The 72,089-nt window shown below is 34.3% G+C and overlaps 1 pseudogene; it reads left to right on the top strand.

Annotated features, from left to right (window-relative positions):
- The first annotated feature begins 17,473 nt into the window (after positions 1–17,473).
- LOC149572078 (uncharacterized) lies at positions 17,474–60,573 on the top strand (annotated as a pseudogene).
- The last annotated feature ends 11,516 nt before the right edge of the window (positions 60,574–72,089 follow it).

Genomic DNA, 72,089 nt, shown 5'->3' with positions numbered 1-72,089 from the left:
GCTATAGATGTAGATTGATCTGACGATGAGGAACTTGTAGGCCCGCAAAAATAAATGACAAGGTTTGATCTTTCAAATTTTTTTTGATATTTTTGGGATGTTTAAAATAATATTAAGCAGGGAAGTGAGCGTTGTTGGGCAAGCATTTAAAATTCAATTTTTGGTGGGGGCGCAAAAATAAGCAACATTTTTGGTGACTCACAGGGGATGTGAGCCTACTACGCATATGACCAGTGGCCTAAAGAATCCATTGGACTAAAGAGTAAAAAAGATGTAGATCCTATGCACACCATGAAACCCTAACCCTACCTCTATAGAAACAACAAAATATTGAAGAAACTCTGCTTCTGCAACTGGAACCAGAAAACAAAAACCTCTTTTTGCAACTTTCAAAATTTCAAAACTTGCTATCTCACGGAGACAACTATGCTCGTGCACTTCTTGGAAAAGTAGGGAACAAACAAGAAAACAAAACTAAGCTAACTATATACATGGAATCTCAAACCCTCAAAAACATGGCTTGAGATAAATCCCATTGATTGGGATGGGCAAAATATCACCATCAAGCTTGCTTAACTGGAAAGCATTGGCCTGTTTACAACTTTCAATCAGATAGGGACCACTCCATAGTATGTAAAATTTTGAGTGCCTCCCTAGTTTTTCCCTATCTGCATCCCATTTCAAAACTAAATCACCTTCTCTGAAAGTCTTGACCCTAGCCTTCTTGTCAAAACTATTTTTTACCTATTGCTAGTGTGCCTCTAGGGTGTGCATGACTTTATTTCTCTTTTCTTCTAGCTCCATCAGCTATGCCATTCTCACTGTCATGGCATCATCTTCAATCAACTCCAGCTAATGAGCTAGCTCTAGGGATGGGAACTCCAATGAAATTGGAAGCCTTGCTTCTCTACCATAGACCAACACAAATGGTGAATTCTCTATTGACCTTTTAGGTGTTATTCTGTTAGCCCATAGTGCAGTCTTCAATTTTTTATGCCAACACCTCTAGTTATCTTCTATTGTCCTTTTCATGATTTTGATCAGGTTCTAGTTGGAGGACTTAGCCAAACTATTACCCTGAGGATAGTAATTTGAGGATGTGCTCAAATAGATATTATGATCCACTGCCCATGCACAAATATGAGTTCCAACAAAAGACTTTGTATTATCTAAAATGATGGTTGAAGGGACACCAGACTTGGTCACAATTCCATCAAGAAACTCCACAAATGAAGATCCTGTGGCATCCTTCAATGCAACTGCCTCTGTCCACCTAGTGAAGTAATCTGTAGCAGCTAAAATCCACTTGTGACCAGAACTGGAAGAAGGATTGATAGGGCCTATGAAATTCAATCCCCATTGAGCAAAAGGTTGATCCACCTAGATAGGATGAAGGGGAAGAGATGCAAGTTTTTTTTTTGTAGAGAAGAAGGCACATTTTTCACACTTCCTTACATACTTATGACAATCATGAAACAGAGATGGCCAGTAATAACTAGCCCTCATGATCTTCATTGCAATTGTCCTTGCTGAGAAGTGACAACCATCAGGACTATCATGAAGTTCTTTAATCATTCTTTCAGCCTGGTTTGTATCAAGGCATCTTAATAGAGCTCCATTAAAATATTTTCTAAAAAGGATACCATCAACTATGACATAAGGGATTGACTATAATCTATACTGTCTCCTTTTAGCTTTATCTAATCCTTGAGGGTATCCATTTCCTATAAAGAAATTCTTCATATCATTCATCCAACTGCTTGGGTCACCATTTCTTACCTCTTGTTGCTCTATCAGTATCATAGCAGCTTCCTCATTAGGTTCCTGAGATAATAACATCTATTTACACAACCCCCTCCCTCTTACCATCCTAGTTATTTGGATGTCAACATCATATTCCATCACTTTAGTAATCCAGCTAGTTGTTTTCTCACCAATATCTTTGCTCAAAAGGAAATACTTCACATTGGCATGGGGTACTAACAAATGAATCTTATTATGAGACAAGAGGTGTCTAAATTTCTTTAAAGCTCTGATGACTGCAAGGGCTTGCTTCTCAACATAACTATACCAATCTTCATATTCTTTAAGCCCTTCACTAAAGAAAGCTATGGGTTGCTCTTCATTCTTGTTATTTGTTTGAGACAAGACAATAGAGATACTTGAATCACCACCTAAGGTATAAAGAATGAAATCCTTCTCAAAATTTGGACTCATGAGAGTAGGGGCTGAGGCTATGGCTGTCTTGGTCTCTTCAAAACTTTCTTTCCCTTCCTTGGTCCATGTAAAGACCATACCTTTCTTGAGAATAGCTATAAGAGGTTTCATGATGGTAGCAAGATTAGGGATAAATCTTCTCGCAAAATTTATCCTACCAAGGAAACTTTGCAACCCTTTCTTTTGTTTAGGAAGAGGAAGGGAAAGTATTTCTTTTGTCCTCTCTGGATCAATGGTTAAGCCATCCTCAGATACAATATTTCCTAATAATTTTCCTTGGTTAGTAGCAAGGATACACTTGCTTGGGTTAAGGGAAACCCCAAACTCTCTGCATCTTAGGAATACCTGTCTTAGATGATCAAAATGATCTTCTACATCTTTCAATACACAGTGATATCATCAAGGTAAACTAAGGCAAACCTGTCAATCAATCTTTTGAAAGCCATCTCCGTTTCCTTCTGAAATATAGCACCTGCATTGGTTAGCCCAAATGGCATCTTACAATAAGCATAGGTACCCCATTTAGTGGTAAATGCAGTCTTGTACCTATCAAACTCTTTAACTAGCACTTGATTGTAACCAGAGAATTCGTCAAGAAATGAAAATCTCTTTGAACCACTAACCTTGGACAAAATCTTCTCCATAGAAGGGAGAGGATGGTGATCTTTAAGGGAAGCTTGGTTAAGGTCCCTAAAGCCCACACACAATCTAATTTCTCCATTCTTCTTCCTAATAGGGACAAGGTTTGCTACCCATGATGATTGTTTGATGGGAAAAATTATATTGGCCTCAATCAATTTGGATAGCTACTTTGTCATTAAGGGTTCAATTTTGGGATTCACTAGCCTCTATTTTTGTCTTACTGGTTTTACATCACCAACTAAATCTATGGTATGCTGAAACAACCTTGGGTCAAAGCCCTTTAAGTCATCATATGTCCAAGGAAATATATCATTAAATTCTTGACATAGATGAACATAATTTTCTTGTTCAATTTCAGAACATACCTTCCCCATGTTTAAGGACTTTCCATCAGCAATCATGACTGGAGTGTCATCCTCTTCATCAACAGCTAAGTTCATGGCCCTGCCTCTTGCTTGGTGATCAGGATTAAAAACACTCTCTAAGGTAAAGAGACCCTTAGGAAACTTGTTGGAACTGAGGTGAATGTTTGATCACCATTCTGATCCTACAGTCTTGATTGATTTCTCTCTGAAAATTCTGCCTCATTCTGCAAGAAGCTGACAATTTTTTCATCAGACTCAAACACCTGCCAATGGATGTTGTTATCAGGGATAGCAGGCCTTACCACCACTCTAATTTTTTTCTTCTTCTCCTCCTCAAGATTCCATGGCACATCATAAGATGCACCTATTGCTGCAAGTCTATCAACATGTCTATTTTCTTTTCTAGGGATTCTTTGAATATTAAATGCATTGAAACTTTCAAGAAAATCCCATACTCTATGTTTATAAGACTTAAGAAAACCATTTTAGGTGATATTCTGATTTCTCACTTGATTAACCACCAACTCACTGTCTCCATACACCCTTAAGGCTTGGATTCCTCTTTTTTGAGCAAGTAGGAGACCTTGAATCAAGGATTCATACTCAACCACATTATTAGTGCAATTGAATTGGAGCCTAAAGGAGAAGTAGTACCATACTTGGGCTAGAGAAATCAAGATCACACCAGCCCCTAACCCAACCTTATTCCTTGATCCATCAAAGTACATACTCCATATCTCATTCATATCTTCTTTAGTACCCACAAGATTGGGAACTAGAGCATCTTTATCCAATATACAATATGTATTGAGACCTATCTCAAGGGTTTCTGACATAGGGTCAAATTGATATGCATTAGCCCACTCATCCAAGAAAAAATTAGGTATCTCAGCTAGGGAAGTGGTGGGCTCACTCACTATGTCATTCTCATTCATCTCTAGGATAGGGCAATTCATGTTGATGAGATTAGGGGTGCAAGATTCAGTATGATGGAGGGCTTGAGGCTCTACTCTGATTGAAGCATTGGCTCCATATCTCATTTTAAAAGACATATATGACCAGTTAGAAGATATGAAACCACCTATTTGGGTAGTAAAGTCTCTTGAAAGACAGATGGCAAAATATGGCTTAACCTCAGCAACAGAGATATCTTGGGTTACAGTACAACCAAGGCATGCATGTAAGGCCATCTCTACATTCCTAAGGATCCCTATAGTCTTGACAGTACTACCATCCAACTATAATACATCCCTAACAATGGGCTCATATTTCATTCCCAAAGCATTAGTAACACACCTAGGCATCACTGAACTGCTAGCCCCTGAATCAATCATGCAATTATGGACTAGTTTGCCCCCTATAATTAGAGAAACATAAAATGGAGGAGGTCCAACCTTTTTACTTGTTTCTACCTCCCTTGATGGTTGTACTATACTTGTGGCACTTTCCATGTTGAGTGTTTGATCCTTTGGTTCAATTCTTTCCAATTCTTGCTACAACAACCTCTTTTGCATGGGTATAGTAGCAACAACATCCCACATGGAGATATTCACTTTTGTTTTCTTCATTTTCTCTACCACACTGAATGGCATACTAGGTGTTTTGGTAGAAACCTTGGGAGCTGCAATTGTATGAGGTTGAGATGGAATAACCTGAGGATCACTTGTATCTTTTCTACGATGGTTTTGCCTTTGCTGCTGAAAGGTACTTGATTGATTATTTGCTGCTTGCTCATGAGATATTGCATTTGAAGTTGAGACCTAATTGGGAGGAGGGATAAAATCTTCCATAGCTCTTCTTTTGCTTCTAGTGTTATGAGCAATGGAATCCTGGTTTACATTACAATGCTCCTCCATCTAATGATTCATAAAAGAGCAATCACCCTGTCCTTGCACATATGAGGCATCCTTAAATTGGTCCTCCTTGTATGATTGTTTTGCTGCAGGTTCTTGGACTATCAAGGCCATAAAAGATTCAGCTAGCTGACACATACAATAGACATAAGATTAGTTACAAGAGGGACACAAATCTTGATCTTGAGCCATATTGTTTTGAGGGACTATGGCCCTACTTTGATTTACATTTGAGGTTGAAGCATGGCCACCCTTCCTATTCTAATCAAAATAATTGTTCCAATGATTAGGATTTGGAGGCCTACCACTATTGGGAGCTTGATATTGCAATTGACGAGGCTTACTACCTTGAGCTTGCTATCTTTCTAAAGTCACCACCTTGTTGCTCACTTTCTACATCATAGAGAAATTATCCTCCAACCTCTTTCCTTGATCATCTAACTTCTTCCCCTGATCTTGCAAACTTTTCTCTAGGTTCTTTTCTCTTTTATCCATGTTTTGCATTAGAGATTGCATCATCTCTTTGATTTCATCTATCCCATTTAAAGACGTGGAAGCTTGGGGGACTGGGACAAGGGACTGAGATGTAGAAGTTGTGGGAAGGGGAGCCATTACTGGATGATGATTTGGAACATCAGGGAAGAAATGCATAGGAGGCCTTGGAGCTAGTTTACCTCCTTGTATTAGGATGTTTTCTAGTTTTATTTCTATGTCATAAGCATTAGGCAAGGTATCTCCTCCCATAGTTTGGATCGTAGTGGCAATATCACTATTAAAAGCTCTAAGGTAATGCAAGAAGGCATTACCAAGGGTAGGCTCACTGAAGTAGGTATTCTATCCCATGTCTTTTGAAATCTATAATTAAAATCAGTCATACATTCATGGGGGGCTCTTTTTATAGTAGTCAACTATTCTAAAAGTGACAAATAGTCACTTTTATGCTCAAAATGTTTGCACAATCCAGCTCTTAATCCATCCCAATCTATTATAGAACCATGAGCTAAACCTCTACACCATTGTAGTGCTTTTCCTTTCAAGGATGAGGCTAGGAGCCTAACTGCAACATCATCCTCTGTAATACCATGAATATTGCAGACATTTGCAACCTCTTGAATGTATTCTAAGGGAGAGATAGAAGTTTCACTAGTAAACTCTGGTAGACTTTTGAGGGCAGCTATTGGTATATCATGTCTTTGGGTCAATAAGAGAGGGCTCCCACCATTAAAGGTGGAAAAAGTATGAGCTCTAGGTAATGCCATATAGACAAGTGATCTATTGATATGTATTGATGGTAGTCTAGGCTGAGTTCTAACAATAGGAGGAGTAGAGATAGATCTTGTAGGTGTGTTTATTACTATTGCACTCCTAACTAGTGATAAGGATACTCTATCCTCCTTCTTCTAGGGTTTGAAAATGAAAGCTCTTGATACTGAAACTTACCTCTAGAAGATGCCCTTGTTTCAGCTCTAGGAATGAATCATTGCAACTTTAGTCTGGAACCAGATATGTATTTGAAGCTTAGAGTCACCAAGTACTTTGAAGAATGAGCCTCTTGAAGGCTTAAACACTAAAGCCAATACTATCTCCTTAGTATTGATCTTGAAATTTTTCCTTTTGACACCAGTAGACTTTAAATTTTTTAAAAAGTTGTCCCACCGGGCATGCCAAAAACTGTTGTCACTTAGGTTTGCACCATTGTTCAAAGCCTATACATGAGGACAACCTAGTCAAATATGGAAACAACCTCCAAGCTATGGGACTTGAACTATGAGGTTGAATCTCCAGAGAAGGCTAACTACCTCTTACTATCAAGGTGCACCTAACTACTCTTAGAGAGGAAAAAAGAGAAGGAGAGCATGAAAGAAAATCTACCTAATCTAATCTAAAGAGGTGATGCACCAAAATACAGTGTTCAGACCAATCTCTACCCATATATGCAATATTAAACCATAATAAAACTAAGGATATACACATTCAGACTTGCTTTAATCTAATAATCACATGCAGATCAGAAAACTAGAATGAATGACATAAGGAAAGAGAAGATTCACTTATATATCATTCACTTATATACCCTCCTGCCATGAATTTCATGATGCCTCACTATCTCGCTAACGGTGAGATGTATAGTTTTTCTAATAGCAAGGTAGCGAGCACCGGTGGCTATATCCAAACTTGGCACTAGAGAAACAAATCAAACCACCTCTACCAAACTAGACTTGCTGATCCATGTGGCAAACACTTGCTATCTCACTATACATAATCAATGTGCAAATTTCCATAGAAACATGGCGAGGGCCGTAGATGTAGATTGATCTGACGATGATGAACTTGTGGGCCTGCAAAAATAAATCACAAGATTTGATCTTTCAAATTTTTTTTGATATTTTTGGGGCATTTAAAATAATATTAAGCGGGAAGTGACCGTTGGTGGGCAAGCATTTAAAATTCAATTTTTGGCAGGGGTGCAAAAATAAGCAACATTACCCTACCTACTTATCCCACTTGGCATGTGACATTACAACACATGTATTAATTGACACCACATTAACCACATTAGTTTTAAAAATACTAAGCACACCACATATATTATTCGTAATTACAATAAAAAATTACACATTTCACACAAACACAATTTTCATAAATAAAAAATACAATTATGATTAGGTTAAATACCTCCTTATGATCAACCTTTGATTCACAAGGTTATCACAACAAATCACCTAGAAAAGGTTCTCTATATGTCCACTATTACACTACCTACACACATAGGAAAAATATCAGTAGGCTAATATGCTTAGTAATTACATACATAAATTAAGATACATTGTGGTATAAAAATTTAACACATAAATCCTAATAGCCATGATAAAATAATAATAGGTAAATATGCATCCACAATAGCTAGAAATACATCACATAACTTAACTATTGCTAAATTATTGCACATGTGTAAACTTTTAAGCATACATGCAATGAAAGTATAGAAGTGCTATTCATTTCATTCAAACAATAGAAATGTCCTTGTATTTATTTACTTTCAAATATACATTGATGTTTTCAAGCAATGAAATGAATTAATATGTTGAACAAGAAAAGATCTCACACAAGCCGTGAGTATAGCTCACTGTACTAAATTTCTTTCATAAGGAAATACATAAACAGATATATATGAATGAAAGAAAAGAAGAGTAAAGATAACTAGTCATTGCCTGTTGCTTTGACTGGTTATAAACTCTTTGCCTAGCGCACTCATCTAACTTCGAGCTGAATAATATCCACCAGCTGCAAAAAACATGAAAACAACTGATGTTAGATCCTGAAGGATCTAAGCAATGACTACCTATCTTTACAACAACACATACTCTATCTACTGGTGCATTTCATTACAAAAGAAAATAAGCTGAAAAATTTATTTGTGAGTGTCACGAGCCCGTGCTCGAACCTCATAAAGTATTCTTTCAAATATTATAGAATGGGATAATTCATCAGAAGGTCAGTTACTCCAGAAATGATGAATATCTTACATAACTTGCTGCAGGAAGGATTAATGTGGAAAGTAGAAACTTTACCTATGAACAAAAGTGGGTAACAAGGACTTGCAAAGAAACATATATAATTTTGGGTCTTATAATGGTCAAAAAAAGGAGAATATTGTCAATGCTTTATAGAATATTAGAGAGGGATGTACCATTTCAAAATAAAACTCATTGCAGACAAATTAAAGTTGATGATAAATCAAGAAATACTGAGGAAATGGTGTGCACTAGAAATGGAAAAAGACTTTGTACTTGCTGAAAATGAGCTAGAAGAGAAATTTATCAATCAAGTTATTGATTTCATCACATACATGCATGACTATATGTTAGAGCTTAAGCAAATACAATCACAATATGCCTAGCAAAGTTTACATCTATTCTCAGAATTCTCATCTTTAAAAAAAAAATGAAACAACATTAGTAGTGGCTTGTGGAGACAAGTTATTTATTGAGCATCATACTAATAGAACATGTAAAGATTCAGTTCAACATTTCGGGGTAGAAATAAATGTCTCAAGGTTTAGTGCCACAAGTCAAACAAAACTTTTTTTTTTTTTTTTTTGTGCACATAATTTCCAAGATTTGTTCTCTTCAAATGCTACAGGTGTTGCTGCAAAAACATATATCAATGACGAAAATAATGATGTGTTTCTTTATGATCTTAGACAAGAAGTATTGCATATAAAAATACAAGCACCAATGAACTCGGGTCTATCTCATAGCCTATCCAGATTCAAGCCAAAATTCAGCTCTAATAAGATTGATATAATGATCATTCAGGCAATAAGTCTATTAAATGATTTTGACAAAGAGTTGAATACATATGTGCTAAAGGTATAGAAATGAGCCTATAGAGTGGAAAGAGGAAGTATGCTCAAGAATGTATTTGGTGGGCAATTAATTTCTAAGGTAATTGCTGCATCAAGTAAATCTATGGATCCACTCAAGCTTGTTCATCTGAGATGATGCAAGTTGGTGTGATGGTTGGAGATTACCCTCCAAGAGAAGCATATCAAAAAACATGCATCCATGCTTAAAAATCAAACATTCTTGGAGATTACAGGTTAAAGATTTCAATGCTAAAATTAAACTAGCTCGATTTATAGGAGAACAACAACTTGCAAGTTCATTTGAAAAATGTGTTGGAATCTAAATAATAGCAAGAAAAAAGCCCTCAACATCAATAATGCTAGCATATTTGAAGAAGCTATTCTATAGTCATGGCAGCTCCAAGTTTTAGCAAACAAGATTCAAGGAAAAGCCAATAATCCAATTGCATACAATTATAGCGGCAAGATCCAGAACATGAACAAAACAAATGCATCAAATTTCTTACCATGTTTCCAATGAGCTCAACAATGGAGTAGCAAAAATCTAGTTAAAGCATGGAAGACCATGCAAATCATCAATGGCGGCCATCAAATAAAGTGAAACCCTCAAACTTCTTAAGTCTCCCAAGATGCAAAGGGAAAAATGAATGACACTTAGGGTATTGGAGCTTTTTTATGCCTTATTTTATTTTTCATTAGTGGAGTCCACGGGTGATTTATGGGATTTTAATCCCTTCCTCATTTGTTTGGGACATGTAAAACTTTAAAATGTTTAATCATTTTAAATGTTTTACATTCATTTAAATGGATATGGTGCATTTTAAAATCCTTGTTTTCTTTTTTATTTTGCATACATCTTGAAATAAAATATTAAAATGATTTATCATTTTAATATTTTTGTTTGTTTTAAATGCAAAATAAAAAGGGGTTGTTTTATTTATTTTATTTTGCATGAATATACTTTTGTAAAAGAAAAACATTTAAATGATATCTTTATAAATCATTTAATATTTTTTAAAAATATATTTGTCATGTAAAAGAAAATGAGTCATTGTATATTTATGTCATGGACTTAAGTAAGGCAATCAGTTGGGAACATTTGGAGGAAAAATAGGCTTTATGGGTCGAATTTGACCTTATCATAATAGTTAAGTGACATTTGTTAATTGTTAGAGACTTTTTTGTGTAGTTTACGATGAGTCATGGGCTTCATAATGAGTCAGTGGAGTCATATGAGAAAAAGAAATTAATTTCAAAAGATTCTAAGCCCTGATTTGGAGGCTTGATTTTTGCATTTGACCCAAGGGTTGAAATTGTACTTATTGGAGTTTGTGAATTCATTCTTAGAGGGTTCTGATTTTATGATAGAGTTTGGAGACATCTTTTTGAGTCCTAAGCTTTGTTATAGGGTCTATAGTTTGACATTTTGAAGAAATAATACCAGTGACATCAATGTGATCATGCTTTATGGAGTTAATTGTTAAGCCCTTTTCCTTTCTACAAATTCTGGGTATGTCTTTGAATGATTTGATAAGTTAACTTGTGAATGTTTTCATTATTCCTTGTTTTCTTTCTCATTCCAACACCTTTTTGTAGAAAAGTAAGTTTTCTTGCAAGTTATGATATGTGTTTATAGGTGAAATTAGTCAAAGTGAGGTAGTAATTTATCCTCTTTTTGTAGTTTCAGTATTAAAACCTTATCATAAATCACTTGTGCAAGACTTTATAGGAAGATGTGCTTTATCTATATTTCATAGAGCTATACAATCCTCTCTCTATTACATGTGTGTTACATCTTCCTAGTAATTTTTGGTGTATCACCTCCTTAGTTTAGACTTTAAGATTTAAGTTGTTTTTCAGTCACTTCTTACCTTTTCCCTACAAGTTTTTATTGAGTTTTAGAGTGTTTCACTGAAGAATCTAATAGGAGCTGGCCTAAAATTTAGAGGTTTCATTTCATTAGCAAGTCTCACATGGTGAAATGACTCCCATGTTAAGTAAGGGTTACTGAACATTACCAATTTAGTAGGGTGCAAATCCTGAAACTTAACAATTTTGGCACGCTCGGTGGGACATGAGCCTATTGTTCAACTGTGTTGGTACAATTGAAGGTCATTTTTCAACTAGCCAGTAGAGGGTGATGAATATATGAGAAAGATTCAAACACAAATTTCTAGTTCTTTTGAATATTTGTAGTTAGAAACTCCAAAAAGATGTGGAAGGAGTCTTGCTAGAACAAAGCCAGCGTTAAGGAGGCAACTTTCAGCCCCTGGGCTTCATGTATACAATAGAACATGTCAAAGAAAAGTTAGACAGTTAGCAAGTCCATCAATAAGAGCTGATTCTTTTGACATATCTATTGATCCAACTAAAAATTTGGCAAGTACTAGTTTTACACCAACAAGTATAGTCAATACAAGTTTTTAGCAGCAACTAATACAATAGCCTGTATAGAAACCACCACCAATAGTGAGAGCATATAATTTTATGCCTTTTAATCAAGGGAGTCCCTTGAATTTGCACAACATCATGATATACCACTGGCTGCATTGAAGAGTCTGCCTAATTTTACAAAAGGAGAATGAGACTACAACATATGAGCACATAAGAGATGTTGCAACTTTATGCAACGTACATCATGTTATAGAGGAGGATGTTGCTACTAAGCTACTAGTAACATCATTAAAAGGAAAAGCACTTTAGTGGCTCAGAAGCCTAACTGTTGGTTCTATAGGCTCATGGGATGCTTTGGGTGATGCTTTGACAAGACATTTTGAGGACAAGTCAAACTTTTTGTTGCTTGTGGAGTAGCTGACAACAATAAAGCGTGCACCATAAGAACAAATGATGGATTTTACTAACCAGTTTCAAAGGACTTGGACTAGAATACCCAATAAGGTAAGACCTTCAGTAGATCATGCTTTTCTTTATTATTTGAGAAGTTTAAATAGTGATATTTTAGTAATGATTTAGTCTATGGGAGGTGTTTCACTACCTCAAGCTTATGAGATCACTATTAGAGCTAAAAATAGTCTTATCCAGGTTGGTAAAATAGCCCCTAGGCCTCCAATGCCCATTTTTCTAGACATTCAGTCAAATATACCATTGGTAATTCTGCCATTTAGCCCATTACCTATTGCTCCCAGCCAAGAAATTACCATGGAATGCCCTTCAAATACCACAGGTCCTTCTCCAGAGTTGCATGAGATTAAGAATAGTCATCTCAAAATTGAAAATATGATGCAAACCTTTAGTAATGAGCTGGTTAATCTAAAAAAGAAATAATTTTAGCCTAGGCCATCTTACCAATAGCAGAATCCAACTATAAATCCACCTTACCAGTAGCAAAATCAAAGCCAACCTTAAGGAAATAGGTCACCATTTCAAGGTAATGTGATGGGTTATAGGTAGAATATTAATCAAAGACCTTTCTGACCATATAATCCAGTTCCTCTCAATTCTGCTAATCCAGTTAGAGACATTGTGCCCATGCAAAATAATCTTGCAACAGACTTTGAGTGTTGTTATCCCTATAATGAACCACACAATTAGGCTATGTGCACAAATGGAGTTATAAATCAAGCATTAATGGTGCAAAATATAGTAGTGGCACAAAAAAATGTCACAAATGATGCACTTGAACAACAACATGATGCACTGACTCTTGAGACTGCTTTCCTCAACTGGCAGAGAGATGAGTTTTGCGTAGTCAACAATGACTCATCAATATCAGCAAATACCCAAGCTAAGAAAAGAGCTCTTAAAACAAACCAAAAATCCAACAAAGGTAAATCACCTGACATAGCTGAGCCATCATCAAGTGCTACAAACATGGTGGGAGACACTCACGTCCCTGTCATCAAGGAAACCATTCACAAGCCAGTAGAACATACTGTTGCTAAAATACATCAAAAATCACACTTTGCTGCACCATTCAACATAGTGGAGAATATGAAGAAGATGAACGTGTCCATGTCAATGTGGGAGACTTTAGCTATTCTCGATCAAACAGATATCCTACAAAAAGCTCTCTTGGATGAAGCAAATTTTGCAAAGGTGATGGATGAACTAGCAAAGGTGGTGTTAACCAACACTGATGAAAATGAGGATGTCAGTAAGAAAACTACCAAGGAATCAAATAAGGTAATAAAACTACCTCCTTTCTACCTTTCCTTGATAATTGGTGACAAGTTAGTCCATAACTGTATGGTAGATAGTGGAGCTACAAGCTCCGTCATGCCAAAAAAGATAGCTGACCAGTCAGGACTAAAATACTAGCCCATTGAAAAAGGTGTTGTCCAACTTGATGGGATGTCTGTAGGTACTATAGGCATGATTAAAGATGCAAGTGTCACCCTTCATGCCTGTCCTAATTTTTCCATTCAGTAGGATATATATGTCATAGATTTACCCCCATACTTTGCTATCTACTTGTCTAGGGACTTCACTACTAAGATTGATGGCTATTTGTCATTTTATTGGTCCCACATGCTATTTAGGAATAGATATGGCACTAAAGTAACAATTAAGTCTGAGTTACTTGCAAAAAATCATATAGAGCCCTATGTACCCAGTACTATCAATGCAAATCTGCTTGCATTTGATGAAGAGGAGTGTCATATAGCTGCTAAAAATTGAACTCAACTAGATAATGTCTCAAATATTCTTCTTGATGAATGGGCATCCAGTCAAACCTTTGAAAACCAATTTTATCATGTGACAAGTGATGACTTAGGGACCTATATTATCCATGAGCAAAACAAAGTCATTCCCAATCTGGTCAAACCAGCAAATCAGCTAGAAAAGTCCAAAGATCAGCTATGGAGCGTGTTTTTTGATGGTTCGAGGGGTAGATAAGGTGCTGGTGGGGGTGTTATGTCGATTTCACCTGATAATGAGAAATATTATGCTGCATTTAGATTCAATTTTTCTTGTACAAACAATACAACAAAGTATGAAGGTTTAATCCAAGGGTTAGAATGGGTAGGGAAACATGACATCAAGTGTTTAAAAGTATATGGTGATAGCTAATTAGTCATAAATCAAATAAGATGTCTGAATGCTATGAAAATTGACATTTTAAAGTCTTATAGGCATTGTGTTTGGGATTTACTTGAAAATTTTGGTGCATTTAATATACTGGCTATTCCTAGAAACAAAAATCAGCATGGTGATAGGCTAGCAACTGTAGGAGCGCAATATGATATTTTTAATAGTGTGTCTGCACATACTGATCAAAAACATATCAAAATCATTACCAGGCCTTCAGTTCCTGATAATGACACTAATTGGAAAGTTTTTGACAGCAATGAACAAACTCTGCAATTTTTGTTGGAAGAAGATGTTTTTGCCAATTCTAATCAGCAAAGGTATAAGGATCAGTATGGTGATTAGGTAATCTAGTTAAAAAATAACAAGTTGAAAAAGGGTTTGGTAATGCTAGAGAGTGTTTTCAATTCAGATGATCAACTCAAATTTGGAAAGGCTAACTTGCTAGTTAAAGAAAACCAGTATGCAGACCTAGAAATTGCACCAAGTAAATGCCTAAAATTTGGCAAAGTAAATTCAGCTAAAGAAAAAGAAGCTTTTCTTCATTTGTTCCAAGAATTCAGTGATGTGTTTGCTTGGCAATACAGTGATTTGAAAGGATTTAACCTAAAACTTGCACAACACATAATAGAGTTGGAACCATCAACTAAACCAATGCATCAAAGGAAAAGGCCTATCAATCCAAAACTGGAACCCTTGATGCAGAAAGAGGTTCTTAGACTGATCGAGAGTAAAATTATTTTTCCTATTAAACATACCAGCTGGGTTGCTAATCTAGTTCCTATATGGAAGAAGAATGGGGAGTTACGACTGTGTGTAGATTTTAGGGATTTGAATCGAGTCTCGCTAAAAGATAGGCATCCGCTTCTAGCCATGGAACAAATTTTACAAAGTGTATCAGGGGCTGAAAGATTTTCTTTATTGGATGGTTATTCAAGTTATAATAAAATATTAGTAAAGGAAGAGGACCAATATAAAAAAACATTTACAAAAAAATGGGAAACAATGGCGTACAAAAGAATGCCATTTAGATTGCCCAATGCTGGAGCTACATTTCAAAAAGCCATGGAGATGGCTTTCAAAAATTTGATGTATAGGTTCATCTTGGTTTATTTAGATGATGTCATAGTTTACTCATAGAAAATAGTAGATCATATTGATCATTTAAGGCAAATTTTTGAGTGCTGTAGAGAATTTGGCATCTCATTAAACCTTAAAAGGAGTTATTTTTCTATGCATGAGGGGAAATTACTTGGATACATTGTATCTAAGTCAGGCATTACAATGGACCCTGAATGAGTTGCAGCAATTCTGGAGCTGCCTTTACCATAGCACAGGAAAGGCCTTCAAAGTTTCATTGGCAATATCAATTTTGTGCAAAGATTTTTGCCTGATATTTCAACACTTCTCAAGCCTTTAACAGCTATGCTAAAAAAAAAGAAATTTTTGCATAGACCAAGGAGGCCAAAGAAAAATTTCAAGCCATCAAAAATGCATTAGCATCAACACTTGTCCTAATCAATCCTGGTTTTAGTAAGGATTTCATTCTTTATGCATATGGGGGTTATGATGTGATTTCAGCCATGCTGGTATAACAAAATGCAGAAGGATTGGAACAACCAATCACATTCTTTAGCAAAGGACTAGAAGAGTATGAGAAAAGTTACAGTTTTGTTGAGAAACATGTCCTTGCTGTTGTAAAAAGCCTTAAGAAGTTTAGGCACTTGTTGACATATAACAAGGTCATTTTGTGTGTCACACACCCAAGTGTCAAGGAGTTTCTCCTAAGTAAGGACCTAAATGAAAAGAGAGCTAGCTGGATTACACACATCATCAAGTATGACATAGATATTTAGATAACCAAGCTGGTTAGAGGGAAGGGATTATGTGAACAAATTGTAGATAAGGATATTATAGAGCTTGAAAAACAAGCAAATATAGTTTTTCTGATTGGAGCTGCTGGAACTGATGATCAACTAGCAAGCTGGTTGCAGGATATGATACATTTTTTGAAAACAAGTTAATGTCCAACCACCTTAGACCAAACAAAGTGAAGATATTATTGTTTGTAGTCAATTCCTTTTGTGCTGATTAATGACATTCTATACCAGAAAGATTTTAATGGAATCCTTCTTAGGTGCATTGATTCAGATCAGATTGCTCAAATATTGCATGAATTCCATGACGGGCATTCATGAGGACATTTTTCTCCTTAGAAAATAGCTTATAAGATTCCAAGAGTAGGCTATTACTAGCTTGATTTGTTCAAGGATTGTCATGCACATGTCAGAAAATGTGCTAAATGCACTATGTTTTCCGAAAAAGAGAGGCTACCAACTTTGCCTTTGTAGCCAATTAAAATAGAATAGGCCTTTCAGAAGTGGGGTGTTGATTTTATAGGGCCCATTAGCCCTCCATCAAGTGTAGGTCACAAGTGGATTATTATAGCCACTAATTATTTCATGCGCTAGACTGAGGCAACAGTGTTAAAGGATGCAAATGAAACAATAGTCCTAAGTTTTTACGATGATATTGTCAACAAGTTTGGAGTACCTAATTCTATTATTTTTGATAATGTACTTTCTTTCATTGGAATGAAAGTAACTAATTGGGCCTTTACTCATGGGATTTATCTTAGCACCAGCTCAAATTATTACCCACAGGGTAATGGATTAGCAAAGTCTTCAAACAAGAACCTTATCAGGATTATCAAGCGCAACTTGCAAGAGAATAAGAGAGATTGGAATTCAAAGCTGAAAGCCACCTTATGGGTTGACAGGATTACTCCAAAGAAAGTTATCAAAAACTCCTCATATAGGCTTGTGTTTGGAAAAGTGGCCAGATTATTGACTGAAATAGAATTACCCGCACTTGACCTTGCTACACAGCTGATTTTGTTTGAGGAAGGTGATCCTATTTTAGTGCAGTGTGCCTAGCTAATAGAATTGGAGGAAATAAGAAAAAAGGCCATGGAAACCATGGAGTATCAAAAAATGAAGACAAAGAAGAGTTTTGATAGAAGAGCTCGAGCTCGAGAGTTCCATGTTGGCGACATGGTATTGAAGTGGGATGTTTTGAAGAGTAGGCCAGGTTAGCACAGTAAATTTGATCACATGTGGGCTGAGCCATTTCAAATTACTAAGTGTAAACAACGTAATGCTTACCAGCTGGCTACCATGGAAGGAGATGTACTACCGATCCTTGTGAATGGGATCCACGTCAAACAATGCTTTGAGGTATGACTTTCAGTCCTACTTTGTACATACTAGAATAGTTTCCCTTGTTTTCAATAAATGCGTTTGCATTTAGTTTAGTTTAGTTTTTTGTCTTGTTTTGGTTTGGTAGTTTACTTCAGTCAAGTTGCTGGTTTATGTTGTTCAACAGTCATATCCACCCATTTCATATACACAGGCATAGATATGTGTGCTTTAATGCATGCACATGTCCAACATATGCACACATACACACATACATATCACTAACACTAAATATGTCTGGCTGCCAGCCATGCATATCTACATACCCATGCATATGTTGCATACATACATTCATGTAAGTCCATATATCCACACATACATCAACCACATGGTTGACTATGATGGTTCAGATCCTAAAGTTGATACTTGAGTTTTGACCCTGCATACCCATCAATTTAATAAGAGTTTCCATTCTTATTAAATTCATGAACATACTTTCAAAACTGAACCAGCAACTTTAGAAGTCACTTTGTGTTAGGTTTAGGTGCTAGGAATGCATAATCAGACTCTATGCCCAATAAATAAGGACAACTAAAGCACTGGTCAAATGTCAACTAGGCAGACATACAGTAGAAAATGCCAAAAATGTTGCTAAAATTTTGCGCATGTGTAAAATTGTAAGCATACATGCAATGAAAGTACAAAAGTGCTATTCATTTTGTTCAAACAATAGAAATGTCCTTGTATTTATTTACTTTCAAATATACATTGATGTTTTCAAGCAATGAAATGAATTAATATGTTGAAAAGGAAAAGATCTCACACAAGCCATGAGTATAGCTCATTGTACTAAATTTCTTTCATAAGGAAATACATAAACAGATATATATGAATGAAAGAAAAGAAGAGAAAAGATAAGTAGTCATTGCCTATTGCTTTAACTGGTTATAAACTCTCTACCTGGCACACATCCAACTCCGATCTCCATAATATCCACCAGCTACAAAAAACATGAAAGCAATTGATGTTAGATCCTAAAGGATCTAAGCAATGACTACCTATCTTTACAACTACACATACTCTGTTTGTTGGTGCATTTCATTATGAAAGAAAATAAGCTAAAAAAGTTATTTGTGAGTGTCACGAGCCCATGCTCAAACCTCATAAAGTATTCTTTCAAATATTATAGAATGGGATAATTCAACAGAAGGTCAGTTACTCTAGAAATGATGAAGATCTTACATAACTTGATGTAGGAAGGATTAATGTGGAAAGCAGAAACTTTACCTATGAACAAAAGTGGGTAACAAGGACTTACAAAGAAGCATATATACTTTTGGGTCTTATAATGGTCGAACAAAGGAGAATATTGTCAATGCTTTATAGAATATTAGAGAGGGATGTACCATTTCAAAATAAAACTCATTGTAGACAAATTAAAGTTGATGAAAAATCAAGAAATACTGAGGTAATGGTGTGCACTAGAAAAGGAAAAAGACTTTGTACTTGCTAAAAATGAGCTAGAAGAGAAATTTATCAATCAAGTTATTGATTTCATCACATACATGCATGACTATATATTAGAGCTTAAGCAAATACAATCACAATATGCCTAGCAAAGATTACATCTACTCTCAGAATTCTCAGTTAAAAAAAAAAAAATGAAACAACATTAGTAGTGGCTTGTAGAGACAAGTTATTTATTGAGCATCATACTAATAGAACATGTAAAGATTCAGTTCAACATTTCAAGGTAGAAAGAAATGTCTCAAGATTCAGTGCCACCAGTCAAACAAAACTTTTTTTTTTTTTTTGCACATAATTTCCATGATTCATTCTCTTCAAATGCTACAGGTGCTGCTGCAAAAACATATATCAATGATGAAAATAGTGATGTGTTTCTTTATGATCTTGGACAAGAAGTGTCACAAAATAAAATATAAGCACCAATGAACTCGGGTCTATCTCACAGCCTATCCAGATTCAAGCCAAAATTCAGCTCTAATAAGATTGATATAATAATCATTCAGGCAATAAGTCTATTAAATGATTTTGACAAAGAGTTGAATACATATGTGTTGAAGGTATAGAAATGAGCCTATAGAGTGGAAAGAGGAAGCATGCCCGAGAATGTCTTTGGTGGGCAATTAATTTCTAAGGTAGTTGCTATAGTAAGTAAATCTGTGGATCCACTCAAACTTGTTCATCTGAGATGATGAAAGTTCGTGTGATGGTTGGAGATTACCCTCCAAGAGAAGCATATCAAATAGTAGGCATCCATGCTTAAAAATCAAACATTCTTGGAGATTACGGGTTAAAGATTTCAATACCAAAATTAAACCAGCTCGAATTATAGGAGAAATTTTCAATTCAAGTTTTGTAAAGAATGGAGAAAATAGAGGGCAGCATGTATAAAAGACCCAAAAAAATATCAATACAATAAATCTCTCACAATAAAGGCTTCATCTTCAGATTTCCAGCAAATGATAAGAAAAAAATAATTATCAAATCTGAACAGCAATATCATCATGGTAGATTCATCTTGCAGTGCACGAGTTCAAACAGAAAACAACAAATACATTACATGGAAAGAAGAAAACAATTTGTGTGATGCTAAGATGTTTCCAGCAAATCTGATTCAAGAAAAATACCCAACAAAAGATCACATAACAATAATAAATAAACCCCATTTGGGTTTTTGAGAAAAACAACTTGCAAGTTCATTTGAAAAATGTGCTAGAATCGAAATAATAGCAGGAAAAAAGCCCTCAACATCAATAATGCTAGCATATTTGAAGAAGCTATTCTATAGTCATGGTAGCTCCAAGTTTTAGCAAACAAGATTCAAGGAAAAGCCAATAATCTAGTTGCATACAATTATAGCGGTAAGATCTAGAAGATGAACAAAACAAATGCATCAAATTTCTTACCATGTTTCTAGCGAGCTCAATAATGGAGCAACAAAAAAATAGTAAAAGCATGGAAGACCATGCAAATCATCAATGGTGGCCATCAAATAAAGTGAAATCCTCAAACTTCTTAAGTCTCCCAAGATGCAAAGGCAAAAATGAATGACACTTGGGGTATTGAAGCTTTTTTATGCCTTATTTTATTTTTCATTAGCATTTGGAGTCCACGGGTGATTTATGGGATTTTAATCCCTTCCTCATTTGTTTGGGAAATGTAAAACGTTAAAATGTTTAATCATTTTAAATGATTTACATTCATTTAAATGGATATGGTGCATTTTAAAATCCTTGTTTTCTTTTTTATTTTGCATACGTCTTGAAATAAAACATTAAAATGATTTATCATTTTAATATTTTTGTTTGTTTTAAATGTAAAATAAAAAGGGGTTGTTTTATTTATTTTCTTTTGCATGAATATACTTTTGTAAAAGAAAAACATTTAAATGATATATTTATAAATCATTTAATGTATTTTTAAAAATATATGTCATGTAAAAGAAAATGAGTCATTGTATATTTATGTCATGGACTTAAGTAAGGCAATTAGTTGGGAACATTTGGAGGAAAAATAGGCTTTATAGGTCGAATTTGACCTTATCATAACAATTAAGTGACATTTGTTAACTGTTAGAGACTTTACTGGGCAGTTTAAGATGAGTCATGGGCTTCATAATGAGTCAGTGGAGTCATATGAGCAAAAGACATTAATTTTAGAAGATTTTAAGCCCTGATTTGGAGGCTTGATTTTTGCATTTGACCCAGGGGTTGAAATTGTACTTATTGGAGTTTTTGAACTCATTCTTAGAGGGTTCTGATTTTATGATAGAGTTTGGAAACATCTTTCTGAGTCCTAAGATTTGTTACAGGGTCTGTAGTTCAACATTTTGAAGAAATAATACCAGTGATAGTAGTGTGATCATGCTTTATGAAGTTAATTGTTAGGCCCTTTTCCTTTTTGCAAATTCTGGATATGTCTTTGAATGATTTGATAAGTTAACTTGTGAATGTTTTCATTATTCCTTGTTTTCTGTCTCATTCCAACACCTTTTTGTAGAAAAGTAAGTTTGCTTGCAGGTTATGATATGTGTTTATAGGTGAAATTTGTCAAAGTGAGGTAGTAATTTATCCTCCTTTTGTAGTTTCAATATTAAAATCTTATCATAAATCACTTGTGCGAGCCTTTATAGGAAGATGTGCTTTATCTGTATTTCATAGAGCTATATAATCCTCTCTCTCTTACATGCATGTTACGTCTTCCTAGTAATTTTTGGTGTATCACCTCCTTAGTTTAGACTTTAGGATTTAAGTTGTTTTTTAGTCACTTCTTACCTTTTCCCTACAAGTTTTTATTGAGTTTTAGAGTGTTTCATTGAAGAATCTAATAGGAGCCAGCCTAGAATCCAAAGGTTTCATTTCATTAGAAAGTCTCACATGGTGAAATGACTCCCATGTTAAGTAAGGGTTACTAAACATTACCAATTTAGTAGGGTGAAAATCCTAAAACTTAACATTAACATTGCGTATGTTCCATTCAACACTACGGATCAAGATCATTTGTACATATCCCTACTATAGAGTTAATCCATATACACACTATTAGAAATGCTTTAGAATAATAGAGAGGGGGGGTGAATCAATTATTCAAGGTCAAACATGTCCAATTCAAACTTTTTACTAAGTGTAGTGAGCCCATTCAAACTATTCATTAATCCAAGCTTTAACCTTCCTAATCAACAAGTTACTATAAATCAACATACAAGAATAATACATAAAAGATCAACACATAACAAAATGATTTACCTGGAAACCCAATTTGGGAAAAGCCACCAGTAACATGCTACTCAATTCTCACTCTTTTGAAGTGATGCCCAATGAAAGGCCTGATCTATTAAAGGCTTACAAAAAACTATTAAATGTGACCTGGTTAAAGGATTTAACCACCCTATTAGAAGTGGGCCTAGTTAGAGGACTTTAGAACATTCACTTGGAATGCCACCTGTTAAAGGATTTACAAATGGCTATTAAACCAACCTAAGTCCATAGGAGTTTCCTCTATCCTAATTGATACAATTGCTAGAGAGTAACAATTAGGGGTTTTGGCCTAATTACAACATACAACTCAACTTGAAGATCTTAGATCACTTCTCAGCTTATATCATTGCCTAGCTTTCAATCTCTACAATTCTAACAGCTTGCCCTATTTTCAAGCTTAATCTCCTTCAGTCTCCATGCTCAATGTACCAATGCAATCATCTCTTCTTGACTGCTTGTCAAAGTAGAGTCTTTGTGCTTTATTTTTCCTTCTCCTAGATGCCTTCTCCTTAACACCCTTCTAACCACTTCACAATTTGGCACTCCAGTAGCTCTTGCTTCTTGGTCTATGACTTCTTAAATAGAAATCTAGAACTTCCTTTCTTGCTTGATTCTTCTCTCCTTTAATTTCAATTCATATGGATTGGGTAGGATTCATTGTATCTAACCCATATTATCTTTTTTCTAGAAACATCATAAAGAATCCACTTGAATTCACTCAAAAATAGTTTGCATAGATTTTTGTGCCACTAGCTCATCATCCTTATCCTCTAACTAGTTTACGAAATTCAAGGCAACAACTTTGTCATCTCAGATTTGGTGAATCTTCATCTTTCAAAATAATGTAGCAACCTAACACTATTGAAATACTAATGCTCGACACTTGAAGTTCACTTGGCACCAACTAAGATTTTTTGATGCTCAACACATATTACTTTGCTTATCACTTGAACTTCACTTAGCACCTAAAGATCACTTGGTACACACTAGATTTTCCTTTTTCTGGGCTCCAACTAAGAATTTTCTCAGCTCCAACTAGCTTGCTTAGCACCCACTAATGAACTTAGTTTAAGCTTTGTCATCAGCCTTGTTACAACTTATTCCTCCAATGTTTCTAAGTATGACCAACCTCTATATCTTTGAGTGTGTTATCAATACATCATCCCACCATTGTCTTAACTAATCCTTGCACTTCATTATAATATCATAGCTCAACCTTTCCCTTAGGTACCCTTGTTACATCTTGTTGATCAAATCGTCTTCATCAATCAACTAAGTGATAGTACTTGGATCTTATAAGCAATTGTCATTCCTACAAATAGAAGGTTTTACATCAATGAAAAAATAATGATTGGAAACATTCTGTTAACAACAATCTCCCTCTTTGATGTTCAACAATGAGCTTTTCAATTATATTTTCAACAATCTCCCTCTTTGGCATTGATGGCAAACCAAATTGATCAACCATTAGACTAAACTATTTAACCAAGTTATCAACATGCTAACTAGGTTAGAATAGTAAGTCAAATTCCAAAAATTAATTGTGTTACCATCAGTTTTCACATCTCCCTCTTTTGATCTACTATCCTGATTGCTTCATTTATATTTCTCCCTCTTAGTTGTTGTATCCTTTTTTTTTCTTCTCTCCCTCTGTATGCATTGCTTATCTTTTGCTATTCCTTCTCTATTCTAATCAACTTCTTCATCTTTTCCTTCAACTATTGATCATTTCTGTCTACTTCTCCCTCTATTTTCATTTGATCAATTTTTACATTTTGTCCCTCTTTCTTCATTCTTTATCTACTCAATAGTTGTTGATCAGTTTCTTGACATTTCTCCTTCTTTGACAATAATGCCAAAGAAATATCATCTCAACATCTTATCCTGCAAGTGTAGCATTTGCAAGTTCATTCAATTTCTCCCTCTCTCACCTTTCTTGTGATTGATTTGGAACTTCATCACTTCAATTACTTTAGGCATGATCCAAAAGTAAACATCCTCTACATCAATGTGTAATATCTCAACAACCAGCTCATTTAATGTAGGGCAATATTTCTTTTTCTTAATTAGCCTTGGTTAGGGGTATTACCCCTAACTTACCTCTAAAATACTAAAAGGCATCTTTAGGTAGTGCCTTTCTGAAGATGTCAGTAATTTGTTCCTTTGAGCTAACATATTCCATCTTCACTTGTTTATCTTCCACCAATTCTCTTACGTAGTGATACTTGATTGGAATGTTCTTGGTTTTTGCATGCATTATAGGGTTCTTTGATATGTTGATAACACTTGTATTTGTACAATACAGTATCACAGGCTCAATTACCTCTGCTTTCATACCTTGCAAAAAATGTTTGATCCATACAATATTGGTGCAATTAATAGCAACTGCAACATATCCAGCTTCTACAGTGGACTGTGAGGTACAACTTTGTTTTTTGTTAGTCCATGTAATCAATATTTTTTCCAAGAAAAGTGCTCCTCCACTAGTGTTTTTTCTGTCATCAATATTACTTCCCCAATCTGCATCAGTGTAGGCTCTTAGCTCAAACTTTTCACTTCTCTTGTAGTACAAACCAAATTAATCAATTTCTTTTAGGTACCTTAGTATTCTCTTTACTACCATCAGGTGATTTTCTCTCTGATTTCAAAAAAACTTGCCACTATTCCAATAGCTAATGCAATGTCTAGTCTACTATGTACAACATATTGCAACTTTCTAATCATTGATCTATACAATTTCTGATTCACTTTAGCCGACTCATCATTCTTTAATAAATTATGTCCTATTGCCATTGGTGTGCTAATTGGTTTTGAATCTTCCAATCCGAATGTCTTGAGTATCTCCTTGATGTATTTTGATTGGGTTACAAATATTCCATTCTTCAATTGATGTACTTGCAATCCAACAAAGAATTTGATTTCTTCAAACATTGACATTTCAAACTCATGCTTCATTTGATTAGAAAAATCTTTGTATAGAACATCTTTTCCTCCAAATATTATATCATCAACAAAGATTTGAGATATCAAAATGTCTTTACCTTTTTTAGCTTTGATGTACAAATTGTTGTTGTCATCAGTTCTCTCAAATCCTATCTTCACAAAATATTTGCACAATCTCTCATACCATGTTCTTGGTGCTTGCTACAAACCATAAAGTGCTTTGTGCAGTTTGTAAACCATATCCTTATTGTTGTCATCAAAAAATTCCTATGGTTTTTCTATATAAACTTCCTCTTCTAGTATTCTATTTAGAAAAGTAGACTTCACATCCATTTGGCAGACATTGAAACCTTTGTAAGCAACATATGCAAGTAAAGTTCTTACTCCTTCCATTCTTGCAATAGGGGCAAATGTTTTCCCATAGTCCAGTCCTTCTTCTTGTACATGGCCTTTGCAAATTAGTCTAGCTTTGTTTCTTATTATCTCACCATTCTCATCAAGTTTTCTCCTAAATACCCATTTGGTACCAATTACATTCTTATCAGTTGGTCTAGGAACTAAGGTCCATGTTTTGTTCTTCTCAATCTAATCTATCTCTTCTTCCATAGCTTTATACCATTCATCATCTTGTAGTGCATATTTCACTATTTTGGGCTCAACCTTATTCAACAGACATGATTCATTTCTTAGTCTATTCCTTGTCATTGGTTTGGCATCCTTGTCACCAATGATTTGATCTACAGGGTGATGTCTTTTCACATACTTGGCTATCCTTGGTTCTATCCTTCTTTCCATGTTTGATCCTTTAGCTTCAAAGTCATTTTGTTCTTCTTCATCATTTCTTTCATGTGTACTATTTTTAAAATTAGAATGTGTATTTCTTACATTCTACAACTCAGCTTCTAAATGTAGCTTGGCATTCACTAGTTGTGACTCGGCTGATACTGAGACTTGTTATTGATTTCCAACTTGATTGGCAACATTTTCTCCAATAGTCATTCCTTCATAGAAGCATACAAAAGATCTATAAGCCTTTGATTGTTTGGACTCATAAACTTGGACTTTTGCATGCTCATCAAAATTTACATTTGCACTCTCCACAATCTTGTTAGTGTTAGTATTCAAACACTTATATGCTTTCCTTCTAGTGGAGTATCCAGGAAATATGCCTCCATCACTTTTTGCATCAAACTTGCCATTTCTAGTATCTTTAAAAATATAGCATTTACAACCAAATACTTTAAAATGTTTTACATTAGGTGAGTGACCACGCCACAATTCAAAAGGTGTTGCATTTGTACCTTTCTTGACTTGGACTCTATTCAAGGTGTAAAAAATAGTACTTACAGCTTCTCTCCAGTACTTTAGAGCAACATTTTTCTCCATCATCAAGGTTCTAGCACAGTCTATTACTGATCTATTTCTTCTTTCAGCAATACCATTATGTGGTGGAGTTCTTGGAGCTGATGTTTTCCTCTTAATACCTTTGTCATTATAGAATATCTCAAATTATTTTTATTTAAAATCTCCTCCTCTATCTGATCTTAGGCATTTCAAACTCTTACCTATTTCCTTCTCAACTTTGGCTAAATACCACTTGAACATTTGAAATGCATCAAATTTTTGCTTCAAGAACATAGCAGTCATCATCCTAGAATAGTCATCTACAAACAACATTATGCATATGTCTCATAAGTAGCTTTGCACTTCTATTGGACCACATAAGTCTGTATGAACTAACTGTAGTACCTCTTTAGAAGTGTATGTTTTTCTTTTGAAACTAGACTTAGTCATCTTCCCTAGTTGACATTGTTTGCACATTGTATTTTCAAGTTTCTTTAGTTTAGGAAAACCTCTAACTTTATTCTTTTTGCTAATGCTAATTAGATTGTCAAAGTTAATATGACACAACATTTTATGCCATAACCACACATCATCAAGTCTAACAACAAGACAAGTTGCATCTTCCATATCTAAGTAGAACAAGTTACTCCTAGTTTGTTCACCTTTTCCTATCAGATTTCCATTAGTGTCATAGATCTTGGTAGTTTTGTTTCCAAACTCTACTTTGCAACCTCCATTGCCTAACTTTGATACACTCAACAAATTGTAATTTAGTTCTTCAACATAGTATGAATTATCACATAAAATTTTCTTTGTTCCTTTGATTTGATATGAAGCATCATTACCAAATCTAACACTATTTTCATCATATTGAGTAAAGGTAATGAACTTACTTTTGTCTCCTGTCATGTGATGTGAGAATCCACTATCTATAATCCACTTATCATTCTTGTTCACACAAGTCAAGAGTGTTGTGGCTTCATCTTCATCTGATTCATCCTTCATAGCTACATAGACTACTTCATCATCATTCTCATCAGAATCTTCTTCAACAATGTAGCATCTTTTTTCTTTTTCTTTGTAATCTCTACTATCTTCTTCTCTTTTGTTCTTGTACTTGTTTCCTTCTTTTTAGTTCTTCTTTTATGTACATCTTGTGACAATATGACCTACTTCATTGCAATTGAAATAAATGATAGGCAACTTACCTTTGCCTATATGGAATTTTCTAGCCAATAGTGCTTCCAATTGTTCCACATATTTCTCATCTATGCTACTATCATGGGATGCATGTTTTTCTTTTCTTCTCTTCTTATTTGATGTCATCTCCTCAGTGTATTTCAATGTCAGCTTGGCCTTGAAAGTAGATTCAAGGTTCTTAGGTCTATAGCTGTCAAAGTTGGACAATTCAAATGCATTGAGTCTTCCCACTATTCCTTCAAAGGTTAGCTTGTTTCCCTATACACACCTTAGCTCTTGGATGGCTGAAACTCTAATAGCATAAATAGGGAGCAGAGTTCTCAAGTATTTTCTATTGATAGTCTTTTTTTCTAATTGACCACCTAGACTTCTTATTGCACTTACCACTTCTTTCATTCTAGCACCATATTGAACAACATTTTCACCTTCCTCCATTTTCATGTCATCTAACTTTCCTCTAAGGATTTCTCTCTTTGATCTTAGAAAATTTTGATCTCCTCCATAGATATATGATAAGGCTTTCCACATCTTGAATACAGTATCCCATCCTTTGATGTCAGCAAATTCAGCATAACTAATTATAGAGGCAATCTCCAACATTGCCTGATTATGCCCCTTCCTTTTGTTCAAATCATCTACAGTAAGAGGTCCAACTGGGTCTACATGTTTTGTTCCAATTGAGTTTTTTGCATAATCTCCTATTGATCTAAGGTGCAACTTCATCAGACTTTTCCATGCAACAAAGTTGTCTTTTTTTATTTTGGAAACTTCTCTCTTGGACATCTTGATCTTCCTACTTCTAGTACCTTAAACTAAATCAACAGATGGCTCTGATACTAATTGTTAGAAATGCTTTAGAATAAGTGAGAGGGGGGGTTAAATTAGTTATTCAAAGTCCAACATGTCTAATTCAAACTTTTTACTAAGTTTAGTGAACCCATTCAAACTATTCATTCATCCAAGATTTAACCTTTCTAATAAGCAAGTTACTGTAAATCAACATACAAGCATAACACATAAAAGATCAACACATAACATAGTGATTTATGTGGAAACCCAATTTGGAAAAAACCACCAATAACATGCTACTTAATTCTCACTCTTCTAAAGTGATGCCCTGTAAAAAGCATGCCCTATTAAAGACTTGCAACACACTACTAAATGTGACTTGGTTAAAGGATTTAACCACCCTATTAGAAGTGGTCTTGGTTAGAGGACTTTAGAACATTCACTTGGAATGCCACCCTGTTAAAGGATTTACAAATGGCTATTAAACCAACCTAAGTCCATATGATTTTCCTCTATCCTAACTAATACAATTGCTAGAGAGTAACAATTAGGGGTTTTGACCTGATTACAACATACAACTCAACTTGCAGATCTCATATCACTTCTTAGCTCATATCATTGCCTAGCTTTTAGTCTCTACAATTTTGATAGCTTGCCATCCTCTCAAGCTTAATCTCCTTTAGTCTCCATGCTAAGTGTACCAGTGCAATCATCTCTTCTTGACCACTTGTCAAAGTAGAGTCTTTGTGCTTTGTTCTTCCTTCTCCTAGATGCCTTCTCCTTGACACCCTTCTAACCACTTCACAATTTGGCACTCTAGAAACTCTTGCTTCTTGGTCCATGACTTCTTAAATAGAAATCTAAAACTTCCTTTCCCACTCAATTATTCCCTCCTTTAATTTTAATTCATATGGATTAGGTAGGATTCATTGTATCTAACCCATATTATGTTTCTTCTAGAAACATCATAAAGAATCCACTTGAATTCACACAAAAATGGTTTGGATAGAATTCTATGCCACCAGCCCATCATCTTTATCCTCCAGATGGTTCACAAAATTCAAGGTAACAACTTTGCTAGCTAAAATTTGGAAAATCTTTATCTTTCAAAATAATGCAACAACTTGACACTATTGAAATACTCATGCTCAACACCTGAAGTTCACTCGACACCAACTAGGATTTTTTGATACTCGACACCTATTACTTTGCTCAGCACTTGAACTTCACTCGACACTTGAAGATCACTTGGCACACACTAAATTTTTATTTTTCTCAGCTCCAAGTTAGAATTTGCTTAACTTCAACTAGCTTGCGTGGCACCCACTAATGAACTTAGTTTAAGCTTTGTAGTTAACCTTGTTACAACTTATTCTTCTAATATTTCTAAGTGTGACCAACCTCTGTATCTTTGAGTGCATTATCAATACATCATCTCACCATTGTCTTAACTAATCCTTGCACTTCATTAGAATATCATAACTCAACCTTTCCCTTAGGTACTCTTGTTACATCTTGTTGATCAAATCCTCTTCATCAATCAACTAAGTGATAGTACTTGGATCTTATAAGCAATTGTCATTCCTACAAATAGAAAGTTTGACATCAATGACAAAACAATGATTGAAAACATTCTTTTAACAACAATCTCTCTCTTTGATCTTCAACAATGAGCTTTTCAATCAGATTTCCAACACACATTACTACATTTGGGCTTGAATTGTGATGGCAGAATGTCGCAATGATGATGACCACCCATCAAACAAGTGACTTTGACAAGAATTGGATCCCCTAAAAAAGGCATCAAAATTTTATCATTAGAAGTTCTAATGACAAGGTCTCCCATCACAATTACAATGCCCCAAGCTATTGTATATTGAATCCATAGGGGCAATACATTTTCAAAAGCCCTATCTCATGTGGGAAGTCCATGTGATAGAAATTCTATGGATCTGACAACTAGCCACTATACCTTTCCATCACAATAGTGACAGGTGTGTGGTAGCAACACTATGGAACCAACAACTAGCTATCAAATTTGCGATGACGACGTGGTAGGAAAAAATATAGAATGTGTGATGTTGGAGAGTGCACTTTCCTAACAAATATATTTCTAAAATTCAACTTTATTTTATGAACATTATCAGGAAACTACAACACTCTTACCCCTACAATTGGTTTTCTTGTTATTTTAATCTTTTGGGAGAGACCAGATGATTCTTGTGACAGGAATCATATACTCTCTCCCAAAAGATAAAAATAACAAGAAAACTAGTTATAGGAGTAAGTGCATTGCAGTCTCTTGATAATGTTCATAACCAAAGTTGAATTTTAAAAATAGATTTGTTAGAAAATAATTCTCTCCAATGTCACACATTCCATACTTTTTTTCTATTACGATTGCAAAATAGTTAAATATTGAGCTTCACGTGGTTTCAAGAATAGTTTGATATTCTCTACTAATCAAGGCCAACCACATGAAGGTGGAAGCTCATTTGGCCCCACCCTCCCCCTAATATCTAGATTCTTTGTTAACATCTAAAATATTTAAGAAAATGATCAATATTTAAAGTACCAAAAAAGGTTCTATACCTACAAAAGTGACATTATTTTCCCATCTTCTAGTGCATGTTATTTCTCCATCGCATCTAAAATAAAATTCTACCACTCTGAATTAAGAATGCATACTACATTCAAATGCATGGATAATAGGTAGAGCTGATAAAACATAACACAATTAAATTTATTTAATACCTAATTAAAGACCTTAAACAAAAATGCAAACTTCTTGTATTTTTTAGCTCCACTTGTTGTCCATGCATTTGAACACCTTCATTGCTCACGAGTAATTCATCACATGCATACATCCAAGAATATCCTCATTGCCTCCTTCATAAAATCAATCCAATATTTGAAATTGCCCCCTAAGAAATAATAGTTCAAGCAAAATAAACACATGAAAAATGAGAGAGAAAAAGAGGAATCTACTTACCAGTAGGCATTGTCATCACATCTGTGGCCATGCTACCTATTGAGTGAGTTTTATTATTTTCCTATTATGCCAAGATTTTTCTATATATATACATACATTCATACATACATATACATAGATCACAAGGGTACGACAAAAAAATCCTAGATCTCTATATGATACATACATACATGCATATATACATATATACATTTGTATGTATGTATGTATATACATAAAGATCTTTGTTAAGGTGCTAGGTAATGACTTACCTCAAGATCCTCCACAAAAATAATGTAGACTAGGAAAAATGGAAAAAGTTCACAATAAATTTTACAAAAAAAATATCATAGCAAATAATTTTAGAAATAAATAAGTCATTCCAGTAGTGAGAATAGTTGCTACAAATTCTTGGGAGCCAAGGGACCCTGAACCTATGCTACATTTTCTAGAGACATGGGAGAAGTTACTACCAGCTTCAAACTTCATAACATTCTAAATCATATAGTGATACCCAAATTAATAGCCACGGTAGATACTTGGGATGCAGATATCACAAGGGCACAACAAAAAAATTCCTATAGAACTGTCATCATATTATGTACAATAAAACAAATGAGATGCAAATACGAAAAGGGCAGAATAACGAGGTATAGAGATCACAAGGGAAAAACAAAGAAATGCAATGATCACAAGGGCATGGCAAAAAAATCCTAGATCTCCACATGATACATACATACATATACAAATATCACAAGGGCATGAGAATGAATGTAGCGATCACAAGGGAATGACAACAAAATCCTTGATCTCCACATGATACATACATACATACATACATGCATAAATATATAAATACATACATGTGTATGTATGTATATATAGAGAGATTTTTTTAAGGTGCTAAGTGATGATTTACCTCAAGATCCTCCACAAAAATAATAAAGACCAAGAAAAATGAGCAAAGTTTGCAAGAAATTTTACAAAAATATATCATAGAAGATGTTTTTAGAAAGAAACAAGTCACTCCAGTGGTGAAAATAGCTGCTACAAATTCTTGGGAGCTAAGGAAACCTAAACCTATGCTATATTTTTGGAGGCATGGGAGAAGTTACTACCGGCTTTAGTACTTCATAACATTCTAGATCATATAGTGATGCCCAAATTAATAGCAACAGTAGATACTTGGGATGTAGAGATCACAAGGGCATGAAAAAAAATTCCTATAGAACTACCATCATATTAGGTACAATAAAATAAATGAGATGTAGAGATCAGAAGGGCATGACAATGAGATGCAAAGATCACAAGGGTACACCAAAAAAATGCAACAATCACAAGGGCACTATGTTAGATTGTGGTGACTGATCAAGGAAGTACTGTACATACTCCATAATTCATCAGTGGGGTCTAAGGCCCTATTTTATCAAAATTTTGGGCTAACATATAATTATTAAAAATAACCCTAAAGCAATTTAAATACTTATATAAAAGAGATTAGGGTTAGGGATTGTTTCATTATGGGTGATGCAAAAATTAGTTCTTGTAGTGGTATTGAGCTGTAAGGGATTGTAGATTGTAATCAAGTTGTAATCACTAGATTGTAATAATATTTGACTTGTTGTCTAGTGGATATAGCCCAGGGTTTGGATGAACCGTGTTAAATCTTGGTGTCTTGTGTTCTCTTCTATGTGATCTATTATTTTTTGAGATTTTTTATATTTGTATGTAATTGTTATTTTTGTCTGAGGTTTAATCCAAACAAGTGGTATTAGAGTGAGGTTTTTTCTTAGTTATCCTCTATAGGAAAGTCTCACAGTTGAGTAGGAGCAATGATAGATGAGGGTAAGTTGAGGGTTGACAAGTTTAACAAGTAGAACTTTCAGTTATGAAAGATGCAAATGGAGGATTATCTCTATCAAAAGGATTTATGAAAGTCGTTGGAAAGAAAAACCAAGAATTAGAGATCTATGTTGAATGATGATTGGGATCTTTTAGATAGAAAGGCAATTGGAAGCATTTAGCTATGCCTAGCACCATCAGTGGTATTTAACATTACAAAAGTAAACACAATAGATGAGATGATGGAAACCTTAAGGAAATTGTATGAAAATCCTTTCACTTCAAATAAGATATTTCTCATGAAATATTTATTTAATATGAAAATGGTAGAAGGTGGATCTATTGTAGATCATTTAAATGAGTTTAATACTATTACTAGTTAGTTATCTTCTGTGGGTATTAATTTTGATAATGAAATTAGGGCTCTCTTGATTTTGTGTTCTTTGCCTAAAAGCTAGAATGGCTTGGTAATGGCTATGAGTAATTCTATTTATGTATCTAATACCCTAAAATATGATGATGTGATCAGTGTTATTTTGAGTGAGGAAACTTGTAGAAAATCCTCAGGTGGATCTACATTAGGAAGTTCTTTGAACATACAAAGTAGAGGCATAATGATTGAGAGAATAAGAAATTCTCAAAATCATGGGAAATCAAGAGGAGAATCAAAGGAGAGTAGGTCTCAATTGAGAGGACCAAATGATTGCCAGTATTATGGGAAACTAGGGCATAAGAACAAAGATTGTTGCACTCAAAAGGAAAATGAAGGAGATAAACTAGATGGAGACAAGGAGGAAAATGTGGTAAGTAACAAATCCAAAGAGGATGCTTTGCTTCTATCTTTAGAAAGTGTTGATGATTCTTGGATTTTAGATTCTAGTGCTTCATTTTATGCTACACCTCATAGAGGTTATTTAATTGATCATGTCTAAGGGGATTTTGGGCTTGTTTATTTGGGGGATGATGAACCCTGTCAATTTGTTGGAAAGGGAGAAGTTAAGATTCAGTTATAGAATGGGAATCATTGATTTCTACATGAGGTAAGACATGTTCCAAGACTGAGTAGGAATTTAATTTTAGTATGGAAACTCGGTGATCAGGGTTGTGTAGTTACTTTTAATGATAAAAATTGAAAGGCTTCAAAAGGTTCCCTTGTAGTAGCAAAAGATGTGAAAATAGGCACCTTATATCTTTGTACAGGTCATATTGTTCCTTCTACTTTAATTATTTCAAAGAAAAATGAGTGGTCAAGAATAGTTGTTGTAGTTGAGTAGGGACAAAAAATAGCTATTGTAGATTCTCATACAACATTGTGGCACAATAGACTTGGGCACATGAGTGAGAAAGGTATGAAAGTACTTCATTCAAAGAAAGTACTACTAGGTCTGAAATGTGTTAATATGGATTTTTGAGAAAGTTGTGTGTATGAAAAACAAAAGAGAGTGAGTTTTGTGAAGACTAGGAAGAAAAATAAAAGGAAGAAACTAGAGCTTATACATATAGATGTATGGGGACCAACTTAGGTATCTTCCCTTGGTGGCTCTCATTATTATGTTAGATTTATTAATGATGAAACTAGAAAAGTATGGGTTTATTCCCTTAGATAGAAATTTGATGTATTTTAAACTTTTAAGAAATGTAAATGCTTGGTTGAAAATGAGACTGGTAAGAAATTATAATGTCTTCGATCTAATAATGGTGGCGAGTATTGTTGTTATGAATTTGAAGATTACTACTCCACTAAAGGTATTTGTAGACAAAAAACTATTCCAAGGACTCCATAGGAAAATGGAGTGGCTGAAAGCATGAACAGAACAATAATGGAGCATGCAAGGAGCATGAGGTTGCATGTTGGGTTGCCCTTACACATGTGGGTGGAGGCTATCAATACTACTATATATTTGATTAATAGAGGTCTCTCTACTCCTTTAGGTTGTGGTATTCTAGAGGAAGCATGGACTAGTAAGAAGGTGACTTATTATTTTCTCAAGACCTTTGGTTGTGAAGAATTTTCTCATATAGATTCTGAAAATAGAACCAAGCCGAAAGCTAAGTCAAAAAAATGTGTATTTTTTGGATATGGCATTAATGAATTTGGTTATAAGCTTTGAAATTTTGAAAATTATAAAATTGTAAGAAGTGGGGATGTCATATTCAATGAGAAAGTGTTGTACAAAGATTTGTGATAGCAACATGAGAAGAACGAAGATTATTATGTAGTGCTAGATGATACTCCAAAAGATGATGTTCCAAAATTCTTCATGATGTGCAACATATGCAACAATAAATACCACACAACCCCATGAATGTTAGACACTCAACAAGGCTAAATAGAGCTCCAAAAAGATTTTCTCCTTCCTTGTATTCTATTTTACTTACTAATGCTGGTGAACCTAAAGGTTATGATGAAGCTATGTAGGTGGATACTAAAATTCGGTGGCAGTCTACAATGAAAGATGAAATGAACTCCTTGCTAAAAAATAAGATTTGAGATTTATGCAAGTTAAATATAGGAAAAAGGGATTTACAAAATAAATGGGTTTATAGGTTAAAAGAAGAGGATGGAGGTAAGAAAATATTTAAAGCCAGGTTAGTTGTAAAAGGATTTGTATAGAAAAAAGGCATTGATTTTAATGAGACATTTTCTCCTATTGTTAAAATGACTTCTATTCATGCTGTTTTAAGTATTGTGGCTACTAAAGATTTAAATTTGGAGTAGCTTGATGTTAAAATAGCCTTCCTTCATGGTGATTTGGGTGAGGAGATATATATGGCACAACCACATGGATTTGAGGTCAAATGTAAGGAGAACTTAGTGTGCAGATTGAAGAAAAGTTTATATGGCTTGAAGCAAGCACCTCGGCAATGGTATCTAAAATTTGATAGTTTTATGCATGAGCGTGGATATAATATGTGTCATTTAGATCATTATGTTTATTTTAAGAGGTTGGATGATGACAGCTACATTATTTTATGTTTATATGTTGATGATATGCTTTTAGTTGGGTCCAACATGGATCACATTAATGGGCTAAAACACTAATTAGCACATGTCTTTTTTATGAAGAATTTGGGGCCAAAAAAACAAATCCTTGGTATGAATATTTTCAAAGATAAGAAGAACAAGAAATTGACTTTATCTCAAGCTGACTATATTGAGAAGGTGTTGCAACATTTCTCTATGGAGAATGCTAAAGCTGTCAGCACAACTTTACCTGGTCATTTGAAGTTGACTAAGGAGATGTATCCAAAGACACAAGAAAAGGAGGATAAGATGTACAAGGTACCCTATGCTTCAATTGTAAGAAGCTTGATGTATGCTATGGTATGTACAAGGCCAAATATTGCACATTTAGTGGGAGTCGTCAGGAGGTATATGATTCATCTAGGAATTGAGTATTGGAATGTAGTCAAATGGACTCTCTAATATTTGAGAGGAACATCCAATAAGTGTTTACACTTTGGGGGCTCTACTACTAATTTACAAGGATATGTTGACTTAGACTTGGTAGGAGATATTGATACTGGGTAGAGTACTATGGGTTATGTATTTACTATTGGTGGGGCAACAATGAGTTGGGTTTCTCAATTGTAGAAGGTTAGTAATTTATTCACTATAGAGGTAGAGTATGTTGCTGCTACAAAGGCAACCAAAGAGATGATATGGATTTAGTTCTTCTTGGAAGAATTGGGACACCCTAAGAGGGATAATTGTTTTTTTATAGATATTCAAAGTATCATTCATCTTGCAAAGATTTCAGCTCTATATTCGAAGACAAAACACATTCAGTTGCGGTACTATTTTATTTGGTCAGTTTTGGATGATGGCCAGTTAAAGCTAGACAAGATACATATAGATGAAAATCTAGTAGATATGTTTATAAAGGTAGTGCCAAAGGAGAAGTTGAATTCTTCTTCAGCTTCAGTTGGCCACAAGGGCACGATTTTAGATTGTGGTGATTGATTAGGGAAGTACTGTACATACTCCATAATTCCTCGGTAGGGTATACGGGCTTATTTTATTGGGATTTTGGGCTAACATGTAATTATTAATTATAACCCTAAAGTGGTAAAACATACTTGTATAAAAGAGATTAGGGTTAGGAATTGTTTCATTCTAGGTGATACAAAAATTGGTTCTTACAATGGTATTAATCTATAAGGGATTACAAATTTTAATCAGGTTGTAATCATTAGGTCATATTAATATTGGACTTGATGTTTGGTGAATGTAGCTCAAGGTTTGGGTGAACCACGCTAAATATTGGTGTCTTGTGTTCTCTTCTATTGAATCTATTATTTTTTAATATTATTTATATTTGCATGTAATTGTTATTTCTATCTGAGGCATAACCCTAACACATGATAATGAAATCCTAGATCTCCACATGATACATACATACATATATATACACATACACATACATATACATACATACATACATATACATACATACATACATACATATGTACATACATACATATACATGTATGGATGTACGTATATAGAGAGATCTCTTTTAAGGTCCTTATTACATCTTAGCACAATAGAAAAATTGATCCAACTACATACATCTTCCAGAATCCAAATAAATAAACAATAAAACTCACTCAACCCATGCTAAGTGACTTAGTTCAAGATCCTGTGCAAAAATAATGCAAATTTAATGGGAAATATGTGTATATATATAATGTATGCATGTAGGGGAAATATAATGCCCATTAACAATGGCATTAATTCTACCAATACATGCATGGTTACATCCTTTGCTTCCATTGTTGGGCCACTGTATGGATTCTTTATATCCAACCATTCATTATAAATTGGGGAATGTGCTTCATGCTTGGTATTCAAATGATGCATCTGCATATGCAATTTTATCACCTTGGAAAACTATATTTGATCTTGCTAGATGAAAACAACTGATTGTTCATTTTATTGTACCTAATTTGATGAAAGTTCTATAGGAATTTGTAATCAACTCAACTAGTCAGCAACTAGACCAATTTAGCAAGATTATGGCTCAGGCATGTGTTATTCCCATTTATCATATGGTTGAAATGTTGGAGGCAACATTTTTTGTTTGTGTGGGATATAGAGGAAGAGCAGTGGTGTTGGAAAACACAAAAAATTAGTAATGCCAAGTCACCTTGAGGAACTTGTGTATGCTCTTGGAAAACATGTCATAAAAAATGTTCATCATGACCTTTTTTGCTTCTACATGTTTTTTCATGGAGCCTCCACACACCTAGTGCTCACAAATGTCTACTTAAGAATGTATGTGAACTTGTAGGATCTAGTTTGAAGTTGTAGTTTTTTAACCCGAATGCCATAATTTCTTTCCACATTAATTAGATCCAACCAAGCTTGTATCTATTAGATCCAGAGCATTCATCACCTCCAAATAGAGATTTTTAGCAATCATCCTCCTAGCCACACCATATGCAAAAATAGGATGGTCCAAAATTTGTATTATAGGCTAGAATGAGTCAAAGATCACCCTACCTTTGTGAATGTGACCATCAAACCAATAATATACTCCTAGTATCATAATGATCATATCCTTCTCCTACTCATTGGCCTGCTTGAAGATCCTGGCCACTTGAGCTTCTAGTACCTCCTACACCATTGCAACCTACACGTAGCTACATTAAATTCCCAAGAATGCCATTTGGTTTGAGATAAAAAAAAAATAGAGGCCTAAATAAATAGAAATGGAGCACATCGAATATGTTCTTGGAATAGTATAAGGAGGAAGTATACTCAGTAAGTGTAACAATCTCCTATCAGTCCAAGCAGTACTGATAGAATACTACATAAGATATGAGAGAAAGACTATTCAAATCTAATGATGGCATCAACAGAACCAAAAATTTACAAGTGCACCATTGACCATATACAAGGGGATTCTTTTAGATTTTAACTAATGCCTTTACTGACAAACACCTACATATCTTCTAATAGAATATCTAGCAAACTCTATCGAATGTGATCTCCACTCATCAAATTTGTCTCATTATTTGAATCAATCCCCATGTTTTCCAAGAAGTTAGCAGCCCTATCATCCTTTCAAAAAATATACTTGAGCTAGAAATTGTCAAAAGACTGAAGGCGATTCAAGATAAAGTCTCTACCAAAACTTATGAGGATTACTAATCAAGACTTATCATGGGTCAAAGAAAGATAAAGGAAGGATCAGAAAGTATATAAAGATAAGTTCCTCTTTTAAAATTGATCTTAGTAATTTAAAATCTGATCTTTTGATATTTATATTTATATTTTTCAAATATCTAATCCCAAACTAAAATTGTTGTTGTAGGATTGTCCCCCAATTCATAAGGAGATAGTATTAAATTTCTTGAGGACAAGCAATTTTGGGAAGGGTAGACTATAATGTCCCCATTTCCAAGATCAATTTTAATAATAGAGTTACAATAAAGAATAAATTAATATAATTTGATTTGAGTCTAATTGTATTCAATAAAGTTAAATAAATAATAATATCTATTTCTAAGACTAAATTTAATAAAGAATAATAATAATAAATAAGTATTATAACATAATATATCATTTTTATCAAATTGATATAGTAGAATGTTATATCCATTGAATACAATATAGATGAATTCTTGAATAAACATATAATTAATAATAAAATTATTATTATTATTACAAATATATTTTTATTCTACATATATATAATTAATATGATTCATATAATTCATGATTATGTGTAGTTAGTAACTATCTTAATTACATATTTTCACTAAAATTATATTAATCAAATATTGTAATAAAAAACCGAACCAACATATGAATGGTCACAACCTTTGATCCATACACATATATTGGAAGGACATAATACATTGATATTATTACATTTGCTATGGATAATTTTAGTGAACATAGATAGGGAAAATTGAATATATCAAATAGGGAAATAGTTTATAAGAAGCAAAATAGTTTATAAGAGGGAGATGTGTCATGGAGAATTGGATGAGAGGAGCGGGAAAAAAATTGTAAGCAGCCAAATTTGCAGAGAAATTTCAAGGAAGCAAGGGGTGTAGTAGATCTAGGTGGAAATAGAATCTTGTAGGCAGGTGAAAGAAGTCCCAGGATGAAATATTTTTCAAGAAAGCAGTTGTGCAACTAGCCAAACTCTTCTTTGTTAATCCAAAGTTTTAGGTTAAATTCCTTGGCAAGATGAAATAGAATGTTTCATTTGATATCTGTAATAGAGACACCCTATTTAATGGTGGGTAGATTGAGAAATGTACAGATCAGAGGGAGTTAGGAGGAGCAGGTTTAGAGTGGTAGCATCACAATATTTGGGAGGAGGGAGAGTGTTCCACTCATGGAAATAAAATTAATTTCACACAGAGCTTCCTTTGATCCAAATTTTGAAAAAGGAAAAAACAAGGCCATGTGACCAACTATAAAACCTAAGTAGATTTGGACAAAGAAGTAGTTGGGGACCAATATTGTGGAGGATATTGCACTTGCATGTCAGGGAGCTATCAAGATCACTATTCTAGATAGGTTCTTGGCACCACATGTGGAGCTTTTAAGAAGCATAACATTGAGGGTGTAGATTCAGGACCACCAATTACAAAGAAATGATATCCAAAAATGGGCTATGAGCAACTAGAAAGGTATGAAAGAGGTTTTATTTCATTAAAAAGATTTAAATTATTTTACAATCCTGCTCACTTCAGCTAAGTATAGGGATTTTGCACACAAATTTAAAGGATAGTTTTTTAAAGGATATGACATTTCAAGTTGTCCTTGTAAGAATTTGCCTAAGGGAAAGATTCACCGAGGAACTAAGAACTCAAACACAAGCACAACTGTAGACCAAAAATGGATATGATCAATTAATCATAGTATGTCTAAATACATTGCTCTATTCAGAATGTGATGTTCAAATACACTAGGAGTGCTTGTATATAAAGGCCTCTCAGGAAGCACCTAGAATGTCTCTAGAAACAACTAGAAGATAAGACAAGTAAGCACCTTATCCAAAATTCTAGATGAATGGATAAGAATGAAAAATTGTCATATGTGTGCAGAAGATTGTTGTGTTGTAGACAACATGTGCTTAAAAGAGGTGCGGACCCCTGTGATGTTATCAAGACAACTCACAAGACTGCACAAACTCCTAAGTGTCTCACAAATAAAATAATGCAAAATAATAAAATAATGCATTAACCTAAGTAAAGTTAAGTAAGTGTAATTAGTAAATACTTATTTACACCAACACCCCCCCTTAAGTGCAACTTAAGGGATTGCCCTTAAGCTTACGAAACTAGGATAAAGATGCAGAATGGGTCCCAACTACTAGGCCATATTAGGTACCCATGTACATAATGAAAATGCAATCTCCCATAAAGCAGGGAAAGAGGAAAAACCTCATGGGAAAAACCCTCCCCCAAAAAGAGACATAAAAGGGATGCATGGATGGATGGGGTAATCAAGAACCCCCCATTATGTCATACATCCATGTATATACAAGAAAGAATGGAGAAGGACAAAACCTCCTATGAGGAAAGTCCCTCCCAAAAAAGAGAAGAAGGAGATGAGGTAGTCCCCCCCCTTAAAAGTAGTGTGTTGATCAGTGAGAAATGCTCTGATGTACAAGCTAATCCATGATTTTAGGATGATGTTCCTCCCCTTTGGAAGAAACAAGAGCAAGGGTACCTGTGAGATGCATCCCCTAGATGGAAAAGGAATCTCTATGATGATTGATATCTCTAAAACCTATTCAAAAGTCCCTGTGTTGATACTGATGATGGCTTCCTCCAAAACTACTGAAGAGAAGAGTAGATCAAACAAGGAAGGATGTAGAACCTATTTTAAGAAACCAATAGTCTTCCCAAATGTGAGAGAGATCTCCTATAGATGTTGTAAAGAATAATCCACAATCACACCAATCTAGAAGGATTGATCATGTAGAGCATGGAGTTTAGGGTTAGAGTGGGCCCTCGCAATAACTATAGAAGACTCCTTAGCAAAGAGAAGCGAGAAATAATCATAAAAGTCTCCCACATCTACTGTGTGTGACTCCAAGAATAGAACTGAAATTTCTAGCAAGAAATCATCACTTGGAAGACCATGAGTACCGTGGAGTGCTGATGTACATGAATCTATCACTGCAGCAAAAGATAGAGTATTCGCCTCAAATAGAAGATGGATATCATCAATAATGTCTCCCACATCTTCAATGTGAGACTCCTGGAACAACTGTACAATGTCCTAAAGGAAGTCTTCGCATGAAGGTAGTGTAGGAAGACATAAAGTGTCTTGTTGCACTAAATCTGAAGCATCCGTGGCTAAAATAGGATTAGTAGGAGCAACAGGAGCTGGAGGTGTGATCTCATCTGAAGAGGAGTTAGCTAGAATCGATGGAAGAAGATCTTCTAGGAATGGAGGAATAGCTGGATCTCCATAATGCTCCCAAAGATACATCCATAAAACATATGGATCAGATGACTTAATTTTGAACGTCTTTTTTAGAACTTTATACTCCATATTGTGATAAAGAGTAGGAATAAGGAGGTCAACTTGATCAACAGTATACTCAAGATTTGGCGCATATGGTAGTACATTGTGCTAAGATAGATATCTGACCATAAGTTGACTCCATTCCTTATAGTTATCTGGTGTCAAGTAGATCAAATCTACCTCTTCCATGATGGACCAATCAAAGAAACCTCCAAAAAAATCAAGGAACCCCCCCTGAAAAAGATGTTGTTGGCACTTGAAAGCCACTTGCCAATTTAGGGCCTATTTCGTAAAGTACTATTTCTATCTACAAAACCTATAATGTGATTGTAGATCTGGAAAGTAGACAAAAAATATGCACTTTCAAAAAAAAAATGGAACTTGATTTGGAGTCCAGATGAGCCCGTACCAAGCATTTTAAGTGGCAAAATTTGAGATTTTGGAGTTGTAGAAAAATTCAGAAATAGAGATCTCAAACCACCTGCACCAATGTGTAGATCACAAAATCCTACCCCAAAACAAAAAAAAATTGCTTGCAAAAAGGAGTTCGTATGAGGAAGATATCGTTGTTTGAAAATCATTGTTGCTATTTTTTTTTTGAATCATCGCTGTGCCTCCAAAAAACAAATGGCTCTAGATTTTTCCTCAAATGTCTGATTTGGATGAAACAAAATCTGATCTGGGGGTTTTTGGACTTTTTGAATGTGATGCAAATATCAGATTTGCTCCAATAAGCTTTAATATTCACCTGCAAAAACTCTCTCCTATGGCCCTATGGCCAATTTTTTTTTAAAAAATAATGTAGATCCCAAAAAAATAGCAGAGATACAGATGAAAAAAATGTAGATCTAAAAATTAAATGTACAGATTTGAAATGATCATACCAATTTTGCATATCAATCCTTTAGGTGCCGGTTTGCAAATTTTTTTTTGCCTCACAATCAACTTTGGCCTAGGGTAGGCAACTTTGTAGCCGATTTTCATCGAATCAACATTTTGGATGCCATGGTAAGGTCAGATCTGGTTCTAGACACTTCAAATTTCTACAACACTCTAGATTTGGGTTGAGGTGATGAAGCAAGCATGGTCTCAAAATGGCTATGTGATGAGAAAGTCTCCAAGTTGCTCTGATACCATGTAAGAATTTTCCTAAGGGAAAGATTAACCCAGGAACTAAGAACTCAAACACAAGCACAACTATAGACCAAAAATGGATATGATCAATTAATAAGAGTATGTCTGAATACATTGCTTTATTCAGAATGTGATATTCCAATACACTAGGAGTGCCTGTATATAAAGGCCTCTCAAGAAGCACCTAGAATGTCTCTAGAAATAACCAGAAGATAAGACACCTAAGCACCTTATCCAAAATTCTAGATGAATGGATAAGAATGACAACGTGTCATATGTATGCAGAAGATTCTTGTGTTGTAGACAACATGTGCTTAAAAGAGGTGCAGACCCTTGTGATGTCATCAAGACAACTCTCAAGAGTGCACAAAATCCTAAGTGTCTCACAAATAAAATAATGCAAAATAATTAAATAATGCATTAACCTAAGTAAACTTAAGTAAGTGTAATAAGTAAATACTTATTTACACAAACAGTCCTTTTACTTTGAATTTTTCTCAAAACTCAGGTGATGTTAATTTTTTTTTGCATTCGATAGAGCCATTAGAGATGCCTCTTGAATATAGAGATACAAATATTGTGGGATTGTTAGCAAATAAGGTGGGGATTTTCATTAAACATGATTTGATTCCATTTGAACAAGTTTTTTTCCCAGTTAGGGTTTTTATTCTCTTGAGTAACCAAAAGCCAGTTCTAGCATTCATTGTATGTCATTTGAAATGGGGGGATTGGAGGCAAAAAAAATTAGTTCAAGGGATAGAAGTCATTGAAAAGTATGCATTGTCTTTAGGGCATTTTAATTTAGATTGTCAAGGAGTTGTCAAAATAAGCTTATGGTATGTGAAGATCATGCAATTGTGGTGGAGAAATGTAAGTTTTGTAGGATGTTGAATTAAATGAATTAGAAACTAGAGTAGCACAAAATAATATTGTTGGGAGTACAGTTGGTTTTGAGTTAGATTTGGGGAAATTAGGAGTGCCATTATCCCCATAGAAGGAAGTGCAACAGAACTTTGGGAAACAAGGTTTTCTTTAAAATCTAGAGATCGATAGTGATTCAGATGAGGGAGTTTGTAATAGGATTGTGTTCATTAGTAGTTAGGGATAGGATGAAGTTAGCTTAGATGAATCAATGTTCTCCTCTTTTGTTGGAAATTCAAGAGACATGCAGAATAAGGTGCAATTAAGGGATATGAACCATAGTCCTCAACATTCTTCCCTGCTAGATAAATTTATAGAGGTTGATGAGAATAGACAACAAGTATTACTTACCAGCGGGTTGGAACAATGTCATTTTTCTCAATAGTTCCCATTATATATTTTAGTAGTTAGTTTTAAAGATCAATTTACATTTATGGCTTATGCTGAAAAAGTTCATAACATTACATATCAGGATATAATTTACAAAGGATTGATTGTTAAGGAATGTCACCTAGAAAAATGGAACAAGAGAGATGGTCAATAGCAGTTATAGTTATGCATCAAGTTATGTTTAATAACTAATCTTTGGAGATGTTTGTTCTAGCATGCCAGGAGACTATGAAGGAAGTCAAATTGGGTAAAATGTGGAGTTAGAAATTCAAAATTTGGCCCAAGAGATATCTAAATTTTTGGTTTATGAACAATTCTAGTTAATTGCAGATGAAATTATGAAAGAAGATAAGTCTCAAGAATCTATGCATGTTTTTGATGAAGATACTTTGGCAAATGGGGATTTAGAGAGTGATCAAAAAATTAGTATAGAACTATTAGAAAAAGGTACTCAGTTTAGGATGGATGGGTGTGATTCCAAATTTGACCTCACACAAACCTTTTCAATAAAGTAGTCACTCGGAGAAAAAATTCTGGTGTCATGTACACCCAAGACTCATCGAATAAAGAGTAAAATCATTAAATAAGAGGAAGAAATTATGGTTGATATCTAGTCTACATTGGAAGACAAATTTCAAATAGTAAAAAGAATAACTAGAAGGACTAAGTGTCCTCTAGTAAAAGGATGAAGATTATCACATGGAATGTCAAGGGTATTAACACTCCTGAAAAAAGAGGTAGGATTAAAAAACTTCTTGATGATTTGAAAGAAGATATTATTTTACTCCAAGAGATAAATTTATTAGATTATAAATATTAGGAATCAATTACTAAATGGAAGAATTGGAAATCTAACCATTGCCCAATAGTGGGGCCTTGGGAGGATTAACTACTTTGTGGAATCCAAGGTTAGTATCTGGTAGTTTGGTGGATGAAGGTCTAGGATGGAAATGTTTTAATTTTCAACATTTTTCCATTTCTATGGTTATTATAAATGTTTATGGTCCAACAAGTGCTTCAGATAAACTAAAGTTGTGGAATGTGATTTCTAATAAGCTCATTTCTTTATCAGAACAAAACTATATTATTGGAGGGGATTTTAATGCAATCATGAATAATAAGGAGAAACAGGGAGATATCTTTCCATCCATGAAAGTTATGGAAGAGTTTCATAATTTTATTGGTTTAAATGAATTGTTTGAGGTTGGGATGTCTAATGGTTGTTTCACATGGCATAACAAAAGAGATGATTTCCTGCAAATTTCCAAAAAACTTGATAGGTTCATTTTAGCTCAAGCCTAGAAATTAACTTCTATTAAATTTTCATCATAAATATTATCTTTTCTCAGTTCTAATCACTTTATGGTATCTTCAATTTTATAAAATAATGTGGTTTAGGCCTTGTCAAAGTAGAAATCTTCTTTTAAATTTGAAAGAATGTGGCTAAGACATCCTTAATTTCTACCTTTAATTAGATAGTGGCGGGTTAGTGCTCTAAAGGAAAAGGGTAATAGAATGTTTCATTTTTACAAGGAACTTCAACATCTTAAAGCCAAAATTAAAATATGGAATAAACAAGTGTTTAAAAACATTTTTGAGGAGAAGAATGTAGTACAAAAGGAATTGGAAGTGATTAATGAGGAAATTATTAGTTTTGGAATGAACTCAAATTTATTCTTCATCCAAAAAGAAAAATATTCACACTAGGTGGAGCTTTGCAATAGGGAGGAAGAATATTGGAGGCATAAAGCTAGATTGATGGCTTAGTGATGGAGATCATAAGAATAAACAAGTGTTTAAAAACATTTTTGAGGAGAAGAATGTAGTGCAGAAGGAATTGGAAGTGATTAATGAGGAAATTATTAGTTCAGGAATGAATTCAAATTTATTCTCCCTCCAAAAAAAATAGTCACACTGGGTGGAGCTTTGCAATAGGGAGGAAGGATATTGGAGGTAGAAATCTAGAGAGTTATGGCTTAGTGATGGAGATTGTAATACAAAGTTTTTTCATGCAACAATGAGTTAGAGGAAGGTAACTAAATCTATTTTCTTAATTATTGAACAATAGTTGAGTAAAGTCATAAAAGATGAAGTAAGCATTAAAGTGAAAGGGGTTAAGTTTTTTTAAGGAGCTTCTGAATCCTTCAATAAATATGGAGGAAAGTGACGACCAAATTAGCTCCTTCCTAGAAGTTGTTCCAAGTATCATTAGAGAGCAAGATAACTCTAAACTTATGAAACCTTTTTGTTTGGAGGTAATTTGGAAAGTGGTTCAATCTTTTCTTCTTGATAAAGCCCCTAGTCTAGATAAGTTTGCTGCTGTCTTTTTTCTAGAAATGTTGGGATGCTCTAGGTTGGGATTTAGTCATGGCTTTAGAGTCATACATAAGGAAGGGCATTATGCTTCAAAATTTTAATCCTATCTCTTTGTGTAATACCATTTATGAAATCTTCACTAAAGCCATTTATTCAAGATTACAATATATTTTGCCTAGAATCATCTCTTTAGAATAGGGAGGTTTTGTGCCTAGTAAAGAAATGTTAGAAGGGGATATCATGGCTCATGAAACTCTTCATCACATTAATGAGCATCATATTCCTTCTTTTTTTATTAAACTAGATATGATGAAGGCTTATGATAGGGTTAAATGGTCTTTTCTTATGAAACTCTTGGAGAAATTTGGTTTCAACAAGGTTTGGTGTAAATGAATTAAAGCTTGTGTATCAAGGGCTTAATTTTTAGTTCTTATTAATGGCTCCCAGGAGGCTTACTTTAAATCATCACAAAGAATTAGGCAACATGATCCATGATCACCAACTTTATTCATTTTGATGGCAGAAGCTTTTAGCAGGGCTATATTTAAACCATAATAGTTGGAGCTTTGGGAAGGTATTCATTTTGGAGGCAAGGATCTGGCAGTTACTCATTCATTATTTGTAGATGACACCTTGTTGTTTGGATTAGCTAATGTGAAGGAAGCCAAGCATATAAAGTACATTTTGGATCAATACACAAAATTCTTAGGTCAGAAGATTAGTGTTACTAAATCAAAAAAAATTATGTTCTATACTAGTATTGGTATTGCAAAGAAGATTAGAAAGATTCTGGATTTTGAGGAGGATCAGTTGCCCTCTACATATTTGGGTGTCCCATTCTATATGGGTAATAATAAACTCTCTTACTAGAAAAGAATTATTGGAAGAATCAAAGCTAGAACAATGTCTTGGAAGGTGAAATGGTTGTCATTGTCTAGAAGAATTCTTTTAATTAAGTTTGTTCTTGTAGCTATTCCCAATTATGAATTCTTTGTGTTATCAGCTTTTAGTAGTATCATTAAGTAGATTAAAGGTATTATTCAGGATCTATTATGGATGGAGAACATGTCAAGTGCTAGATAGATTCTATTAATTTCATTAAAGGAAATGTCCTTTGAGAAATTTGAAGGTGGGATAAATTTGCCAAATCTGACTTTAACAAATAAAGCTTTTGGTGAGAAGTTGATATGGTTTATGTATGAGAAATTTGATGAAAAATGGTGTAGGATCATGCAAAGGAAATACACAAATTCATCAGAGCCTTCTAGAATTTTTACTATAGAGCAGTTACCTAAAGGTTCAACAGTTTGGAATTTTATGGTAGATTCACAAGAATTGGTCACTAGATATTTGTCTTGGAAAATTAATAATGGGGTTAAGGAACTTTTTTGGGATGACTCATGGAATGGTTTCCCACTTTTATGTAAATCTCAATACTTTAAGGCTTGGAGTCAAATATTTTGTGCTGAATGGTGGTCACATGTTGCAAATTACTTCTAATTTGTAGACCCAGTCTTAGGTTGAATCACTTGGATAAGCCCAAAGAGTTTACCAATTTCAAAATAGATCAAAAATGACTTTGTAAGAATATCTAAGACAATAATTGTCTTATTATGTAATTAGCAAGATGAGGTGATTTGGGTCCCTCAATAGGAGGGGAGATACTTGGTGATGTTGGGCTATATAGCTGCTAAAAGTTTAGATGTTGGCAACAAGATGTCTAGGGCATTCAAATTTTGCTGGAATCTAGTTATTTTTCCAAACGTAAGTTGTTTTTCTTGGTTGGACCTTAAGAAGAGAATTTTGACTAGGGATAAATTAAAAAAGTTGAACATTGTGCAAAATCTAAAATGTGTTTTGTGTTTGGAGGAAGAGAAGTTAGTTGATCATCCTTTCATTTAATGTAAAGTGGCTCAACAATGTTGGGTCTTCATTCTTTAGAAATTAAATTTCATAATGCCTCTACAAAATACATTATGGGATATGTTCCAAGATTGGCCATGCTCAAAAAATTATTCCTTTTACTCTTGTATTTGGAAATGTATTCTAGCACTAGTAATTTGGGCTTTATGGTGGGATAGGAATAAGTGAATTTTTAGAAATCAAAAATTGAATATAGAAGGAGTGTTGTCAACTTTAGAATCTATAGTGGGGGAAGTAGTGTTGGCTTATGTTAGAAGAACCTCTGAGCACCTAATTGTTAAAGGTTGGGATATTGCATTGTCAAATAGATGGATTAATTTACCCTCCCCATGCTATAATTTCATTGCTTTAGGTCTTCATGTTAAATTGAATGTGCAGAATATGAGGCAGATCCCTCCAAAAGTGGGAGTTTGTAAGATTAATTTTGATGGATGCTCAAGAGGTAATCCTAGGGTTTTGGGGGTTAGGGTGTGTATTAGAAATCATGAAGGTCAGGTGGTGGAAATTTTGGCTCAAAAGTTACCAGTAGGTACTAACAATAATGTAGAATCCATGACACTTTTTTTTAGGAATAGAATTGGCACTTAAGATTAGAAAATATTCATATTGAGGGTGATTCAACACTTATAATCAAATAATGTTTAAAAAGAAATACAAGGAATTGGAAGTTTGGGTATATTTTGGAAAATGCTTGGTCAATTATTGATAGTTTTAAAATAGTTTCTTTCTCTCATACCTTGAGACAAGGGAATCAAGTTGTAGACAATTTGTCTAATATTGGATGTGACTTATAGGGTGTAGAGATGAGGATCACAGAATTTGATTTTGGAAGTTTCTAAATTTATATAGGTTAATAGAGTTGGATCAACACATTTTCTAATCTATGGTGTATTACTATTTTTTAGGTAATGATGGATGTTTGTTGTGAAAACATGTGAATTATTTTAGAGGTGGGATACAATATTGATTGGATTTTGTAAAGATGATTACTAGGTATGAAAATCATTCTTATGTACAATTTTAGTGTGTACTTCCTTTAACTTGTTGATTTGGGAACTATAAAGGTTAATGTAAGTGCAAACAAGATTTGGGAGTAGATTTGGAGTTATTGGTGGAATGCAAGTAGGTTGAGGAAGTACATTTTGTAGAATTAGTTACTAGCATGTGATTTATTTATGGTAGGTTTGCTTGCATTGCTACTCATTTATGGTAGGGCAAGGAGGAAAATTTAAGTGAATATAATTATGCATCACTTGTACGAAGAAGGTTTATGTATGCAGTTTTGTATTGGTAAGTCATCTTTGAGTAGTAAGTTGTTGGTGGGTTCTAAGTATTTGGGAAATGGTGCTTATGGAAAATCAGAGAATTTATTTTAGAGTTTTCATTTTGGGGAAAGACTGTAAAATTCCATGGTTAGGTTGAGTGTTAGAACATGAGATTAAGGAAGTCTTTAAAGTGAACTATGTAGTCTGTTAGAGGTGTTTTACAAAAATTCTTGGTCAAGATGTTCTTTATTCATCTCGGTCGAGAGCCATTTTACCATCACAAATTATATCCTTGTTCTTTACCTATATTGTAGACCTTTAGAATTTGAGCATGGTGGAGTTCCTTGCAGATAAGGTTGAAGTGGTAGCTTGATTAAGAAGGAAGAAATCAAGATTGCTCTATGAAATTATGATGTTATAGTGGGTTTGGCACCTTTCGCAAGGGTGTCTGGTTTTCACCAGGATAGAGGAAATGTAGAGTTTTTACAATTTCTAGCATCTTTTTCCAAAGCTTTGGGGGATGGAAGTTTAGGCCAAGTGGAGCATATAATCGAGTGTTACAGAGGAGATTTAACATCACAAGTTGTTGAAGATTTAAAAGGTAAAGTGAGGGCAATTAATGAGCTTATAAAGCATGATCATGAGGAAAAGGGAAGTAATTATGTGGTAATGGAATAGAATGTGCCTTCAAGGGTTTAAAATAGGTAGTGTGATAATATTATTCAAATTGACAACCCAATGGGGAAATTAGAGTTGATGGCAGGTGATGATCTAGCACTGATGGGGTGGGAGCCATTTTAACTGATTGTCTACCTATCAATTTTGTATTAGATGAGCATTTTGGTTGTTTGTGCTCGATTCCAGTTAGTGTTGTTTTCCATGGGTAGTTGGTGGTATATATCAGGTTGTATATATCAAGATTTTGATGAGGTTAAAGTTACATGTGTATTATTAGGGTACTGGTTATGAGCATGTCAATAGTATCATTTTTTGGCCTATGCTTGTAGTTTTTTGGTTACAAGGAAGGGTTTGGATCGTAGTTTGACCTTTTGAGGTATTAGATTTTGGAGATTTTTTGATACTAAAAATTTGTATAGTTTTTTTGAGTGATAAGTGTAATAGCACGACTATAAGGTTTCTAGGTTCTATAAACTTAGTGCTTGTCCTTGTATTGATGTGTACGTATATTACACTTTAGGTTGTAATTGGTAATGAATGAAGGGTTTCTTGATGTTTTCTTCCCTTTACAAGCCATTGAACCAGATTTTATATTAATAAATATAATTTTAGTGGGTTACCACTTTTTGCCTTAAAAAAAAAGTTTATAAGAAGCAAATGAACAAAGACCATACAACCCAAATACAAACATCAATTCTAGAAGGTAGATGAATTCATTTAAAGGCCAACTGTGAGGGGATAGAGAAGGAGAGCTTGTGTACAGTCACAAGAATAAAAAAATACAAATTTTAGCAAAGAACATATCCTAGCCATACCAGAGATGAAAAAATACAAGAGACATATATGAAACATTCATTGCAGAAGTGATAATGACAAAACCATATAATTCAATGTGTAACTCATCTACTATAAATATCAAATAAAAGACATTCAATTCAAACTCACCACAAAAAAAGTCTCCAGTCAAAGAGTTTGTAAGAATCAACAAGTGAAGGGTAAATCTCAACTCAAATAAGACATTTGCGAGGAAGATATTAAGAGAGTTGAAAACAATAAAAAGAATAGCATAGATTATTAAAGACATATTCGAATTTATTCATAAGAAAAAATAGAGAAAATACTCTCAGGGATTTTGACACACATACATTGGAATTTTATATATAATGAACATGATTTTTAAAGTCAATCTGATACAAAGAGAATGTAGTCACCTAATAATGAATTCATGTTAGTAAAACTATATCTACTTCATCAATGAGTGAGGATATACAAACATCAGTGCCCAAAAGCAATGAAAATAGTATTGAATAAAAATATATATTATTAATTACAACAAATTATAATCAAAATCACACATGATTCATGAATAATCATATATATATATATATATATTTCAAAGTGTTCAATCTAAGAATATGGTCTATTATCAACATTAGTTACATGTTGAATGAAGTATTGTAGAAGGTGCAATCTCAACTACCTAATCATGTCCAAGGAATCTACACTATAGAGGCATACTCCACCTACTAGGCTGCCTACATACCTATAGCCATAGGATCAAGACCCTTGAACTACTCACTCTAGAGAATATTTAGTTCTGGTTTCTAATTTTTTTGATGTAACTATATTCCTATAACCACTGGTGAGCTTTATTCACCTAATACAACTCTTCGTCATTATACACCCACTTGGCAAAATTAGGCAATTTTCTATAATTACAATACTGTAATACCCTGGTGCAACCTTTGTGTTGTAGTTTATAGTTTAAGGTTAACCTATATACATCATAACTCATTCCTTATATAGTTATGTTTAAAAGCTTGTGACAATAATCAATGTGTCTAAATAGACTAGTCAAGTTAATCTTGAAATATAGAGTTTAGCCTTCTATTTTCAATAGCCAGATACTAGGTAATATAATGTTTAGAGGTAATGTCATTGTGGTTTGGAGGTAATTTTTCATGTTTATAGGTAATGTCATTGCGGTTTAGAGGTAATTTTCATTGTTTAGAGTGTAAGGTCATTGTGGCAATGACAATAACTTTAGTGAAGAGTTGAGTGTAAGGAGTTACTACCCTAAACCTATGCTACAAATTTGTAATCAACCTAGCTAATCAGAAACTAGACCAATTTAACTAGGTTATGGCTTGTTTCTTTCTAAAAATATCTCCTATGATATGTTTTTCTAAAATTTCTTGTGAACTTTACCCATTTTTCTTGGTCTGCATTATTCTTGTGTAGGATCTTGAGCTAAATCACTTAGCACGGGTTGAGTGAGTTTTACTGTTTTATTATTTGGATTTTGGAATATGGGCTTTATTTTATCATTTGCTTTGTTCAAATCATGATTTTAATGAAGTAACAAAGTAGTTTTTAGGGTGGAAAGGACTATCTAATGAAGAGGAAACTAGAAAACTTGAATGTTGAAATGCTGAAATGAAATCTATCAAGGATTAGCCACATATGGTAGAGTTACAACACAATGTAAAGTTTATTTTAGCTACAAACCAAAAAAAAAACATGATATAAACCATTCCCCATATGTTTTGATTGTAGAGATCTATGTGAGAAAAAGGGTGGAGAGCTTTGAATGTTGGTGGATATTTTATTTACGTTCCCTTATGATTATTGCATTTGATTGTTGTGCCCTTATGATCTCTGCATTTCATTGTCATGCACTTGGTGGAGATCAGTGGAGATCTAGGATTTTGTTGTCATGCCCATTTGATCTTTGCATTTTTTTGTCAAGCCCTTGTGATCTTATTGCCCTTGCTCTATTATTTTGTTGTCATGTTGTGCCCTTTGCATCTCACTACAACATTTGGGGTCAAATTGTGATGGTAGTGTAATTTGTGGTGTTTAGGCCCAAATGTAGTAGTGCTTGCTCTATGATTTTCTTCAAGGGGAGAAGAGGTACCTATGTAAATGTTCCTTTCTTTTCCTTCTAAATATGCATCTCTTTATATTTCCACCAATAGCTAATCACAAGGCACAACAATGATATGTAGAGATACATACACACACACACACACACACACACACACACACACACACACACACACACACACACACACACACACACACACACACACACACACACACACACACACATAATACATACATACATACATCTGCATATGCAATTTTATCACCTTGGAAAACTATATTTGATCTTTATTCAATCACTAAGAGATAATATAAGTTGTCTGTACAGATTTATGCATACATAGTTTGGACTGAATAGTTTTGATTGAATTTGTCTAAGTAGAGTGAGTCTACTCATGATAAACAAAGATCAGAGGCTATGTAGGTATTCAGACTCTATCCTTGGTATTACTCATATTTTTTGATATCTCATTTTACCTGATATAACCATTAAAACATCTATATCATTATCTAGATGGACTATAAAAATAGCATTAGGATATGCTATAGTAACCACGCCATCAATAGTGACAAAATTATTTTTGGAACTCTTTTTTTTTCTAGATTTTCACTAAATTATAATATTATTAACTTTGTTATTACCTAACTATGACATTAGATTTATAAAAGAGAAGAATCATTTAATTAAATAGAAGAGGTTTATTTTTTATTTTTTCATTAATATCTTGACAAGGCTGTCGACTGTTGTTGCAATCTTCTCAGGGTTGGTCTCCTTAATGTTTTGAACTTTAGGTAGATATTCCCTAGTAGTTTCATGTTCCTGTTCCTATTCCTCATCATCTATATTATCATAATGTGTTACTTCCTCCACCATCAGCTTTGGTAACACAAGGTATCTCTTCAATAATTGCAATATCTACATTTTCTACTAGTCCTACTATTTCTACTATTATTTCTATTCCTACCATGCAATTAATAAGTACAAGGATAGTTGAGACCAAGCCTCAACCAAGTATAAAAGTTTTGAGTAAAAGCAAAGAAAAGGAAGAAGAAATTGATCTTGATGACCTCGAAGATAATCATACCAAATTGGTATATCTCCAATCTTAATCCTGATTAGATGCATATATTTGGAGAACTTCTTTAGAAGAAAGATAAGCAATAGAGGCTTAGAGAGGAAAGAAATAAAGAATTTCAAGTGCTTGAAGATGCTAAGAAAATTCTTGTAGAGGCACTCAGCAAAAAGGTTGATACTTCTCACCTAATTTTGGATCAGTTAACAAAAGTCATCTAGAAATTCAATGAAGATATGAATGGACAAGAGAATTGTTGCAGAGAGCAAAGAAGAAAGTTGAGAATAAAGTTTTGGAGCTAGTAGCATAAAATATTACAATTCATCAAGTAGACTTGTCTACTATTCTAGGCTCATTGGAAACCTCTTGCAACAATGTGACTTCTTTATTTGGTAAACTCTATGACACTTCCATTTTCACCAAAGAAATTAAAGATAAACTTTCAAAGATTGATGAAGATCTAAAGGCAAGTGCACAAAAGTTGCAACTTGACCTGAGATACAACTCTTCCCGCTATACAAAGATTAGAATTTTAACCAATATGTAGCCAAAATTTCTAAAAGAAGATGATAGGATAAGAGCTACACTTTTAGACATAGAGGGCACAATTCTCCCAAATATGGATGCATTTTAGAAACATAGTGCACATGCTAAAACCCTCATCCATGATAACAACTTCTCTATTTTAGACCACATGATAGAACTATCAACAAAATATTAGGTTGCATTGCACATAAGCAAGGTGTTGTAAGAAAATTGGGACAAGACAATGGCATCCTCTAGCAACAAGAATAGGAAAGGTTCAGAGATGATAGTTCAAGGTGTGGAATAGAAGGTGCCAAACCTTAAGTTGAGTCTAACTATTGTAGAAACCCTAGATCCAAGCAGAGCACAATCTCAAATTCCATCCAAGGTACTATTGATTAATTATATTCATTTTCATTTTTTATGTGCTATTCAAGATATTGAAATACATGAAATCTTTGAGAAGCTATGTATGAATGGCATATTAAAACTAGAGCATCAACACCTTGAAGTTAAGGGTTTGAATCACATTCCTCACATGCCATGAGACTTTCAAATCAAATGGATAAGATTTACCCTCAGCCATGTGCATAATGGCAAGTTGTGGTTGGATCAACCTTTTGTAATAATGAAGAAAATGATTCATAAGATTATAGGTCTGCCAATGCTAACCAAGATAACAATGACTAAAACCCTAAGTTGGGTCAAGCTAGAAAAGAAAACCATTGCCAAGTGGGATGGAAGGGGAATGAAGATTAGTTGTGTCATAGATATAGAACTAAATTTTGGTATACATGTCATTTCACATTAGATATACAACTCGAGAAAATTGAACAATGTATCATGTGAAGCAATGAATCTTGCATTCAAAGTATTCAAGAATAATATGATGTTTGACCTAGCTAAGTTGATGTTGAACCAGTTCAACAAGAATATGGAGAGCATAAGAACTTCAAATAACAACCCTTGTAAGTTTGGTTCACTCTTAACTTGTCTATTTTTCTTTGTGCAAAAGGTATTCCATCAAAAGGTGCAATACTTCAAAGAATAATCCTTGTAAGTTTGGTTCACTCTTAACTTGTCTATTTTTCTTTGTGCAAAAGGTATTCCCATCAAAAGGTGTAGTTGTGTGGAGAAAAGATGTACCTATTCTTTATCAAATCAATGAATACATAGTAGAACTAGGAGAGAACTATGCTAGTATAATGGACAACTATTTTGATGAATTTAAGGACAAGATGAATAATAGATTTAGAATCACTAAGAAAAATTTTGAAGACTACAACGATGGTATTTGTTTCAAGATTGATTGTGCTAAAGTGTACATAAAGAAATAAGGCCAATAATTGTATGGGTCAAGCTTCTAGGTAATGAGATTAATATAGATGAAACCAAGGATATCATTCAAGTATTATTAAATGAACCTATTGATCCAAAAGTTGCGTACTTTGGCACATATAAAGAAGAAAAATCAAGAATAACACTTGAGATAAAACTCCCTCAAGCAGTCAACAAAGGGAAAAATAGGAAAGCAAAGTTCAAACAAACTAGCAGCACACTCCTTTTGACTGGAGGTAAAGGAGATGACATTAAGGAAGATGATGTAGAAGATGAAGAGAAGTCAAAAGAAGAAGAGCCTATAAAGAAGAAAGGTAAGGTTATTTTAACCAAACCTACAAAATCATCCATTGTAGTGTTTATAAAGACAAAAACCAAAAAGAAATTGAGGATGGGTGAAGAAGAAAAGGATACAATTTTCAAGAAGCCTCCACCCACCTTTTAGAAAAGATTGAAAGAAATAGATTCAAGAGCCGACATAACAAACTTTAAAGCATTAAGGTATGAAACCAAAACTATAGAGCAGAAGAAGCAAGTTGAAGACATGGTAATGTCTAAACTAGGAAAATGGAAATACCCTCCAGATCAACTTACTCAGCAAATTCCAAATGAGTCAATGGAAAATATTATACCAAGATGGGAGCATGCAAGAGAAACTACTAAAGACATTTATGAGTAGACCCTGAGGAAACTTATGCCAATCTTAAGTGATAAAGAGGTGAAAGAATCCTTAAAGAAGAATGAAGAAAAGCTTACATTGAGGTTCAACAATTGTTTGATATTGATTAATGACATTGAAAGGAATTCCACCAACACATGTAAAAACTTTTATAATCTTCATAAGCAAAGTGATTTTTTTATCAATGTCAATGACAAGGAAGATGATGGTGAACATGAAAAGGATGATGAAGAAATAACACATTATGATAATATAGATGATGAGGAATAGGAACAAGAATAGGAAGCTACTAAGGAAGATGCACCTAAAGTTAAAAAAATTAAGGAGATGGACCTTGAGATGATTATAGCAGAAGTTAATAGCCTTGTCAAGTCTAAACACCTCCATAGCCTCTGATGTTCTCAATAAAGTATATGATTGGTTCGAAGAGTGTCTTGAGATTTAGGGGATTGCTGATGATATCACTAGTAAATATGTTCCTCCTCATGTGAATATATTTTATTGTCTAGGGGGAATCACACTGACTTCTTTTTTGGTACAAGTAGCTACCAGTTTTGCTATGACCTTTTACTATCGCCCCACCATTCTAGAAGCTTTTGCCTCTATTCAATACATAATGACTGAAGTGAAATTTGGCTGGCTAATCCGATCGGTCCATCGGTGGTCGGCAAGTATGATGGTTTTAATGATGATTTTACATGTATTTCACATTTATTTAACAGGTGGATTCAAAAAACCTTACGAATTAACTTGGGTTACGGGTGTAATTCTAGCCATATTAACTATATCTTTCAGTGTAATCGATTATTCTTTGCCATGTGATCAAATTGGTTATTGGGCAGTCAAAATTGTGACCGGTGTGCCTGAGGCCATTCCGTTAATAGGAACTCCTTTGGTAGAGTTATTACGCGAAAGTGATAATGTGGGCCAATTGACCTTAACTCATTTTTATAGTTTACACACTTTCATATTACCCCTTCTTACTGCTGTATTTATGTTAATGCATTTTCTAATGATCTGCAAACAAGGTATTTTAGGTCCTTTATAAAAAGGAAATCTACATTTTGAATCAGTATTGAAAACCTATTATTTTCTTTCTTTCTAATAGATCATTGCCGCGAAAAACATGTTTCTCAGATTTCTCCTTTCAATTATTAAGTATTATTAAGTATTAAGTATATTTAATACAAAGAATTGAAGTAGATACTGATATCAAATGGAGAAAATGGATTATGGGAGTGTGTGACTTGAACTATTAGTTAGGTCGTGTAGATCAATTTATAGGATCTTTCATATAAAGATTCAGATCGAAATGTGTCTCTATCCCAATTTTCTTTCCAAAAATAAGAGGTTTAGAACCTGGGCAAAAGGAAAACACTTTTTTATGTTATAAGAGAATTATTTCTATGATCTAATCCGAATTAGGCTTCGTGAGATCTAGGTAATAGTAATAACATTTTAGAACTCAAATTTATTACTTAAATTTATCCTTTCCTTTTCATAGTATAAAAATGCATGCATTTCCCTTGCATTTCAATATGGTAAATTATCGGAGTAAAGGAAGGGATCTAAAGAAGGAAAAAGGCCAGATCAGTAACAAGTCAATACCTTGTATGCAAAATACACTGTGAGGGTCTAGATAAACACAGATTACAAGGAATAAGATGATCCAAAAGGCATATTGATCATGATCAAATTCGTGAGCTTACTTGGATACTGAGCATAAAAAAAAAAAATTATGAATTTTCCATAGATCTTCTTAGTTATACTGATTCTAATGATACATCGTTCATCATTTTTATTTTAACTATTGCTCGAGCCTGATGATCAAAATTGGCATGTCCAGTTCTTTCAGGAGATAGATTCATTCATAAAAATCTACTTATCCCAATAAAAAAGAAACCTGACTTGAATGATCCTATATTAAGAGCTAAATTAGCTAAAGGCATGGGACATAATTATTATGGTGAGCTCGCTTGGCCCAATGATCTCTTATATATTTTTCCAGAAGTTATTTTTGGTACTATTGCATGTACCGTAGGTTTAGCAATTCTAGAACCATCAATGATTGGTGAACTGGAAAATCCATTTGCAACTCCTTTGGAAATATTACTCGAATGGTATTTTTCCCCATATTTATAATACTTCGTACAGTACCTAATAAATTATTAGGTGTCCTTTTAATGGCTTCAGTACCTGTAGGACTATTGACAATTCCTTTCTTGGAGAATGTGAATCAATTCCAAAATCCATTTCGTTGTCCAGTAGCTACAACAATATTCTTAATCAGTACCGCAGTAGCTCTTTGGTTAGGTATTTACGCAATGTTACCTATCGATGAATCTTTAACTCTAGGTCTTTTCCAATTTGATAGAAATTAGAATATCTTAATATAGGGGAGGAGGGAAATCTTTTGTTTATATATCTAGGGAGTAGTTGCTTTAAGATAAATGGTCTCTCCCTAGATATATGTTTTTTAAAATGCTTTTATTTCTAATATTATTACTACTATTTTTATAATTACAAAATGGTCAAAAATTCTTTTCATATTGACTTTCTAGAAGAACTTAGTAAAAAGGGGTCATGAATGGGGAGAAAAAATAGAACTATTATAAGTCTAAACCGTATTCCTCGATGAATCAATTCCAATATTTCGTATCAATTCCAATATTTCTTCAGAGAAGGAGTGCCTCCTCAAAGGAGGTCGCAGTGACCAGGCCCGGGCGACTGTTTACCAAAAACATAGGTCTCTGCAAAGTTGTAAAACACTGTATGGGGGCTGACGCCTGCCCAATGCCAGAAGGTTAAGGAAGTTGGTGACCTGATGATAGGGAAGCCAACAACTGAAGCCCTGATGAACAATGTTGTAACTATAACGGTCCTAAGGTAGAAAAATTCCTTGTCAGGTAAGTTTTGACCTGCATGAAAGGCGTAACAATCTGGGCACTGTCTCAGAGAGAGACTCGGTGAAATAGACATGTCTGTGAAGATGCAGACTACCTGCACCTAGACAGAAAGAACCTATGAAGCTTTACTGTTCCCTAGGATTGACTTTGGGCTCTTGTTGTGTAGTTTATGTGGAAGGCGAAGAAGGCCTTTTAAACTTCTCTGAGAACCACAAAGCTCTAATACCAAAACTAAGATATTGAATCCAATAGAATAGATTATAAAAGCTCCATTTGGTTGGGACTATAACACTTGGTGTAGATGTCATTATTGTGAAGTCTCTTGTTCTCATGTGATACTTTACACAATTTATTCCATTGTGTCCAAATTCTCCACAGTAATGATATTTGTACCAAGTGTTATAGTCCCAACCAAATAGAGCTATTACAATATGTTTTGCTAGATTCAATATCTTAGTTTTGCATTAAGAAGACTTGTGCCCACGTGTCTTGAATTTGTGACATTTGCCTTCAATTTTAGGTTTCTCTTTGCATTCATTAGCTATATGATCATGTTGATTACAATTGTAGCATTTTCCATTGAATTTTGTCTTTCCATTACTCCAACATTTATTTGATGTATGACCTAACTTACCATAGTGATTGCAAGTAGGTCTTTGATTCTTTTGAGCTCCTTGCTTGGATGATTCACCTTCTTCTGTATATCCAATTCTTGCTTTGTCCTTTTGTGTGTAATGGATTTTCTCATTCAACTGATTCATGTCTGCTTGAGATTTCATAATTCTCTCATTGGTTTACCTTTTGGTGTTTAGATCATTCTGTAATCTTTCATTCTCTAATATTAGATTCATGATTTATTCATTTGCATTTATGAGCTAATTAATGAAGTCTTCTTGCTGAAGGGATAGATGTTAAATTTCATTGTTTTTTCCTTCTATCTCTTCTTTTATCTTATTTTTCTCTTTCCAGACTTCACACAATCTTATTGACTAAATTTCTTGCTCTCGTCATAGTTTTCTTACTTCTTAAAGTGTACCACTTTTCTCTATAGTTCCTAGATTGCTTCCTTGGCTTCATTTGAATTACTTTTTGAATGGATGTCTTCAATTCTTTCTTCAATGTAGGGTTTTTCATTCATCTGAATTGCAAGATCTTTTCTTCTTTTCAAAGATTGAGAAAGTTGCTCCTTTGCTTTCTTTAGTTACCCAATAGCCAATTCCACGTCTATTTTTTCATTGTCAATAGTGATGCAAGAGCATCTTGGGTGTAAAGGCAATCTTGCATCACCCAAAAATATTTTATTATTAGCCTTTTCTATTTTAATAAGGACAAGTAGATAGGGTGGTTACTATTTATGGGAACTTTCTATTTTTACTAAGTTTTTCATATGAGCTCAGAATAGTCTTATTTTCTATCGGAAGGTTCATTTTAGAGTTGTAAGCCTACCATAAAAATATCATTGCTCAAGAATTAGTATTAGAGAAGTTATTGTGGATTTTTGGTGGAAAAATTTGTAAAAAAATATTCAGGCTCATTGTTGGAGGCCTTAGAGTGCTTGGATGAGGTCTGAATACTCATTAGAAGGGTGCTTGTGTTGTTCCAAGCTTGTAGATTATGAAAAAGCATCTCCAAAAAGTGGTTAAAATAGCCAATCAGAGCAACAATTCATGAGTTATGGCTTTCAAAAGTTGGGCTACCAGAATTTTTAAAATAATTTGTCAAAGATGTATTTGGCTGACTCTATGTGTATTTTTTTTTGATTAAGTAAAATAGGTTTTATAGGGATCCTAAAACCAAAATTTTTTTACAACATATCTAAAATATTGATATAAAATAAAGTCTAGCTACCATGCAATTGCTTATAAAAAGCCAAGAAAAAACAACAAGCCCATGGGTAGGAGACAAAAAGCCAACAACCCTATAAAGAGACAAAACAAAAAGAGAACACTACAACTTAATTCTCCTTATCAAGAACCTACAAGGTCTCTGTAGCTTCATTGGCCTTCTAGTTGTTTGCACCCTCCTAATTCTAGTTCTAGATGCTTGCCTGATCCCTGGTCTCTTTTTGATAATCCTTAGCTTGCCCAATGTCCAAGCTGGCCTTCTCCACCATATCCCCGCCAAATCTAGCACTCATCAGAGAATCCCCCAGACTAACAATATTCTCATTCAAGGTATTCAATGTGGCAATCATTTGATTAGCCAAGTTTTGATGGGTGGATTCCAACCTTTGGGATTTTTGTTCAACCTTGGTGATTTTGTCCTCCTAGTTGGCATTGTGTCCCTGGATGCTATTGTGTTGGCTTCCATCCTAGTTTCTCATCTCTTCGTTGTGTCCCTAGTCACTGTTGTTTTTCTAGTTTCCTTCCTAGCTTCTTTTCCCCTTAAGGTCTTCAATTTCATGAAATAACCATTTGATAGACCAAAAATTGTCTATCATGTTGTTCTTAGCATTGTTCAAAAGGTTAAACCCAGTTTCCTACACACTATCAGAGATAAGAACCAGAGCTAGATTAATGAGTTGATCGTAGTGGGTATTGCCATCAATGTCTTCCATCAGTTGGATATTCAGTAACTCCTTGATAATCCCCATATTCACAGTGTTCATGTTAAATGTCCTCCATGTCCTCCTCTTTTTCTTCATTATCACCTCCCTACCTTTTTCCACCAGAATATCTATCATCTCCTTAGGTGAAGAAAGAGTAGGTCCATGGCCAAAAGTCACTAGAATTTGGACATTGGTATCTTCCTACAATGAGGCCTCATCAGCTTTTCTTTTCCTAGGGTTCCCCCACATATCAGGTAAAACCTCCTCCTCCTTTTTACTTTCCCTCCCCTTTACCTCCTCCTTCACATTTTCCTCCCCCTTCTCCTATTCCTTCAAATATGTCTCCTCATCTTCATCATCATCCTCCTCCTCCTCCTAAGGCTCAGACTTGGGGGGAATGGGGGAAGGCTTCTAGGGCTCTTTGGATAGGGGATGTGAGCAAAAGGGGTGACATTATTTCTTCCTTAGGGATTTTTCCTTAAGTAGAGCTATTATCCTCGTTGTCAGATTTTATGGTATACACTTCCTTAGAGTCTAAACTCCCAGTTTCCTCAGATGCACTCCTAGTATCACTGAGGGATTTTCTCGTTGTCTAAGTCTTTAGATACTCATAGACTAGGAGGAGTAATCCTTCATGAAGGGTGGGATTAGTAGTGGGTTTCCTCTTAAAACCCTCGATACCCTTGCTCATAGAGGTGAAAAGATAAAAAGGAAAAGAGATTTTGATACCATGCTTAAAATGATTAAGCAGAACAAAATGATGTGTTCTGATCCTATCAAATCTAGGGTCTAGAGAAATATATTCAATGATGACCCTAAGGACATACCTCCATAGCTTTTTAATGGACTCTATCTCATAATACATATCTTCCTTGACAAGTTTCTTCCTTTCATATTCATCCTTCACAAATTATTTGATAGCATTGGCTGACATTTTCATATCCTTGAAGAAGTTAATCCCTTCTAGAGGGATCTCCTTAACTTGGGCAATCAACTCCACATTGACATGGTAGGTGACCCCATCTATTTTGACTTTACCATTTTCTATCTATGTGTATTGTTAGCATCTATTAGCCCTAGGTATTAATTTTGACCATCTAGAACCTTCATAGGTGGCATAAAATTGCCTATTTAAGAAAGGCCCAAACATTATCTAGGATAGCTCTGGTGATAGTTGGTAGCTTGTCTTGCAAATTATTATATTGAAGGTGCCCATGTGGGTTAGCATATTGTACTTATGAATTTTGTGATTCAAATTTACAATGCAAATAAGAAGTCCATATTTTGTTCTTGCATTTTTTGTTATTTCTATGTTTTGTTATGAGTTTATGGTATTAAGGGGAGCTCCCTACAACAAGTGGTATCAGAGATAGAGTTCTTGAGTGTGTGGATAGATTGCCAATTGTGAGGCAGTTTGCCCCAGGACTTTGGTTTGGGCTGAGTGTGTAGATAGATTGCTGATTGTGAGGCAATTTGCACTAGGGTTTCAGTGGAAGCACAAAAATGCCTCCATGAAGCGAGCATGGTGAAAGAGCTATAGGTGTTACACCTGTGGGTTTCCAAGCCCTCCAAAGACAAATTCAATCATTGGAAGAAGAAATGTGTAAAGGAAAGAATCTTCTTATAAGAGATGAAAGTGAAGATGAGGATGAAGTAGAAGAAAATGTTAGAGGTAGTTTTGAATCCAGAGGAAGAGAGGCTTTTTGGGGCCATCTCCAAGATTGGAAAAAGACCTAAGTTTGAGGTTCCCACATTTTTGAGAAATCTTAACCTAGAGGAGCTGATCAATTGGATCAATGAACTAGAGGATTAATTTTGATTATGAAGATATTGATCATCCTAATATGGTCAAGTTTGCAAAGGAAAAACTAAAGGTAGTGACAGGAGATTCAGTTTGAGTGAAATAGAAAGGGAACGGACAAAATCACCAGATGGGATTGGATAAAAGATAAAATAAAGAAACAATTTATCCCATAGATTATGAACTTGATCTATTGAAAAAGATGGAAGGGTTGAAGAAAATTTGTTCAAGAGTATACTGAAGAGTTCTATTGAGTTCTCATTAGAACTGGCCATGCAGAAGTTGATAAGGAGAAAGTTTCCTATCATCTTAATGGGTTAAGGCCCAACATTTAGGATGAGCTTAGTCTGGTTTGAATGAATAGTATTGAGGAGGCATACCAGTTTTCCTTAAGAGTTGAGGAGAAACTAAGCAAGAAGTTTGACAATAAGAATAGTGGAAGAAGTCACAGTGGAAGATCTGGTGGATGATCTTATGGTGGTCATAATGATGATCAAAAGAACAAGGACGAGGCTAGAAGTAGTAATCAGAACTAGAGGGGAAACAATTTCAATCATTTCCATGATTAGAACAATAGAGATTAGAGAGGAAGAGGTAGAGGATAAGGGTTTGGAAGAGGAGGATTTTATGAAAAACATTTTCACTACAGAGAAGAAGGGCATAGAGAATTTGAATGTACCCAAAACCAAGGAAAGAAAGATCAAAAAATAAAAGGTTAGGTGAGAGTTTCACATGTTGATGAATAAGTCATATCCTCACATTCTAAAGATGTTAAAAGAGGAGAAGTTCTAGTTAACTAAAGAGTCCTACTGAGTGGTGAGAATGAACCTGAGCAAAGAAGGAGCTTGTTTTGCACAAGGTGCAGATGTGAAGATATGTGTTGTAATATGATCATTGATGGTGGAAGTACTAACAATCAGGTCTCATAAATGATGGTCACCAAGTTGAAGCTAAAGAGGTAGAAACACCCACATCTATGCCATATTGCTTGGGTGAAAGATGACCACAAGGTCATGTTCAATGAGTAGTGCTTAGTGAAGTTCAGGATTTGAAGCTACCCGAATGAGGTGCTATGCGATATCATACCTATGAACATATGTCATATGTTGTTGGGTAAACTGTGGCAATTTGAGAGGCATGTCGTACATGATGGGTGAGAAAATACCTACACTCTAACTAAGGATGGAGTGAAACATAAGTTGAATCTATTGAAGAATAAAGAAGAAAAGGTATGTAGTACTACTAGAATATGTTTTTTTGATGGAAAAGAGTTTCTTAAAGCTATGAAGCATGAGCATATGTGTTTTTCTATAATTCCTAAAGATAGTAAAGAAGAAGTAGAGGAGCTACCTATAGAAGTTGTAGATATGTTGGAAGAGTTTTTTGATATTGTATAAGATAATGTACTTGATGGATTGCCCCCAGTAAGGAAGATCAATCACTAGATGGATTTGGTTCTAGGAGCTAGTTTGCTAAACAAGGTAGTGCATAGAATGACACCACTAGAAAGTGAAGAGTTGAAAAGGAAATTTCATGAGTATTTGCAAAAGGGTTTGATTTGAGAGAGTCTAAGTCCATGTGTTGTACTAGGAATATTAGGACCAAAGAAGAATGGAGAATGGAGGATGTACACAGATTCTCATGCTATCAACAAGATTACAAGAAAGTATAGATTTCCATTGCCAAGGATGGATGATATTATGGATTGTTTGAGTCGAGCTAAGTATTTCACAAAGATAGATCTAAAGAGTGGGTACCATCATATTCATATCAAAGAAGGTGATGAGTGGAAGACTAATTTCAAGACAAGGGAAGGACTATATGAGTGGTTAGCCATGCCTTTTGGGCTAACCAATGCACCAAGAACTTTCATGAGGCTCATGAATGAGGTATTAAAGGAGTTTTTGGGTAAGTTTTTTGTTGTTTACCTAGATGATATGTTGATATTTAGTAAGACATTAGAGGAGAATTTTATTCATATCACAAAGTTTTTGATAAGTTGAGAGAAGAAAAGTTGCTGACAAACCTTAAGAAGTGTAGTTTTATAAAGAAAGAATTGGTATACCTAGGATTTGTAGTCTCAAGAGAAAGTCTAAAAATAGAACCAAAGTAGGTGAAGGCTATCCTAGAATGGCCTACTCCAAGGAGTGCAATAGAGGTAAGATCTTTTTATGGACTGGCTACATTTTACAAAAAGTTCATAAGAAGTTTTAGCATTATTTGTGGACCCTTGACTGAAATAATGAGAGGGGATAGGAAAGAGTTTAAGTGGACTATAGTAGTAGATAAGAGTTTTAATCTGTTGAAATAGAAGGTTATTGAGTAGCATGTTTTAGCACTCCCTAATTTTAACAAGGTGTTTCAAGTAGACTATGAGGCTAATGGTACTATAATAGGAGCTACTTTGAGCTAGGAAGGTAGACCTGTTGCTTATTTCATTAAGAAGTTGAATGATGCAAAAAGAAAATATTTTGTTTATGAATAGGAATTTTATGCTATAGTTCAAGCATTAAAGAAGTGGAGACACTATCTTCTTCCTAAGGAGTTTTTTTTGTATACTAATCATCAAGCTTTGCAATATTTGAATAGTCAAGGAAAATTGAACCAAAGGCATTTAACGTGGGTTGATTTTTTGCAGAGTTATACATTTTTTTGAAGCATAGGAGTGGGAAGTCTAACAAAGTTGTAGATGCTCTTAGTAGAAGAAAAATTTTACTAATAGAAATATAGATAGAGGTGATTGGGTTCAAGGAACTTAGTATTTTGTATCTAGATGATCCTAATTTTGATAAAGTGTGGAAGGCTTGTATAGAACCTATTACACTTGATAGGAAAAAGTGGTTAGATTTCATGATCCAAGATAATATGTTGTTCAAAGGAAGCCAATTGTGCATTTCAAGAAGTTCAATGAGAGAGAATTCATCAAGGAGAAGAATAGTGGAGGATTGGCTAGACATTTTGGTAGAGATAAAACTATAGCCTTGGTTGCTGAAAATTATTACTAGCCACAATTACAACAAGATTTGACAAAGTTTGTATAAAGTTGTCGAGAATGTTAGATGGTAAAAGGAGTGAATTAGAATATAGGGTTGTATCAGTCATTACCTGTATCAGTGAAGCCATGGGAGGATGTTAGCAGTAGATTTTGCTCTTGGATTACCAAGGACATAGTGTGGGTATGATTCTATTTTTGTGATGGTCGACAAGTTTTTAAAGATGGCACATTTTATTCCTTATAAGAAGACTAGTGATGTTGTTCATGTAGCAGAGTTTTTTTTTAGAGAAGTGGTGAGATTACATGGTCTACCAAAGAGTATAATTTCAGATAGAGATACCAAATTTTTTGGGTATTTTTGGCATACATTGTGGAAGAAGTTGAAGATAGATTTGAAGCTCAATTCATCACATCATCCACAGATTAATGGCCAGATAGAATTTGTGAATCACGACGTGGGAAACTTGTTAAGATGCTTGGTTGGGGATAAACCAAAAGGATGGGATATGATTTTACCATAGGCAGAATTTCCATCTAATAATTCTATCAATAGGAATAATGGTAAATCACCATTCCACATAATATATGGGAGTAGTCCCAGAAATGCTTCTGAATTAAAGCAGTTGGATAAAGGAGAGATAAGTAGTGTTGAAGTAGAAGATTTTGCTAAACATTTGAAAAATATTTATGAGGAGGTGAGGAAGCACGTCATAAAGATGAATACATAGTATAAGGCTAAGGTAGATGTGAAAAGAAGATATAAGGAATTTTAGATTGGAGATGAAGTCATGGTTCATTTGAGAAAGGAGCTTTTTCTAGTAGGTACATTTAATAAGCTGAACATGAAGAAGTTTGGACCGTGTAAGATAGTGAAAAGGCATGATTTTGGAAATGTGTATGAAGTGGAGTTGCCTACTGAATTGAATATTTTAGCAGTATTTAATATTTTAGATTTGACTGAGTATTATGAAGGAGGTGATGGAGATGAAGTTGTAGAAGCAAAATGGAGCATTCTAGTAACTAGTTCGGCTACAAAGAAGATTAAGGAGATATTGGACAATCATGTTGCCAAAAGTACCATAAAGAGAATTTATGAGGAATATCTAGTCAAATGGGAAGGGAGACCAGTAGAGGATTCATCATGGCTAGCAAGGGAGGAGGTTAGCCATCTTGGTTTTCTTCTAAACACCTGAAATGTGATGGGGTCACTTCTCAAATTACCCTAGGTGTCTGATGCAGGAGTATCCTGTTGTAAGGGCAATCTTGCATTACCCAAAAATATTTTATTTTTAGTCTTTTTTTATTTTAATAAAGACTAGTAGATAGGGTGGTTACTACTTATGGAAAATTTCTATTTTAAATAAGATTTTCGTATGAGCTCAAAGTGTTCTCATTTTCTATAGGAAGGTTCATTTTAGTGTTGTAAGCCTACCATAAAAATTGCATTGCTCAAGCATTAGTATGAGAGAAGTTATTGCATATTTTTAGTGGAAAAAATTGTAGAAAAATATTTAAGCTCATTGTTGGAGGCCTTAGAGTGCCTAGATGAGGTCCAAAAACTCAATGGAAGGGTGCTTGCATAATTTTGAGCCTATAGATCAAGAGCTGTCATTTTCGAAAAGTAGTTATAATAGCGAATTGGAGAAACAATTTGTGAGTTATGGCCTTCAAAATTTGGGCTACCAAAATTTCTAAAATAATTTTTCAAAGATGTGTTTGGCCAACTCTATATGTCTTGTTAGGGTTTGTCAGCCCTAGGTATTAAGTTTGAGCATCTAGAACCTTCCTAGGTGGCATAAAATTGCCTATTTAAGAAGGGCCCAAACATTATATAGGACAACTCTGGGTGATAGTTGGCAACTTGTCTTGTAAATTGTTGTACTAAAGATTTCCATTTGGGTTACCATATTGTACTTATGAATTCTATGATTATACATTTGTAGTACAAATAAGAAGTCCATATTTTGTTCTCGCATTTTCTTTTTTTTTAATGTTTCTATTATGAGTTTATGGTATTAAGGGGGTCTTTGCTCAAGCTTATAAACTTTTCTCTAAGAACCACAATGCTCTAATACCAAAATAAAGATATTGAATCTAGTAGAATAGATTATAAAAGCTCTATTTGGTTGGGACATAAACACTTGGTGCATATGCCATTACTAAGGAGAGTTTGGACACATTTGAATGAATTGTGTAAAGAATCACATGAGGACAAGAGAATCCAATAGAAGATGTTTCATTTTTATTGAGCTTGGTCATCTTGCTAAGAACTATATGAATAGTAGAAGAATTCAAGATGAAAAGAAGGAAAAAGTTGATAAAATTAGAAAGTAGATGAGACAACAATGGATTCCAAAATCTTTTGAGAATGCAAGTCTAAGAAATGAAGAAAATGTCATTGAAGAATTGAGTGACTCAAGAAATTCTACTTGATCTCCCACAAGGAGAAATGGAACTAGGATTCTAAAGTAGATATCTTACATCAATTCTAGTCAATAGAATGGAAAGATCCATATCGGCATTTGAGATGCAAAGGGATCAATGAGCATTCAAGAAAATGGTAGTCATTACCGAGTGAGGTTGAGTTACAAGACCCTACCGAGAAAGGTCAAGAGTTAGTAAGATTATTATGTGGACACAAAGTCATGGATGACTCTACCAAGCATTTAATGCAAGCGAAGTGGAAGACAATTTTTTATTTGAGCAAGCGATCATACCAAGCATTTATGATAATCAAAAGGAAAAATTTGATAAAAAGGAAAAACCAAATTTATTTTTCACCTTGAATTTTCAAGGAACATTATTTAGTTTCCACTAAGTAGTTTCTGCCAAGTTGGTGATCAATAGTGTTTACTGAGTTTCGCAATGCAAACTAAGTTGTGCAATGCTTACCAAGTTCATAGTTATAGTGATGTGAATCCAGTGTTGACTGAGCCACTTAGTGTTAACCAAGTGATTTAGTTTATACTAAGATTGTAGTGATGGCATTGACTAAGCTATGTAGTGTGAAACAAGTGATTCAGTTTATATACCGAGTTTCATAGTATTCATCGAGTCACTAGTGTAGACCAAGTTCAAGACTACTTAGAAGTGATTAGTATGGACTGAGCTTCTATGTTTACCAAGTGCATGACAATTTTGAGATTTGATAGTGGATGTGAAATATCAAAATCTCACTGAGTTAGTCTTCAAAACTTGAGCTCTTACAATCGGGCCAACTTTGTGTATTTTGTGTAAACTTGTATCGTAGTTGACTTTGTTGAATTGTAATTTGGATTGGTATGTATGTAATGTATTGTATCACATCCAAAAGAAGTATGGAATTAATGTAACAAGAAGAGTAGAGTAGAAGTGTGAAGTACAAAGGCTATAGTAGTATAAGGAGCAATAAAGATTTATCTATCACAGCAAGGTGATCATTACACTCAAAGGAATCTCACTTAGTAAACCAAGTTGTAGATCAAAGATCAACCACTATTTCATCCTGATAGGGTGGATAAATAAAATCCTTTCACAAGGTAGACTTAATAGGCTTTCGTAAATATCTTTACCAAGTGCATACTTCATTGTATGTTTGTAAATCCTTTCGCAAGGTGGACCTTGCAGTCCTTATTGCTCCTAACAAGGAAGATCATCAAAAGTGATCA

Source organism: Cupressus sempervirens, chromosome 2, assembly GCF_028749045.1.
Source record: "Cupressus sempervirens isolate cs-2001-9-10 chromosome 2, ASM2874904v1, whole genome shotgun sequence".
NCBI classification, from domain to species: domain Eukaryota; kingdom Viridiplantae; phylum Streptophyta; class Pinopsida; order Cupressales; family Cupressaceae; genus Cupressus; species Cupressus sempervirens.
The sequence above is the reverse complement of the archived record's forward strand: the minus strand, read 5'-3'. Positions and strand labels throughout refer to the sequence as shown.